Here is a 72,089-nt window from a genome sequence, read left to right on the forward strand (position 1 = left end):
AATATAGATCTATTGATTTTTTATCGCGTGTAATTTTTGTGATGGGCCTTTATTAGACTAATTAATACAATGTACATTGTAAAAACGAAAAACTTACTACATGTACCGAGATAGTGACAGCTCTTTATGGTTGCAGGTCGCCTTCATACCACATGAAAAAAAGTCAAAGGGAGGCTACTTGTTTATCTCTTTTTATTTTGAGTTACTCCTCTCAAAAGTAACCTGTTCAACTTCAGGTCTAAGGGAAAGAGGGCAGTCAAGATTAGCAGAGATAGATCAGTAGAGTACATTCTTATAGGAGATAGATCCTGAACATAAAATGAGAAGCTAATGGAGAGTGAGGTCTTCTAACGAAAAAAATTAGTAGGGATATGCGATTTTATCGGTATACCGGTATATCGCGATTTTTTGTTGTATGATACGTATCGTGATACGGAGACCTAAATACCGATTTCTAGGTACATATTATAAAGTCCAGAAATTATTCATTTATTTGTTCAATCTTTCAAATTACAATTGCTGAAAGTATAAAAAATGTTGTAAAAAGTGAAAAGAACGGCATCTTACCGTCCAAACATAATTGATTTTATATACATAAAAATTTCAAAAACGTAAAATTTTGTTTTTCTAGCATATTTTGTAGAAAAATAATTACTTTTCATATAAAATCATTGTAAAAACTGCCTTTAAAAAAATCATGATATTATCGTGATATTGTGGGGAAAAATCGTGATATATCGCGATACAAAATTTTTAGCGATACCCATCCCTAAAAATTAGCCTGAGGGTAATGGTGGGGGGGGGGTCGGATCCCCACAATATCACTAGTATTAAATGACGTATGACAAATCATTACTGATGTGTGACAAATAACAATGCAGATAACTTTAGTACGTGTTCATAAGACAATAATATATGCAATGAATATGCAAATTAAGATACTACAGGGATACACTAATATTTAAAAAGAAATTAATAATTGAATTACATTTTCATTTATTTTTAAAAATCTGTACGATAGAAAATTAGGAACGTTACTGATGTTTCGTGACTTGGTCATTGAATTAATTCATTATACCGGTATGTCCCAAATGTATTACAGGTATCATAAACGGATTGAACTGGTAATTTTTCGTTTACTTGAAATAACGTATAGAATATGACATCATAGATAGGGCGTTCGTCTCTGATTCATTCAACATGGTATCGGGGGTGGGGGGGGCTGGTATGGTATGGTAGTATGTTGCTTGACATGTTGTTAGGATATGAATTACAGTGCCGAAATGTCTCATATATTGTAATAAGTTTTCAGAAAAGAAGTCCTAGATAAATTAGTTTCAAATACTAAAACGATTTTTTTCACCCCGCATATATATTTTGAAATAAACATCGGCGTTGTCACATGACAAAGATTCATGGTTTTAGCACGTGAATCTAGTTTCATTTATTATACCACTACTGAATTTTCCCTATATAAAATTAAGTGATTAGATCTGAACAATTCCATAACAATCGCTGTGAATCAGATTATCCTCGTGCGTTAGTTTTTGAGCTAATCTAGCTCTTTGTCGATAGCTACATGTAGTCATGCTAATCCTCGTGCGTTAGTTTTTTTTTTTTTTTTTTTTTTTTTTTTTTTTTTTTTTTTAGCTTATCCCTCCGTCGAAAGCTAGTCATTCTCATTGGCGGTTATCCGTAATCCTCTAGTTTTTCAATAAATATAAATTTTCATTTTATTCAGTTATGAGAATATTGATTAGATATATAATCTGTTAATATTAAAATATTCTTTTTTAAAAAAAGGTTAAACCCCCCTATTTCAACACACAAATGTTTCAGTGTAATCAAAGAAGGGGAAGAGTAGATTTCTAAAATAAAAAGTGGTACTTAGAGAATTTTGATAAAATTTGTCACTTTGATTATATAACGTTTTTATCGTTCATTGGTGGATTTATTTCAATTAAGTAATTTGCATTAAATAATTGGTTTACGTGCCATTTCCGTTTAACCATCTTATCAAGCCCTTAGCTAGCGAAAATGGTGATTATATTTTTTTTTTACTTTTATAACTTTCATTTTCTAAGAAAAGGTCTGTTGATTATGCATTGTACATCATTTGTTAAGTTTTTATGGTCTCTGATATTAAAATAATTGTTTGTTTTCTCATTATGGTAATTTTTGCCCTTTCCGCTGCCCATAACGGAGGGTCTGGACAGAATTTCACTGATGCACGTACATGGAATTGCCATGGGTATTTGGTTAGACGGCAATAAATCTGGTACATATACATGAGATATATGGGACCTTTTATGAAACAAACTCTTACGTTATTCAACTGCATGTAAATACATGTATGAAATCTTTTCAATGGTCTGTATTGATAGCATCATTCAATACTACCAGAAGATGTTTGTCCGTATGTTTTGTCTATCAGGAGACAGGATCCATGTAGCATTTTTCTTAGTTCGGGCCTGCAGGAAGCAATTACAGTTAGATGGGGGGAGGGAAGGGGCACAGTCACATTTCTTCAGCTGGGGTCACTATCAACTACCACAATTTAATTCCTTAACAGGCAAAAAAAGAAGTCATCAGAAGTATTATTGAGGGGACACAAGCATATACTACCTACGTTTTCTTAAGTATTCTATATATCGGCAAAATTAGGGGGAGGCAAGGTTCAAGATTAATTGCTAAAGTTGCCCTTTTTGCTTTCTGGTTCACGGAAATGTCATCATTTCCATGCACCTATTATGTTGCACTATTTCATTGGAGACGTCTGGCAATCTGCTTAAAACTTATTAAAGTGCATTCAAATTGACGACCTGATAAATGACGTCTTCAAACTTTATCAACTTTTCAACATTATTTTTTATTTAATGTTTATAATATACATGTATGTTATGAATTCAATACGTATTCTCGGGTGAAACCTTTTTGATTGTTTTTTTTCCTTTTATAAATATTAACTTTTTTTGTGAATTTGGATTCGCACAGTAGGAAAATACGAAGCGGAATAAAGTCCTTAACATTATTTATTTAAGAAAAATAACTTTTAATGAAAAATTACATCTAAACAATTGCTGAAAATTTCAGCTTAGTACACGTGCACTTTCTTTTATCACAACAAAAACAACACCACCCCCACCTCACCATCCCTAAAACACTCGATAAAGTATTCAATACTTATTCTAATCCTACTCTTGTGGATTATTTTCCATCAGTGTAAATTTGTTACCTCTTCTAAATAATTTCAACGTCATGATTTTAACGTGTTTCACGTCAACGTCATGACGTCATAGTATTTCATTCGAAAAAAACAATGCTTATTTGAAACACCTGTAAAAAGTAAACTATAAAAGATATTGTTAAAAAATAAAGTGTTTTACAACGTACACATACTAGACTATCATTTAACAAAAATTCATTAATTTTGAATACGGTGCGGATTTTGATTCTTCGTGGCTCTTGTTCGTTTGTTAACAGGGTCTTAATATTGAAAGCATTCAATCTATTCCTCATGCACAATCTATTCCTAATGCACACTTCTTTCATATCATCGATATATGGTACTGGTAAGTTAGGATAACATTATTCCTGTCTTAGAATATAAACTGGTGAAGAGGAGAGGGATTCCTAAATGTAATATGTGATCGATATAACTGAATGTTGCTTTACCCCATTTAAGGATTTTTGAACCAGATAAAGAAATCATTCACTTAAGGTCAAGTGTTAATAAGTGCATAGTTGTAGTAATAACCAACGCCCAATGCGGGACGGGACTTTTTTTCAAAAAATAGAGAATAATATCCCAAAGACCGATGACATTTACTTTAAATGCTTAAGACTAAAGGTATGGAACTGTCACTATCCGTGCTAAACAAGATTTTGGAGGCTGCACTGGGAAAGAGACTGAATTTAACCTACAAGTATTACAAGAGGGAAAGGAGCACCAAACCCTAAGTGTCCATTTTGTACATGGGAAGTTGTAGAACTCTTAAGTCCGTATACTAGTATATACAAAAAATTCAGAATCTGATATGCATAGTTGAAGGAACTGTTCAAATTCTGCTCCATTTTATGTTGTGCCGCTACTGACACTGGGGGGTGGGGGGGTGGGGGGCGGTTGGGGTCTCAACGTTTATACCTGTAAATACATAAAGTTTAGCTGGCATTTTTAATTAAATGTATCGTGCAACACGAGTAATTAAATAAAAGCAAAACCATTTTACGACGTTTTTTTCATTTTACTTAAAGATGTATATTTTATTGCAACTGCTCTGAGTTATATGTATTGACTATTTACATGTATATGGATAGTCAACATGTACTTGATATTCTTATGCTGTTAATTCTTTATTTTTTGCATTTGTTGAATTTCTTTTCTAAATAACTACTTCAGTTTTATTGAATCACAATCAAAATCCATTCACTCCTTTCAACATTTGATACATAACTTTTAGAGTTCAAAAGAAATTTAAAAACCTCATTTCTAACTTGGTTATTTTATGCGTAAAATAAGTACCTAATCTATATATACAATTACAATGTAATTATATATGATATAATACTTTTCAATAAATTGCAAATCAAACTTTTTTTAGCACCATTCAGTGTGAATTTGTAAAAAATTAACGTTCAAAATATGCAAAATGTAGATGCATCTGAATTCTTGTCAAAAAAAGTATCTTGAACATTAAATTAAAAAATATTCGAATTTATTAATTAGGTCTGATGTATTTCCGACATAAATAATAAATTTTGATCATTTACATTCAGAAACATGCATAAAAACTTCATTTGAATAGACCTACCCTTAATTTTTCTTCAACGGACAGCCATTTTTTTTTATCTCTAAATCACGTGACTTAGATGATCGATTTTGAAAAACAAACATCAAAACCATGAACTAGAATGATTATAGCTATATAAAATCACATTTTAAAGTGATTTTATCGTAGGCCGGAAAATGGCCTTATAGAGAATGAACCTTTATCTTTGTTTTTACATTTTACATTTGTAGACTGTACAATATATTAAATTTCATTCAAGACATGCTTTCATATCTACTCCCAAGTAATCCGTATTATTAAATTTATACACCTTTGTGGTAAAAAGTCTTTTTTTTGGTAAAAATTACTAATACATGTTCATTTTAAAAAAAAAATCTTAATTAGATACATGATATTCGTGCCTTTATTAATGTTCATTGTAAAAGCTTTATAAAGAAAAAAAAATTTAAAAAATGAGGAGTGAAAGAGTGTAAACACACAATAAAATAGTGAAGTGCCAAATACAATTTAATATTGAGATAAATGAAAACTGACGTTTTTCATATTAATTGTTAGTCCATTATCTATACACTGAATTGACAACGGATTTTCCCGTTATTTCCATATAGTCTCTTGGGGATGTTCCAAAAAGCTTTAAAGGAAGAACAAGTCATGGATTCCTAAAACATTTCAAAAATTATATCGGTTGGCTGAGTTACATTTTCACTTTTCACTAAAGGATGTGGTTTGGTCTAATATGAAGCTGTAAAACTAAACTGGTATCTTCTTTAGCACGGAAAGTAGTAAAGTTTTCTTGCTTCATTGCATCGATGTACCCATATTGGCCTTTTATCTTCTCATTCTCTTGGACTTCAAAATTTTATTATCATGATTATGAAACTAAGTTTCACTGTTTAAATTTTGGGGGCAACACTCAAATAAATTTCTAGATATAAAAAACATTTTTATTTGTAAACATGGTATATTACAATCAGTCGTTTAAGGGGGTGGGGGCTGGGGGCGACTAGGGTTTAATTAACGATTTTTTTCTGTTTTTTTTTATATGGAGTACTACAAAATATGACGGTCACAAAGGATCCATATGACGACATAACAAAAAAAAGGATATTCTCAAATTTCTATGTTTAAATTTCAAGAGAGTATGTTTATTACTTTTTCTTTAATTTCAATTTTATTACCCCTACTTTACAAGCTTCGGTTTATCATAACGTCACAAACACATTGATACGACTTCAACCTACCTGTTAATTGCAAAATCGGTTAAAAAATTAGTTATATAATTTTACAGTTTATTTTTTATTACTTTTTTGGCTTGATTATTAAAATTAAACAAAATTTTCTTTAATTTTAATAATCAAGGGAGAAAAAAGTTGCTTTGAAACAGTAAATACGCTTCATCTTACTATGACGTGCGAAATATTGTGCAAGGGAAACTTTAGTCGGCCCCTTTAGTTTGTGTTCTAATTATTCAAAGTATAAGTTAATAATACAAAACAATCGCTCAACTATTTGAAAATGTTTTAAATTGATCATTTATATTACAATCTAGACGGAAGAAAAATGTTATGTAAAGTGTGTACCGGAAACGTTACAAGAAATCAGATATCACCAAACTAAAAGTGAATGAATAGATTAGTTTCATTATTTCACGAGTCTTCCTTATGCAATCGTTCGTTTTTATGAACCATTGAATAAGATGGATTATTCAAAATTGCTTTAGCTTCATCTTTATTTTCTCTCATGCATTCTTCAATTCTTCTAGTTCCAATGAAAATAGATATAGAGAAATTATTCTGTTATAGCAGAAATTACATCATTATAAAACATGCTTCTTAAAGAAGTATCAAATTATCCTTTTGCTTAACGGGAAATTTGAACAAATTTAACTGTTGAATTTGGGATAAAGGGCTCTTTTTCTTTTTCTCTCTTTTTCTCTTTTTCTTATTGATCAATATTTTTCAATATTTGTTAAAACAGCGCTATTTTAAAACCCCTGTATCCTAAAAATTAGTTTGTACATTTAGATCTGGGAGATATGCAAGGCTTGTTGATTTTTCCTTCGGGTTCAAACAGATCTCTTATTAAAATAAAACCTGCATCAAAATAACTGTTTTAAAAATATAAATGAATTGTTCATTCTTTCTTTTTTGTTGTTTGAAATATTTTGAACTTTAAAAGAAGAAAAAAATAGTGTACAACTTTTTTCCGAAATAACTACGTGCACCATAGTGCAAAAACTTATAAAGTTTAAAGAATTTATAATATTGTAGTGATAAAGGCTTTATAAAATAGTTCGGGTTCGGGATTCATATATTTGATACGTCACAATCAGCTGATTTACTACCATATTAAGCCAGTTGTGAATTTACCCTGGAACCAAACAGAAGTCTATCGACAACTGTCCCGTTCGAGGTCCTCGGCTCAGGTGGGTTGTAACTGACATTAAACCTCACCATTGCAAGTCTTTATATATATTGTTTATTATTTATTATGTAGATTATCTTACGCACTTTACAACAATATATAAAGGGGATAATTTCAATTTCACTTTTAAAGTTCAACCTTTTAAGAGGAAAACTAAGATTCTTTTTACACATCCCTTGCTCGGTCGAGTACGAATATTAATATTTACAAACACAACTTTATTACAATAAATAAGTTTCTTGCGCATATGAACTATATAGCATTTCTCAAAGATATATATTTAACCACTGTCCTAACACATGTAATTTAATATATAAATTATTAACATTTGCAAATATTTATCATTTATTTTAACAAAAACGTCATTGTCCACGAATTTTTTGGACAACCCTCGTATGTTTAATTTCGTTTGAACTGATAAAAAGGGTCAAATATCATTGCATGACCGAGTCATACAACCCATTGATTAGTTATGGAGACAACAATAGGTAATAGCTTTTTTAGCAAACCCACGACAATAAACTTTTCCCTCAGGGCTGGTCCGAGGGGAATTGTTCCTTTCAGGGTTTGATGAAAGAGCTCAAACCCATCAAGTGGATAAGCGGTTCATTATACTAATGTATATTATAATTTCTAAAGGTTGTATATTTTTAGTAAGATAAATCTGCAACAATTAGCTGAAATCCTGATCACGTCACAATGCTGCTGTAGTCATTGTATTACATCATAGGTAATAGATTTTTAGCTGGAAATAAAAATATGCGTAAAAATTGTATGAACATATTCTAGGGGAGGGGGGAATTTTCAGATATGAGAAATAGTCAGTTTACCTTCTTAACTTTATAAAAACATTTTAACGAATATATACGTATTAGGGGTGAAAACTTCCACATTTGTATAAGATAAGTTTTAAAATTAGAAGAGGGGATGACAGGGAATGACCATAAAACACTTTCCCGGTAGAGTTCTTGCATCTTAGTTGGAAATACATCTTAACAATTGCATGAAGAATAGTATACACCTATTTACTGGCTATGAGGGCAATAGCAAGTTTATTGTTCCCCAAGACATCAAACTATTTCCCTAGGCGCGGCCGAGGGAAATAGTTTGCTGTCGAGGGGGACGATAAACTTGCTTTTGTCCGAATAGTCAGTAAATAGATGCTTTATTATACCAATGCTGACTTAACTTTTGTTAACTTTTGAAAGTCCATGGTACACACAATTATGATAATCCATATTATACCGATGCTGACTTAACTTTTGTTACGTCATAATATATACACGTCACAATCCGAATAAAACCAGTTTTCCGAGATGAAAAGCGAGGGAAACAGAATGCTGCCGGAGAAAAGTTTGATGACTATTTCACCATGGGCAGGTAGCACAAACACTATTTCACGGTAGAGGCTGTTTGGAAAAGATAGCATGTTTATTTGTCATGTTTTCATATTGAACAAATTCACAGAGGTATAATAATATGCACCTATTTACTGGCTATGAGGACGATAGCAATATTTTCGCCCCCTCTAGAGCAAACTATTTCCCTCGACTGCGCCTCATAGCCAGTGAATAAGTGTTTTATTATACCGATGCTGACTTAACTTCTGTGACGTTATAATATATACGTCACAATCCGTATAAAATCAGAAGTTTTCCGAGATGAAAAGTGAGGGAAACAAATTGCTGCAGGTGAATAGTTTGATGACTATTTGACCATGTGCAGATAGCACAAAAACTAGTTCACGCTAGGAGCTTTTGGGGATAGATATCTTGTTTATTCGTCATATTTTTATATAGATCAAATTCACAGAGGTAAAATAAAATTGGATAAGTGGAGGGATCTAATAATTCTGAAAAAAAATTCAACATTGATAAAATGAAAGTTTGGGCTTACCTTGGGCATCGGCCCAATAAAGTACTTAATGCATCAAAACATGTCATAAAAAGCAATATGTTTATTGCTTAGTGCATTGGTACAGCAAATCTTGTTTGGTACGAACAAGAAAATTGCGAATTCACAGATAAAGCGAAGTTATCTTGTATAATATCTGCAATAAAAGTTTAACGCATTCCTTATTTGGATATAACGGTATACAAATATATAATATTTTAAGGGATATATAGGGATATATTAAAAGTATCATAAAATGAAAGGGCGGGATAGTATTTAGACAATTGTCCAAAAGATATGAAAAACAGTATTACTGTCTTTAAATATAAGCCAAATTAGGACGGAGTAGGAAAAACGTAATAGCACTGGGAGCTTGGAAAAAAATAATTTCAAGACAGAACAATTCATTGTTTTTTTTTCGTTCATCCAGCATCTCTTGAAAAATAATGAAATATATAGAGAATATTATATACTAAAATCCATATAATATTTTAAATTAGCGCGAGTGGCCCCATGTCAGCCCGAGGGCCGGAGGCCCGAGGGCTTATATGGGGTCCGAGGACTAATGTGACATATGATATGGATTTTAGTATGCAGTATTCTATTTATCATATATTTAAAACAATAAATATGCAAGTTCACATACGGTCATTGATAAATATTTCGTGCTTGTTTGTGACATTTCTTTTTAAAATCTATTAAAGCCTGTTTTAGGTAACTAAAAAAATAAGATCATAAATGTCATTAAAGAAAGATTTATTTTGAATATTAAAATAAAATCAAGTAAATTGACATTTAAACGTTATACAATTGTTACCTCGGTTTGATATGGAGTTTCGGCCCGCTGGTCCGAAACGTGATATGGATTTTCGGACCGGGCCGTGATATGGGGTATAGTGCCGTCACCCGTATCACACCGTGCAGAATCGGTGTATTTACTACTAGGTATATGATAAAAGTAAATATAAAGCAACTTTTCAAAAACGTTTTCTTTTGCTTGATTATTACATTATAGCGCATTCACCGCCAAGTTGAAACTTGAAATATATATATCCTTCTGACTAATAATGATAGTTTACACAGTTTGTAAAGATTGTAGTAAAACAAAGTTCAAAATAAAATTAATGATTGACTTAATGATTTACTTTGATATTTATTACATAAAATATCATCAAATTCTTAAATAAATAACTAGTTATCGACAGATGTAAACCGAGAAGTATTTAGAAGTAAACTGTAAAACAAATGACATAAATTTGTAGCCGTGTCAACCGAACAGGATTCTTTTATTCTCTCTTGACCGTTTATTAATCAAGTATACAGATGATATAAATAGGTGATGGATCTACAAAACACAGTTACAAGTTGTTGTAGAAATTAAATTTAAAAAATATAAGATTTCCAAATCAAATTATCATTCTCCATAAATACCATGATCTGAACTATTTATCAAATTTTGAACACTCAATTCACTTTACTAATACATGTACATACAGTAATTACTGAATCTACTGTTCTACAAATAGTAATACACAGATACATACATTAACTCATGAACCTTTACTAATTATACAACTAATACATACTATTTGCATAAATAAAACACTGGCTAGGTTCATGGTTCATAAAAATAAGATATAAATCATAAAAGATACCGTACTGTCTAACATCAACACCTACCCCAGATAGGGAAACACTGGTACATCAGAACGTCCTCAACAGACAAACAGACTAGTGTGACACTGTAGAATTGACTGATCTATCTGTAAACAATACCCTTATCTTAATAGTCTGATAATAAAAATAAAATCATAATAGAAAAACAATTGGCATTACTCAGGTATTTCACCTAACTTGCAAAGTTTGGCAACATTGCTATAATATAATCCAATCTCATAATCATGCACTTTCATAATATCTTAAAATATATATCACATCATAATGCACACTCTTAGTAACTCTATATGCATCTTCATTTCTCATTAATACTCACAAAGTTCTTCTCTACAGGATACAGGAGTCTTTGTTTCAAAAACAATTCACAAATGGCGCACACGAGAAAAATAATCTCAATGACCAATGATGACCAAGTTTTTACATTAATTCAAAAACTTCTCTTTCAAAACCAATATCATATTCTAAATGGAAATAATGTGAAATATAAGTTACAATATTTTCATCACCCTGAAATTACACAAAACCTATTATACCTAGTTGCATTATTTGGAGAGTATACAGATTAAAAAAATATTCATTACATAACATCTTTGCAATAACACTGAACGTAATCCGCAGTGGTCAAGTGGTTAACGCAGAGCTCCTTGAACAACAAATCACGACAACCCTGGTTCAAATCCCAGTCGTGGTAAAAACTTTTTTTTTTTTTTTTATATATATATACATAAAATCGGTTTTAAAATATACAACTCTTACATATTCCCCCACTTTATTTTTGCTGACCACAGCAAAAGAATAACTTGAAATACTCAGGGAACATAAAGAAAATTACACTGAAACACCCAATGTGTGTCTATAAATGTCCATTTAAGACGATGTCCAAGCCTCACTCAATTTCGTAGCTGGCGTTGATCCTAAATTGGTTATGGCATCACTAAGTTCTTGGAAATTTTTTGTTTTCACTTTCTGCGAACACACGGCTGACTTCGGCAAACGATGTGGATTGGAATGTTTTCCGGCAGTGGTCCTTGTTGAACGTCTGATCGGCTTCACAGAGGGCTCAAAATTTTGTGACACTTCATCTGTCAGATCACAACAATCTGGGGTCGGTTCAGCTTCATCCTGACTGTTGGATTCATGTTGACTCTGTTGGATAATGCCAATAAATGATTCCTCGGAATCGGAGTCACTAGAATCCGAATTAGTAACAGGAATTTCCTCTTGTACTTCATTAGGAATGACCTCACCAGTGTCCAAGATTTCGCGTCTTGTTACATTTTTCACAGGTCCTGATCCATCGGCTAACTGAATTGAATACACATTGTCTCCTAGTGAATCAATCACTTTGTATGGGGTCGAATCCCACATGTCCTGAATCTTATTTCTACCTTGGATTCGATTACGCTTTAACACACGGGTTCCAACTGGAATTGGATGCTCGTTCGTATTGCGGTTGAACTGTTCTTTTCGTTTTTCTGCATTGTTCTCCAAGTTTCTCTTTGCGTTCTCGAAAGCTGTTTCAAGTTTATCCTTGTGTTTGGATACATATTCACTAACATTGAAGGTATTTGTTGAAGCAGAACTGGTATCGACAATTCCTAGTAAATGATCTATAGGTAGAATAGGATCACGGCCAAACATGAGGAAATAAGGTGTGTATCCTGTGGAAGAATGAATCGTCGAGTTGTAAATGTAGACTAACTCGGATAGGTATTCTGGCCATTTCCGCTTCTGTTCTACAGAGAGAGTTCTGAGCAAGTTGTGCATAGTTCTGTTGTAACGTTCAACCTGACCATTGCCCTCGGGATGATATGGAGTAGTTCTACTTTTCGCTATATGATACATGTCGCACAATTCCTTCACAATGTTACTTTCAAAATTCTTCCCTTGATCGCTATGTATACGACGAGGAATGCCAAACTTGGAAAACCAATCTTTCAACAGTACTTTGGCTACCGTAACCGCTTTCTGATCCTTGGTAGGTATAGCCTGTGTAAACTTACTGAAAATGTCAGTGAGAACAAGAACATTTTCCCTTCCATCTGAAGCAGGTTCCATGACAGTGAAATCGATTGCAAGTATTTCCTGAGGTTGGTAAGCTAACAAATTGGAAATTGGCGTCCGAATGTTAGGAAGAGGAGCTTTCGCTATCAAACATCTTTCACATTTCTTGCAGTGTGATTCAACATCCTTAACCATGGTCGGCCAATAACAGCGTTTACGGACTAGAGATAAAGTTCGTTCGTTTCCTTGGTGTCCAGCGTTATTATGTAACGATTCTAACACATGCTGTTTCAACACTGTTGGAAGAACAATCTGTTGAATAGGTCCAATTTCTGATTCCATCCTCCTATACAAGATGTTATCATCAAAGTGTAACCGATCTCGCTGTTTCCATAGCTTCCTAACGTCAGGTTTTTCCAGGTTCAATTGATCAGCAGATGGTTTGATAGAACTTCTCAACCAATGAATGACTCGACTAATCACAGGGTCAAATTCTTGTAGTGAGGTTAATTCAGCGATCTCATAACCAGGAAATGAGTTGGTAGATTCTATCGTGGCTAATTCTGCATGAACAGAGCTCATTCGCACAGTGGTAACAGGTAAAGGTCCATCCAAGACATTCTTAAGAGGGAAACTACAAACAATATTCTGAATAGTTGCTTCAGAATCACAAGTCACAGTCCTAGACTTCGGAACAGGTCTTCGACTCAATGCATCTGCGTTACGATTCGATTTTCCAGAACGGAATTTGACCTGAAAGTCAAACTGTGCTAACTGACTTGCCCATCTCATCTCAGTAGCTCCCAACTTAGCTGTCTGTAAGTAGTTCAATGGATTATTGTCTGTATAGACCACAAAACGAGATCCTAACAGATAATCCCGGAATTTTTCGGTCACTGCCCATTTCAAAGCAAGTAGCTCCAACTTCATTGAGCTGTAGTTGTTCATGTTCTTTTCTTGAGGTCTAAGAGTTCTTGATGCAAACGCAATGACAACTTTGCCTTCGTCTTGTTGCTGGGATAAGACTGCACCTAGTCCATCCATACTAGCATCAGTTTCTACGATGAATTCACGCTTGAAATCTGGATATCCAAGTATTGGCGAGGATGTGAGTTTCTGTTTCAAGGTTTCAAATGCATCATCACAATGTTTCGTCCAAGATTCCTGAATTGATGTTTGTTTTAATTTCTTTCTCTTTGATGACTTTCCACCAGATACAAGTTCATGCAATGGTCTAGCAATTTTAGAAAAGTCTTTCACAAAGCGCCGATAGTATCCAGCAATTCCTAAAAATGATCGTAGCTCTTTCTCATTAGTTGGTTTAGGCCACGACTTGACTGCATCAATTTTCTCAGGATCTGTAGAGATTCCTTCAGAAGAAACAATGTGTCCAAGATATTTTACGGATTTTTGAAACAGTTTGCACTTAGACGGCTTCATTTTAAGTCCATGCTGTTTGAGTTTCGTAAACACAATGTCAAGTCTTTCCATATGTTCTTCAATGGTGTTAGAAAAGACTAAAATATCATCAAGATAGAGTAACAGAATTTCAAAGTTTTCTTCACTAAAACAAGCCTCCATAAGTCGCTGGAATGTCGCTGGAGCGTTACATAGTCCGAAAGGCATTCGTAGATACTCATATAACCCTCCAGTGCCCACTCTGAATGCTGTTTTCTGAATTGATTCTGTGTCCATCTCCACTTGGTGATACCCTTGAGCTAAGTCAATAGAACTGAAGTATTTGGCGCCGTGTAACAGGTCCAGAGTCTCTTCGATTCTTGGAAGCGGATATGCATCCTTAATGGTCTTCTTATTCAGTTGTCGATAATCGACACATAGTCTAATACTTCCATCCTTTTTGCGTACAATTACGATAGCTGATGCAAAAGGACTTGTGCTTTTTCTGATGATTCCTTGGTCTAGAAGTTTACGTATATGTTGTTTAACTTCTTCCAATTGATTAGGTGGTATCCTTCGGTGTGGTACACGGATAGGAACTTCGTCATTCAATTTGATGGAATGTTTGATCAATGAAGTTTGTCCTAAATCAAGATCATCTTTACAGAAAGAGTCGGAATGTTTCTTCAATAGAGCGTCAAACATTTTCCTTTGGTCTTCAGTAAAGTTTACATCACCAATGTTCAGCTTGATATCAGATTTCACATTCTGTTCACATTTTTCTACAGTCATTTTGCGAATTACCACTTCCTTGTCGGTGAATTCTATATCATAGTTGTCACTTGTTGACCTCAAAGAATCTACGCTGTGTAATGTTCCAATTCTGCTCTTGGCTTTCAGCCAGACATCTTCACTTCCCATATTGACAATGCGCACAAACACTTTTCCCATGCACACATTACTTAGAGTATCTATTACAGAAATATTTCTAGGTAAGGCTCCTGTCGATCCCTGAATAGCTTGAACTGCTGCTTCGTATTCTTCTCCTTTCTTGTTGTGCCGTGTTGACCCAATAACGACTTTCATCGAGTAAGCAGGTATACGTACATCATCCTTCCCTGCGACCTTCACAAAAGCTATACGATCACACTTACTGTCCATTTCAAAAACTGTTTTCACTCGGTTCCAATTTTCCTTATCGGGGAAATTAGTATCATCAGTGTCACATATTTCATTTGTAATGTATTTCAATATGTTACAGCCAAGAATTCCTTCGATTGGTTTAGAACTAATGTCTCTGGAGACTAGAAATCCAACATTGTGAAATTTAACGCCACAAACTTCAAGATCAAGTTCGATATATCCTAAATAAGGAATGTCAGTATTGTTGGCTGCTACCAATTTCAGAAGTTGCGTGGTGTCATTGATTTTCACTGATGAAAAATGTTTCTCATATACAGTCTCCGGAATGGTCGACACTTCTGATCCAGTATCAAGAAGAAAAGTCATTTCAATCCCGTTGAGATTCACTTTTGCTTTTGGACATTTTGAAAATACATTATTTGCATTCTGAAGTTTATTCACAGTTTTTGAGTCGGTGTGATTACATTGCCACTCATCAGTATGACTCTCTACTGTGAGTGTTTGCCTTTTGGGTCCTTTGATTCTGTTTTCCCCTTTGAATCCTTGTTAGGGCACTCATTTTTCTTGTGTCCTTCTTGTCCACATCCAAAACATGTCACCACGAATTTTCTTCCTCTGCCTCGTCCACGGCCATATCCTTGAAACTTTCCTCTATTTGACTGAGACATCTTGGTTAGAATGTCAATTTGTTTTTGTTGTTGTTCCAATAGATCCTGTTGTTTCTTCAGAATCTGTAGAAGTTCTTGACTTGAAGTCAAACACTCGACGCTCTGTTTGTTTACTTTCGCTACTGTTTCTGCATTCGGTTTGTCATCGACCCACTGAAGGATTTGTCCTCTGAATTCTAGAAATGGCATTTTGGAATGTTCGAATGCAAACTTTCGTAGTTCTCGTTTTAACTGTGGATCACGCACACCATCAACGAATTTGTCTATTAGAATTTTATCAAAATGTTTCATATCACTTCCTTCTTTCTTAGCGATCCTAGTTGCCATCTTCAGTAGAGCTAATGAATACGTTTCTATGGTTTCATTTTCTTTCTGTACTCTTTCGTAGAAAGTTTGTCTTAATTGCGAAACAGTTTCTTGTACGAGATATACGCTTTCAATGATCGTGAAAATGTCGTCTGGTGTTTTCTTACTCTCTGCTGGTCTAAGTCTCACTTCGCTTTTTGCGGCTCCTTCCAGATGATCTAGAATAAATTCAATTTTCTTTTCATTGGATTGAATACTTTGTAAATGTTCACGCATGTCCATTAACCAGTCCTCGACATCTGGATCAGAGTCTTTTACAGGTCTTCCAGAGAATTTCGGTAATTTTCTCTCAGTCCTTATGTATACAGGTTGTGGAGGAGGTTTAGCACTTGCAAGGTCCCACAATTGTTTCTGTAATTTTTCCACTTCAGCCTGGACTTGTTCGACTTCCATTTTGAATGAATCAATATGATAGAAAGTTTGTGCGAAAATGTCAAAATGGTGACAATCTAAATTACTCACTATATGTAAGCTAATCTAAATCATGATTATCAATATGAATGGAAGAATACAACAGAATTCAACATCAGTATTATGCTGCTCTGGTCTGTCTCCTGGTCCACCAGTCACATCACCATATCTCTACCTCTGAGAATCCCACCGCTGCCACCATTGTAAGAAACAGGATTCTTTTATTCTCTCTTGACCGTTTATTAATCAAGTATACAGGTGATATAAAGGTGATGGATCTACAAAACACAGTTACAAGTTGTTGTAGAAATTAAATTTAAAAAATATAAGATTTCCAAATCAAATTATCATTCTCCATAAATACCATGATCTGAACTATTTATCAAATTTTGAACACTCAATTCACTTTACTAATACATGTACATACAGTAATTACTGAATCTACTGTTCTACAAATAGTAATACACAGATACATACATTAACTCATGAACCTTTACTAATTATACAACTAATACATACTATTTGCATAAATATAACAGTGGCTAGGTTCATGGTTCATAAAAATAAAATATAAATCATAAAAGATACCGTACTGTCTGACATCAACACCTACCCCAGATAGGGAAACACTGGTACATCAGAACGTCCTCAACAGACAAACAGACTAGTGTGACACTGTAGAATTGACTGATCTATCTGTAAACAATACCCTTATCTTAATAGTCTGATAATAAAAATAAAATCATAATAGAAAAACAATTGGCATTACTCAGGTATTTCACCTAACTTGCAAAGTTTGGCAACATTGCTATAATATAATCCAATCTCATAATCATGCACTTTCATAATATCTTAAAATATATATCACATCATAATGCACACTCTTAGTAACTCTATATGCATCTTCATTTCTCATTAATACTTACAAAGTTCTTCTCTACAGGAGTCTTTGTTTCAAAAACAATTCACAAATGGCGCACACGAGAAAAATAATCTCAATGACCAATGATGACCAAGTTTTGACATTAATTCAAAAACTTCTCTTTCAAAACCAATATCATATTCTAAATGGAGATAATGTGAAATACAAGTTACAATATTTTCATTACCCTGAAAATGGCTGAAATTACACAAAAACCTATTATACCCAGTTGCATTATTTGGAGAGTATACAGATTAAAAAAATATTCATTACATAACATCTTTGCAATAACACTGAACGTAATCCGCAGTGGTCAAGTGGTTAACGCAGAGCTCCTTGAACAACAAATCACGACAACCCTGGTTCTATATATATCCCAGTCGTGGTAAAAACATTTTTGTTTTTTTTTTTTTTTGTAAAAGAGATATATATATACATAAAATTTGTTTTAAAATATACAACTCTTGTGTGACGTCATACGCAAAGAAGTCGAATGGCAAGGAGCCGACCTAATTCAAGTGATGCTTCATTTGTCGATGATAGGACCGGCGGAAGCATCCTTTTGATGACGATTAAATAGTAGAATAGTTAAATAGCAATAATTATTTTACTGATTTCTCGAGTCTCGGGTGTTAGCTCCACGAAATAAAGTTGTCAAAGGTAGGCAGAGTTGCGACACTAGCCGGTATTGCTGAATTTCCACTTTTCAATATGGCGTCAGCTCTGACTCTCCCCCGCACAAGGAATTATTAGGTTACCTTTACAAGGTCAATGCAATGGGTGGTGCCGGATAAAATAGTAACTGTTGCTTGACATATGTTTTGTAAGAATCTTTACCGTTTAAGGGGAAGGATCCGAACAAGTTTCAAGATTAAGAAAGTTCATTCAATTTTTACAATATGACAATAGCTCTTATAAAAGTATTCTCCCGTCGCTCTATTTGACTTACATAGCAATTTAAAAATTTGCTTTTAATAGTAAAAAATAAACTTTTTACATCATTTGATAATGCTCAATAAAAAAAAAAAAACATAACGTACAAACGTTTTTACAAAAGAGAGAATCGTACAATAGTCAGTACGATTTGTGGTCAGTATGTTTTGTAAAAATACTACATGTATACATTTACAACAGAAACAATTAACAGAGCTCGACTAGCTAGTAGTACAATTTGTAAACATGTGTGTTGCGAGAAATCTTTCAAAAAGAGTTTCTCTACCCAATATGGAAAGTCAACGGACCTCAGCTAAAAAGGAGGATTTATAAATCCATTTCATTCTAACAAAGCTTAACTTATTGTAAAACTAAAATGTTTAATAGAGTACATGTATTTCATATCTATACGAATGAAATAATATGGAACAAAAATTGAAATAGGATAGGGAATTAGTGTGTTAAATTCCTTTGACAGCCTACGATTTTAAAAGATTTTTATAGAACTTGCGACATTACATCGTAAACATAGATATCACACAGTAACTCAGGAAATCGATAGTTACATGCCAGTCTGTAATGAATTTGAATTTATAAAGATATGTGCTTTAGAAAATATTGTTATGTTTTAATATTCCAATCATTAAAAAATTATAAGATTGCATTTTTTTCAGGTTGTAATGCTTTCGTGGACTAAAGATAGTGCAACAACACTAAATTTATTAAACGTATTGATACCAACTGCATTATGTCTTTATCCAAATGTTATACCACTACACCAGAAACAACAAACACTGCTCGACTGGCGAGGCTTATACTGGGTCCGTGTACTGATGTGTTACGTGACATTCTAAAGACAGAAGTGAAGTCATGTGATTTGTCGAGAAAAGTTAAAGAATTCACAGATAATCTTCAACGTGGAAAAAGAAGCCCCCTTAACAAAACACAATCAGAGATAATTTTTCCAAAACCAACTAAACAATACAGTGGTAATTACTTAGACTTGGACGTATGTTTATTATATTTACTTCTACGCAATGTAAGTAAAATAGCACCACATTCCAAAGGTTGGGGAGAGATTCCTAATCCTGGAGATAGAAGCGTGGCAGCCAACATTGAAAGGATTCGCCTCATTAGGAACCAGTATTACGGACATTCAGCTGATCTGTCGCTATCAGATTCAGAATTTAGACAGGAATGGCGAAACATCTGGGACATTGTAGTGGAGCTAGAGCGTCATCTAGGAACATCGACAGTGTACCAAGATGCCGTCAACAAGATAAAAACCTGTTCCATGGACCCAGAGCAAGAGAAAAAATACATCGATTTACTTGGAGATATCAGACAACTTCATACAACTGTTGATGATCTATCGAGTAAATATGCAATAACCTCTTGCATAACGTAATGAATTTCAAGTTACATCATTTCAGAATGCTAGTTTAGCAGAGATAAGACATGTACGGAAAAAAAATAAATGCAGTGTTTATTATGAAATACTCTGTTTAATACACTCTCTCATGTAGTAGATAATCGACAATAAAATGTCAACAAAAATGAAAAATTACCAAATTAATCTCATAAGTAACGTGAACAATTTTGTTTACTATTTGCAGATAAAATTGAGACTATTCAAAGAGAAGCAGTGCTCCATAGTGGTTCGTATAACGATTTATGTCCATTATTTTGCGTTTAGATGGCACCTGATTCAATTGCTGATGTTTTGGAGGTTTATGTTTTATGTTATGTGGTATTTCTTTTATATTTATGTGCGATAGAGGATAAATCAGATTGTGGCATACGCCGGCAACCATTTTTTTTCCCGTGCAGCATTGTTTAGACCAAATTATGCAGGAGAAAACTAATTAAAAACTAATTGAAAAAGTCTTCAACACGAAAATAGTTTTTTCCTCACAATACCAAAATTTAATCAATTTGTAACTTTAAACTGTATTAGCATAATAAACAACAACAAGAATTAAATTATCATTGGCTTAACGGTTCTGAGAGGTTATCGTTAGCCTGACAATGAGAAAATTCTTAGATTTTTGATATAATTTGTTGTCTTTGGCTTACTTTACTTTCAAAAAACAAGGTAGGATAATGGTGTCTCGCAACAAAAATCTTTTTCGCATATTGTGTGTTCTGTAAATAAAAAAAACAATATTTACAGATTCAACACAAAATATGAAAAAAACACCACCAGCTTTCATTTCCATCAACTTTTTACACATAATCTTTTCACATATTTTTTTATATGCAAAAGTGTAGTTAATTTATTGCGTAAAAAATTGTAGACAGGCAAACAAAGAGTATCTCAAATTTGCACAAAATTCCATTAGAATGGAGAACATTAGATTGTATGTACCACATTGTTTCCCTATTATTGCCTCTGTGTATTCGATTTAATATTAATACGCAACAATTAACTGACATTTTATTCAACTTGCCAGCAAATACACCCTATCGTTAAGTCAAATACTGACTGCCGTTTTTCATACACTTTGCTAGACAATTATTTGATCATTGAAATTTCTCCAGATTTTTTCGTTGCTCTAACATGACAATGAATGCAGGGTGAATGATTCCTGTCAATTTTCGGTCGACAGAAGTTGCCTATGTTGTCATGACGCTGTTCTAAAATAGTTCATAAAACATCAATAAAATTTCATACAAAAATGTTTCATACAACTAATCTGAATAATGTAAGAAATGTGAGGGTTTTTGCAACAAATATATCAAAACCTTTTCAAACAAAGGACAAGATGGGGTAACAGCCGAATTTTTTATATAAAAATCAGAACACTGGTAAAACTGTGATAGTTTGTAGTTAAGAAGTTAAAATGATGCTTACTTTAAGACAAGCACCAATTTTGATTCAAAGGCTACATGGAAGCCACTAGAGGCACAGAAATAGGACATTTTCCCGATTTTTCTCAATTCTGGTGGATTTTCTTCATATTTGGGGTATATTTCTCTTCGGAAAACATAGAGCACACGCTTGCCTATCTTTTACACATATACTGCATCTGATATCCGTGTATAAAATATATAATTTGGTAGGCGAGCGTGTGCTCTATGTTTTCTGAAAGAAAATATGCTGTAAAATTAGTGAAAATTTGCATGAAAATGAGAAATTTAGAAAATTGACCTATTTTCTAACCTCACTGTGGCCTCTGTATATCCTAAATCTTAAAACCAGCACTCATTTTGTGGCAGGGGTGAAAACAGGTTTTCATGGATAAATATATCTGAAAGAACCAAATCGGGGGCCAAATTTCTTAAATCAAATTTATCAAGGATAAGAACAGTTTTGAATTATGGAACATGACTTAAAAACCTATTTTTCTCTCTTGTAGATCCCAGAGTTGCAAAAATGATCGGTAAGAAAATTTTGAAATATGATATAATATTAAATTATTGCTTTCAGTTTCATTTTATTGTTAAAAGTTTAGGTAAACATTTTTTTATGATTATAAAACCTTAACGACTTAATTAAAGAACACATTTAATATTCACCTGTTTTCTAATTTTATTTAATAAAAAATACAATAAGTTTCCTATTTATGAAAACCTTCTCATGTGATTTTGTTCTTTATTGATATTCTTTCAGTGCAAATTAGTGGTAAAAGTTATTCTCAGATGGTAGATAGCTATTCAGATATCTTCGTAAAACTTAAGGATGAAATAAACAAGCTAACTTTTTTTCAGAAATCTGCGATATTTTGTCAGTGATTTACATTTAAATTAGTGACCTGAATTATGATTTCCAGGTAAAGTTGAAAAAATTGAACACCAGTTGTCAAGATACAGGGCAGATTTAGAGCTCAAAACCTTTGCTATGTTAACATGTCTGTGTCATGTTTTTGTTTACATAGGTAACTACACAAATTCATCTTTGTTCAAAGTAGATAACTTCAAAAAAGAAGTTAATTTTAAATACTATTGATTTACTGAATTTCATTTTATTATTAATAAGATATTTTCCTATGTAAACAAAAACAAAGCACGGGCATTATTTACCTTATGCTCTATATATATCTTGTTTGTTAATCAACAAATGATGTTCAAATTTTGCTAATCATTACATGATCCTTTTAGCAGGAATTGTAAAAATTAGAATTGGTTTTAAAAAAGATAGTTGAAACTGTGACCGTGCCCCTTTAATACAAAAAAGTGAGTGATTGTAAAATCTTAAGCTAGTTTGTGAAATTTATTGTCTCCACACTAAAGAGGTAAAAAAGTGTGTTTTAGTAAGATTTCCATGCAAGAATCAGACAAATTAGACACAAAGTTTGTTTTCTGGTTACCATGGCAATTGAGGGTGTCCAGAAGAAATAGGTCATATATATATTATGCTTTACTGTAGGAAGAAAATATATACCAAATTTGGAGAAAATCTGAGATATTTCGCTGCCAGCCGTCTTCGATTTTTATTTATTTATTTTTATTTACAGAGAACTGGTCCAAATGTCTTTGTAGATTTTTAAGTAAAACAGTCATAAACTTTTAAAAATGAAAATTATTAAATCGTATTTTTGTGATTCATGTTATCGAAAGATAATCTTTTTTCTCTGTTCTTAGAAACAACCAAGCTAATGGTATCAAAGCATGATGAAGCTATGGTCCATCTATTTGTGAAAACCCGTGCGTTTGACAGAGCGAAGGAACTGTTGGACAATAACGGATATGTCGTCATCAAGGGTAACCCTGGGACTGGTAAAACAACAATCGCCAAGATGTTAATGAAAGAATTGATGAATGAGGGAAAATCTCCTCTGCAGCTTTACAAGTTAACAGATTTGTATGGTAACATATCACGGGGTGATGGTATTGTGGTATTTATTGACAATTTATTTGGTGAGTTTTCTTTGTCCATCGATGACGTTCAAGAATGGAAAGCTAGATCAGATATGATGAAGGTCTTAATTGAGAGTGACATTGATAATAAATCTAACAGATTGATATTTGCTTTAAGAAATGATATATATCAGGAATGCATACAAAACGAGTGTGATGACGATTTCTTTATGTCGTCCTTGGTTGACCTATCAGGCAAAGAAAATGCACTGCTCAAGGAAGAGATCCTGCAGCTATCAGAAAAATATGGGATCTCTGAGTACATAGAAGACAAAGAACTTATTCATACGGTATATGAAATGCCACTAGCTATAGGCTTTCCACAATGTTGTAAATTAGCAAAAGGCAATGAAGACTTTAAACGAAACGTAATTGCATTTTTACCAAATGCAATGACGTTTATGAGAGACTACTTCAAAACATTATTGAAAAAACGAACTGTAAAATCTGCTGTTTTAGTGTATCTTCTTTTGAATGGAGGAAAAGTAGAAGTCGAATTGATTGAAAAACCTCGACTGAATTTAGAGATGAAGCGTTACTCTTTAGAATTTGTAGGTCTACAAAACTCGTATGTTAACGATTTCCAAGACAGTGTGTTTTGTTTTGAGGGATTTTTAATAACTCATGACACGATAGAAAATACATACAAATTTTCTCATAGTTCAATACAGGAATCCCTTTTTGGTGTCTTGTTTCATTTTGATTCTGAAAAAATGATTCAAATGTGTCATCCGTCCCTACTTCTTACATTAACCACATGTAAAAACCCCAAATGTACACAAGTTCACATAGAACAAAGATTGTTTAGAAATGTTGCCCGCCGCATTGCAATTATAATTGGAGAAAGGTCTGTAATTGAATTTTCCTCCATATCATCACTGGAACTATGGAATGATTCACACTTCCATGAGCACGTATTTCAATCTGAAGAATACACTTCGAAGTTTAAAACATGTCTTGATACCAACGGTGATTCAATGGTTGTGCATTTTTCGAAGGTTGGAAATAAGCGGTGGGTTGAATATTTACTTCCAAATTCAGAAAAAAGACAAAGATACAGATCAATTAACGCTGCTTGCTCTAAAAATCAACCCGACATTGTTAATATCATTTTGTCTTCAGGTGTGGATTGTGATCTTCAAACGTGTTTTAATGCTGTACAAAGTGGCAATATAGAGTTATTGCTCCGAGTTTGTGAGCTTGTTGATCTTCATCAAATTTCATCTTCCTTGCATCCTGTCTGGTGTAATATAAGACATAGCTTACTTCAGGAAATCTGTTTTATGCAGCAAACACAGTTAATTGAACAAATTTTGGAAAAATATCCATTCCTTGTAGATATAAAAGACAGTCAGGGCTCCAATGTATTACAGTCTGCAGCAAGTTCTGGAGACAAACATGCATTCAATTTTCTGTTAAAGTTTGGATTTGATCCTTATGAAAAAGATCGAGACAATGGACACACTGTTCTTACTTGTGCTTGTCAGAATGGTAGGCTTAACATGGTCAAATTTCTTGTTGATAAATATCCTGCATTACTCAAGGAACACACTGATGTTCATGGAAAAAGTCTTTTGCATTGGGCAGCTTTCAGTGGAAAAATAGATATGTTTGACTATATGTTAGACATCTTTGAGAATGAAAATATATTACTAATACTAAGTGACAATATACCAAAGGTAGATAAAACAAATAAGTCAGGTCAATCTATCCTGCACGTCGCATGTAAAAATGGTCATTATGATATGTGTAAATATTTATTAAACAGATACCCTCAGTTACTGAATGTTAGTGACGATAATGGTTACAATGTCCTCCATTACACAGCTCTAGGAGGTAACGTAAATCTTTTTAAGTATCTATTAAGTAAAGGATTAGATGTAAATGGTACAACAAATACTGGTGAAACTGTGGTACACTTCTGTTGTGCTGGGGGTAGTGAGGAAATGTGTAGGTATCTTGTAAATATGTATCCAAGTTTAATATTCGTCGTAAATAATGAAGGATATACAGCGCTACATTCAGCTTGTTGTGGAGGAAGTTTAAAAATTGTTTCTTTTCTTATAAACAGGGGAATCAATTTCAATGCTTTGTCAAATGATGGTGAAAGTATTCTGCATGCAGCTTGTTTCTGTGGAGAGTTTGAAATTTGTCAGTACTTAGTTGACAATTATCCCCATCTGTTAGACGTCAAAGACAAATCTAGTAACACAGTGTTACATGATGCAGCCAGTGGAGGAAATGTTCAAATAGTAAAATTATTGATTGAAAAAAAGATGAACATCAATTCCCTACAGGGAGATGGTAAAACAATTTTACATCAATGTTGTCGCTTGGGTGAAATGGAGATGTGTGAGTATTTGGTCAATCATTTCCCAGAGTTACTGGAGATCAGGGACAATAGAGGATGGACAGTGTTACATTCAGCTTGTAGAGGAGGAAGTGTTGAAATTGTTTCTCTTCTGATAGAAAAAGGGATGGATTTCAATGCCTTGTCGAAAGATGGTGAAACTATCTTGCATAGAGCATGTCTCAAAGGGAAGTTTGAAGTTTGTGAATACTTAGTTGAGAATTATCCCCATCTATTAGACGTCAAAGACAAATTTAGTAACTCAGTGTTGCACGATGCAGCCTGGGGAGGTAGTGTTCAAATAGTAAAACTACTGATTGAGAAAAAGATGGACATCAATGCCCTACAGGGAGGTGGTGAAACAATTTTACATCTGTGCTGTCGTTCTGGAAAAATGGAGGTGTGTGAGTATTTGATCAAACTTTTCTCAGGGTTATTGGAGATAAGGGACAATGACGGATGGACAGCCATACATTCAGCTTGTAGTGGAGGAAGTGTTGAAATTGTTTCTTTTCTTATGGAAAAGGGAATGGACATTAAAACCTTGTCAAATAACGGTAAAAGTATTCTTCATAGAGCCTGTCTCTGTGGGAAGTTTGAAGTTTGTGAGTACTTAGTTGAGAATTATCCCCATCTATTAGACGTCAAAGACAAATCTAGTTACACAGTGTTGCATGACGCAGCCTGGGGAGGCAATGTTCAAATAGTAAAACTATTGATTGAAAAAAAGATGGACATTAATGCCCTACAGGGAGGTGGTGAAACAATTTTACGTCAATGCTGTCGTTCTGGTAAAAAAGAGATGTGTGAGTATTTGGTCAATCATTTTCCAGACTTATTGGAGAAAAGGGACAATAATGGATGGACAGCGTTACATTCAGCTTGCTGGGGAGGAAGTGTAGAAATTGTTTCTTTTCTTATAGAAAAGGGGATGGATTTCAATGCTTTGTCAAATGATGGTAAAACTATCTTGCATAGAGCTTGTCTCAATGGTAAGTTTGAAATTTGTGCATACTTAGTTGAGAATTATCCACATCTATTAGACGTCAAAGACAAATCTAGTAATACAGTGTTGCACGATGCAGCCTGGGGAGGCAATATTCAAATAGTAAAACTGTTGATTGAGAAAAAGATTGACATTAATGCCCAACAAAGAGACGGGGAAACAATTTTACATCAATGTTGTCGTTCTGGTAAAATGGAGATATGTGAGTATTTGGTCAATCATTTTCCAGATTTACTGAAGATAAGGGACAATAGAGGATGGACAGCGTTAGATTCTGCTTGTTATGGAGGAAGTGTAGAAATTCTTTCTTTTCTAATAAATAAAGGTTTGATATGAATGCATTGTTCCATGAAGGTGCAAGTATTCTTCATATAGCTTGTCTCAATTCTGCTTGTTATGGAGGAAATGTAGAAATTGTGTCTTTTCTAATAAATAAAGGATTGGATTTGAATGCATTGTCTAATATAGGTGAAAGTATTCTTCATATAGCTTGTCTTTATCGGAGATTTAAAATATGTGAGTTCTTAGTTGAGAATTATCCCCATTTGTTAGACGTCAGGGACAAATCTAGCAACACAGTGTTGCATTACGCTGCTTTGGGAGGCAATGATGAAATCAAAAAGCTTTTGGGAATTAAATGGGGAAGATCATGGATAGAGAAATTGAAATCAAGACTATCATTCCGGTAAACTGTAGATGTGTATCTGGACAATTATTTTTTTTTCAGATTCATTGTTGATACTAGATAATAAGGAATCATGATGGTACAGCGTCAATTGGAGATATTTAGCTATCTTCCTTATAAAATTCGATGCGTGTTCAAATGATGCATCCTTACCCATAAGAAGATAGAAAATTGAAGAAAAAGACATGTTCTGTAAATTTAAGTCAATGCTTTGTCAAATTATGTGAAAAGTTTCCACATATTGATTGACTGAATTGCTATTATGATGTATGTAGCTACTTTTGCACCAAACGACCACACTAATTAGATGCCAAATACCAACATATGATTCATTTATTTGAAGAAACCATGATTATGAATCGTGATTTAGTCGTGTCTTTTATGAAAGAAATACAGATATATACATGTCTATATAATTACAAAACTTCTTTCATAAAGGTTAAGTGGAAATCAATGAAGAACAGTGATGTTCTTATAACTGGTCCCCCCCCCCATGTTTCCTCTATGAACTCTATCTCTCTTCGTGTATATAAGAGACAAATTTCATAGTTTATATGAGGAGCAGATAACATACATAAAAACTTACCACCAGAGTCTGTAAAATAGCAGGGATGGGATATCAGATGAAGATAAAATTAGCCAAACAATTTTGGCAATATAATTTATACCTGGTGTTACGTAGATCGCTTTGTCCTCTGTTCTTGACCCAAGACATCGAGTCTAAATACTGAATTGATGGAAACCCTTTTTAATGTTGAATCGCTTAAAAGAATTTTTATTCTTTGAGACAAAGATAATATAGTTAAAATCATATCATTTTGATGGAGAATATAAGGATTTAGAGATGTGTACTAAGTTATGTTAGTATAGCGTCTGTCAATTGAAAAAAAAGTCTTGTAACCTTTACATTGTAATGTAAATTTCTTCATTGATTTAAAATATTTTTATGTTTTATTGTTATGTAAATTTCTTCATTGATTTTAACTATTTTATGTTTTATTGTAATGTAAATTTCTTCATTGATTTAAGATATTTTATGTTTCATTGTAATGTGAATTTCTTCATTGATTTTAACTATTTTATGTTTTATTGTAAAGTGAATTTCTTCATTAATTTAAACTACAATGTATTTTATGTTTGCATTGTAATGTAAATTTCTTCATTTGTTTAAACTTTTTTATGTTTTATTGAAATGATGGTTGGGGATAACCTGTTTAGGTTTTCTTTTTATTGGGATTTTGTATGAGATATAATGAATTATTGACTATTTTTATTACCATTAATTCCCGTTGTATATATTGCTTTTGTCATTTTTTTTTAAATAAATGCAGGTAAACACGCTTATAACAAAGTACAAGATTATTTTGAATCTTCATTAACCTTTTTTTTAATTTGAACCGTTAAAAAAATATGCTTCTTTTAAAGAAACAGGAATTGTAAATCACGTGTTATAATTTATAGGTAATCACGTGTGTAAACGGTGGCAATGTTAAAGGTAATAGCGTGTTTAGGCGGTGCTTATATTGAAAGTAATAATGTTAGTAGGCGTTGTTCTGTTTAAAATTACAATAAATGCGGGCAGATCAAAAATGGGAGGAGAAGATCTAGTATTAAATGGAAAGTTAACATAAAGTTTTCTGTAAAATACTGTGTGTTTACTCTCAACTGTCTCAGGGTAAATTTTGTATCAGTAGGTAGGCTGTAAATCTGACATACAATCACCTATAAGTTATCTTCTGACATACAATCGCTTATAAGTAATTTTCTTACACACAGTCGCCTATAAGTAACCTATAATTAATCTATTAGTAATCTTCAGTTAAATTTTAAAAACTGGAATCATCTCCATATCCTTTTACAGAAATGTACTTAACTCTGTGAATGGAAAAAACAACAATTTGCAAAACTTTTTTTTTTAAAAAAATTATTATATCTCCATTGCTTTATAGATTGCAAAATGAAATGAATGGCTACACATTAAATATCGATGCTTCTGGATTATAACTTTTCTTCCTGTCAAGAAATTGGAATAACTTGTCTTTCACGGACTTTCTCTACATTAAAAACATGCTATAGCTTATAGAATGAAGCTTTGTATTTCGTAATTTGAAAGTTCAAATGACCTAACATTTTATTACTTATCTATGGTCCATTTACACAATTAGTTTATTTTTGTTATTCTCAGCTTTGAAGCTAAATTAATGAATTAGCAATATAATTACTTTTTTGTGATTTCTTTTTTAGTAATGAAAAAGAAGATTAAGACACTGAACAACAAATCTAATGTTCTCTAAGATTTAAAATCTTGATTAGTTTTTGGAATAAATTAACCATACCTTTTCCGTTTCGTTTTATTATTTTCATTTATACTCTGAGTCAGGTTCACAAACTGTTGATTCAAATTTATTTCTTGCACACCTTAAAGTACCCTGCTCATGATGAGTTACATTTGGTCATTCACTGATGGCTATCAGCTCATTATCAGGGTCATTGACTTCTCTTCCCTTAAAACAATTGTAAAATTTTAGGTTGATTTCTTTCAAATTTTAGATCGCTAATGTTTGAAATTGACATTTAGACTTTTTAGAGCATCGTCATGCTTATTACATCGTTAAAGTCGAAATTCCATACTCATTAACAAAAAATCACTCTGAAAGGATTTATACGGAGTGGGAACGCTTTGTGTAATCTGGTACGTGAAGTAAACGTGTTCATTTGATTAAATGCATTCCGTTCCTTCCGTTGGAAGGATTAACTTCCCTCACTGCTCAAAACTATAACTCCAAACATTAGCTCGATCTTACTTAATGTAAACAGCATCGTGGTTGCTAGGTCTATGTATTAATTATTACCCCCACTAGCTTCCTATCACTACGGTTATATTATTTAGCAGCAAATTTGAACTTATAAAAAAAAGACAAATTTTCATCCACAGTTGTTAAATTACATGTTCCATTTCAAAATTAAATAATAAGGAATTTTTTATTGGCCACATTATTCGAGCATTATAGCCTGGTTTGGGTCAGTTTACGCTTTTTTAAAAATCCGCTTTTAGATTACTTATCGAATGAATTGACCAAAAATAAGAGTCATTCCTTAAGATAATTAATGTAAATAATTAATGTCAGTTATGATTTCAACTCGACATTTAGATATATCGACGACGTATTGTCAATTAATAATGATAATTTCCATTCCTACGTCGACACGATATATCCTGGTGAGCTTGAGATAAAAGATACCACAGAGTCCAACACAACTGCTTCATACTTGGATATTTTACTTGAAAAAGACACAAATGGTAATCTAACAACCAAGCTATATGATAAACGTGATGACTTTAACTTTTCTATCGTCAACTTCCCTTACTTATGCAGCAACATACCTTCATCACCTGCATACGGAGTATTTATATCTCAGTTGATTCGATACGCAAGAGCATGCTCTACGTATGAACAATTTCTTAAACGAGGTAAATTATTGACAAGTAAGTTGATGAAACAAGAATATCAACAGTCTCATTTAAAGTCATCATTTCGTAAATTCTATGGTCGATACAATGACCTTGTCAGCAAATACAATTTATCATTGAATGAAATGCTGACTGACGTTTTTCATACCAATTGTTAGTCCATTATTTATACACTGAATTGACAACGGATTTTTTCCGTTATTTCCTGATTATGACAATGAGCACACGGCGGATGTGACCGGTCAGCAGTGGATGCTCACTCCTCCATGGCTCCTGATCCCACCTCTGATGTTTCGGAGGTCCGTGTTTGCTCTGCTCTTGTTTTGTATATTTGTTTAATGGACGTTGAGATTGAATACTGTTCGTTATTTCCATATCCTTATTAAACAAATAAAAGGAAGAGATAAATTAGCATATAAAGTGACAATCTTTATAAAACTTTAAAAGTATAGATCTAAAAAAAATCCATAAACACTAAGATCCACTTATAGCGAACACGTTTCTAATGAAATGACGTTAACAAAGGCACCAGCTGCACACGTGATTACATTTAACATTGACACCAACTAGACACGAACGGACAGACCCAAATTAATACCTTAAATCTGTATTTTTTTGCTGTAGATAAATTTTAAGTAAATTTGCGAGTTAATTGCATTCGCAAAAATATTTTTCTTTAAAAATAAATTACTAATAAGAGAATGTAAATAAAGAGTGGTAATTCGCAAAATTTTGAAACGTAAAAATTTATTGACACCATTTTGACCTGAATTCGCAAAATAAAATCGACGTAAAAATTTCTAGATTTACGGTATATCCCAATTTTCAAGTGGGTGTCAATAATGTTGATGAAGGACAAGTTTGCGCTTCCCAGTACTTTCAGTACTTAGATTTATACGTGTTTATCTCAAGCTGAAAATCAGCACGGTCGTCTGCATTGGAACGCAGCGCGCGTGTCTATTGTTTGCAACGTGTACAAAGATCAAGTAAAGGTAAACGTTTCCTAGGATCAATTAATTTGATGTCTACAAATAACACAAAGGATATGAAGTTTACAGGTAGATTATGATCATTAAAGGGATTGTGAGTACAACTTATAATACACATCATAAAATTGTCATTCAGTATTTGCCTTTTTCTTTCTCAATCTATACCATTTTAATGTATACTATATTTGTTTCTTGCTTTTAGATTAATGACCAATTAACATTTTTGATTTTTAAGACGACAATTAATAGTCATTCTCTGTAACCACTTAAACTTCGTTGCCACGCATGGTCACAGATTTCGATGAAACTTCGCTTAGTACTTGACACTAGAAACAAATATGAAACAAAATTTCGTTGCTATGTGTTTCGGTTGCTATGGCAACAGCCGGAAAAGTTTGAAAAATCGAGATTTTCAGCCACTTTAAATCTTGACTGTGGCTTAATAAAAACTAGAAAAAGCAAACAAACCATTCTCACAAAACCATGACACCTTGATGTCACTTATACTGTAAAGAAACTGCTTAGAATATATCTCTAAGTAAGTGGTAACCAAGAGTACATTTGGAATACATTTTAAATGCTGAAATATGCTGAAAAACACTCCGAATTCACTAATGGTAGGTGTTACATGCTCAAACTCAATCAACGACTTAAGAAAAACAATGAAAATGTTTGACCTTAAGTATATAATTATAAGTAATATAATTCTATAAATAACTTTTATGGTTGCCATGGTAACACAGTGTAACCATGCAAAACCAGTAACTAAGATTAGAGTTAATGCTACCGTATTGAGGAAAACATGAAAATTCAAGACTGGTAAATATGCATCCTTAGGACCTTGCAACACCAAATTCATAAGAAAAATTTGGTATAATTGCTACTTTGCTGTGTTACCATGGAAACAAAGTACCGGTGCTTAAAAGTGAATAATTTTTCGCTGCATTAAGAATTAAATTGCCATTTAATCAAAAACCAATTAAAGGACTCAGCTCGAATAGTACTTATTTGTTAGAAGTGAAGTTGAATATCATATTTTGATAAAATTTGATGAAGAAAACAACACTGTTGCTATGGTTACCAGAAGGGAAAATGTTCGATTTTGTAAACTTTATATCAATATTAAACCCTGTGTGCCAACTTCTTGCATCCACTGAGAGATTGGATGATAGTCAAAATTAAAAATCAAGTTAGCTGATAATTATTATCAATCATAAAAGTTTTGGGAATCTACATTTAAGGGTATGTATCCAAGGAAAGAAAATATTTTTTCAGATTTTTAAGCATATATTTTCTGCTTATTTCCATAGCAACGCTCTATTTAAAGAATCTTATCTGAATTTTTTTCAAATGGGAAAACTTGAAGCACACCAACATGTTTAAAAAATGATCATTAGTTATTTGAAAATGTGTTTTTTTAAAGATAGGATTTGATTTAAACATACAGAGTGTTACTTTGAAGGCTCTCTGTGGTGTAAAAACCTTGGCAACCAAAATGAAATATCATATTTTGTTATTGGTATATGTTTCAAGGCTCTTTTTTCTATTTTTGGTCACATTTCATCCTAAAATTGCTTTTCATTTTTACGTATATGATAAAATTCTATGATTTTTTTTTTTACTTTTGAATACTTCGTTACCAAAGTAACGTATGCAATAGTTGATTTACCAAACATATATTTATCATGCATTTGAGACATCTGACCTTCAACTTTTGGAAACAGTCATTGCCAATTGTTTGCTTTGCCGCAAACTTTAACTATGGGGCTCTAAACATGTTTAAAAATGCCATTTTTTGAACTTTAAGACTTGTTGCCATGGTAACTATAAAACATAGCTACCAATTTTTGCCTGATTTCAGTTCAGGGTATCAATGACTTTTAACATAGATAGTTTGGAGATAATTTGAGACTATGCGTGTCATAGCTCCTATATAAAATTTCAAATCATTACAGAGAGTGGCTCTTAATATTTTTGGAAGGTTATTATCAATGAGATGATTTTGAAGAGGAACTATTATAATTGATATCATCTGTTGTATTTTATGTTAACTGATATCGTTATTATAAATTTATACATCATCAGAAGCTCTTTACATTTCTGATTTCATTTTGAAATTCATATTGAAACTTTTGCCTAATTTATCAAATGTATTTTATATTTTGTTTCAGAATCAGGTGTTTGATTAATGGTAAAATTGATAATATAATAAACATTATCATAATGAAAAATCTTGTTTAAATTGTTGTCCCCGCTATACGTAATGTATTTAAACGGTTAAAATTTACACTTATATAAAACCAGTGATCAATCTTATAAAATCCAATACACAAATAAAATCGAGAACAAGTCACAAACAAAAATATCTGAAATCTCCAAAGGTAAGGTCAGATGTCTAGCTAAAAAAAAGTTTCAAATATTGACAATTTTATGTAGTTTTATTTTTACACGCAAGGAACGCTTGTATTTTTTTTAGAATACAAAGGTGTTTTTATTTCGATCCAAAGAGACTTGTCAGATTGTGTACTTTTATTTTTTCATCACTGTCTTTACCTTTTTTATACGACTCTGTTTTTCATATAACATAGACCTTTTTAATGCAAAGATGGGTTTGGAATATTAAAATGTTTGCAGGTTCTTCAAATAATTCAGTACTAAATCTCTCATTATTTTGCTTTTTAAGAGAAATCAAAAAATCTTAATGATTTTAATAATTTTAATATCTATATGGATCCTCATAAAAACAATAAATTATTTAGGAAAACTAAGAGAGATAAATCTATTATTTTGATAAAACTTTTAACGTTTTTCACTTAAGAAGCCAATGGCAAACAAATTGGAAAGAAAAGCCCCCCATGAAACAACAACAACAACAACAACAAATTATACAGGTTATATATACTGCCATTTTGTAAACTCATGCTTAAGTTTTTTTTCTGTTTCACGGGGGAGGGTGGCATAAGTTTGTAGACAAAATCGCCTAAATCTTTTTTTTCTAATTTCAAAACGACTAACAGCTATAAAACATTGACTTTATTAATTTAGAAGAGAATATATAAGAATTTTATCTCATCCAAGACTTTTTCAAAATATTGTAATGCTTTAAAGTCAATTTTAATGGAATTTTGTCTACCCCATTTTTCAACAGTGAATTTAAGAATGATTTAATATTTAGAGCTGGTGTTTAAATATTTAATCAATTACCATAGAGCTGTTCTTTGTATTAAATATTCTATGGCCAAATTACCTGAGATTAGTAAATTCCGTATGTAATTGATGATATTTCTGTATTAGAAGGACTTGGAGACAACGAACAGCACTCAATCTCAAAGTCCATAAAACCATATAAGATAATAGCAGAGCAAACACGGACTCCCGAATCATCAGAGACGGGACCATGTGCCATGGAGGAGTGAGCATCCCCTGCCGGCCGGCCGGTCACACCCGCCTTGTGCTCCCTGTCATGATCAGGAAATAACGGAAAAAAATATTCGTCGATTCAGTGTATAAATAATGGACTAACAATTGGTATGAAAAACGTCAGTCAGCATTTTACTCAATGAGAAATTGTATTTGTTGACAAGGTCATTGTATCGACCATTAAACTTACGAAATGATGACTAAAATGCTGATATTCTTGTTTCATCAACTTGCTTCATAATAATTTAATATAATTTACCTCGTTTAAGAAATGCTCTTAGGTATCCAATCACCTGAGATATATTTACTCCTTATGCATGTGATGAAGGTATATTGCTGCATAAGTAAGGGAAGTTGACGTTAGAAAAGGTAAAGTCATCACGTTCATCATATAGTTTAGTTGCTATTAATGTCTTTTTCAAGTAAGATATCCAGGTATGAAACAGAAGTGTCAGATTCTGTAGTATCTCCTATCTCGTGCTCACCAGGATAAATCGTATCGACGTATGAAATAAAATAACCATTGTTAATGAACAATACGTCGTTAATATATCTAAATGTCGAGTCGAAGGCAACAGGAAGTTTTTTCTTCTTTTCGCGCATAAGATTTTCTAAAAATTCTGCTCCATATGAATATAATGATAGGTCTTCTAATAACGGAGCGAAATGTGTACCCATAGAAATTCCAATAGATTGTTGGAAAACTCTGTCTCCAAAGCCATATAGATATTGTCAATCAGAACTCAAGCATCATCTTGATGTCAACTTCAGAGTACTTATGTGTGCAATCAGAATCCGTTCTAACAATATAATTTTGCAAATGACCAATGACGAGGTAATACAATTTTATATACAATATATAATCTGATATTTCTAGTATATATAATTACGAGTTCCATTTTTTTTGAAAAAGCAACTGTCAATGATATTAAGAAGCCTGGATTTTAATTTGTTGTTGGGAATTGTTGTGTATTGTTGTGTATAAAGTTGCAAAGTCGTATGTTCCCTGTGCAATTATTGCCGTATAAGTAAGGGGAGTTGACGATTGTAAAGTTAAAATTTCACATTTTTCATACAGCTTACTTGTCAGATTACTAAACGTTTTTTTTTTCAAGTTAAATATGTAAACAGAAAGCAGATATGTCAGACTCTGTGGTCAAAAGCACAAATCAATGCTATTAGTTCCCACAATATATCACTTTGAAAAAAATATATCGCTCATTTTTTTTCGTTACAAATCTCGCAAAAATTCTAGTTGCACGTAATCAAAACATTTCTCGATATTTTGAAAACAAAACACTTATTATAACAAAGGAACAACAAATGCATCTCAGGTTTGGAAAGGTGAATTTCCACTTTTTCCACTGCCTTTGTTTATGATTTAGGTTAACACACGGTGGGGCAAACAATATGCCCTTGATTCTCAATCCCAAAGCGAAACCAAATGTTAAGTCTATCTTGATGGGTGAGCAATGACTTTGTACTTTTAATGCCTTTTGTTAAATATTTGTTTTGGGGTTAGATATACATATATCTGTCCCTTAAAACAGTTTGACTAATATTACAGTAGCAAATTGATATTACAATCATTCAAATCAAGCCGTTTAGTTTACGTACCACATTAGGCAATACATCTCCACTACGTGTAAATCGTTTTTTTTATCCATAAGTATAAAACTTTTTAAAATATGTATCGTGATTTTATGTTAAAAAATCTTATTGTTAATTCTAAACATTTGGAATTATTGTCAATGGAAATTTCGATAAAAATCAGCCAAATACTTTAAAATTGCTTTTTAAGGGGAAAAAAGTCGACTCATTAATCGTAGTAATAAGCTTATAACAAACACTGCGTGGCTGAATGTAAACCATCTAGAGTTTAATCTGAGTATTATCTATGTAAAATTGACAGCTATAGACCTGACTCAGTTCATTACAAAAAATAAATAATTTAAAAAAAAAACAAAATATGATAATTTATTCAGAAAATATACAGATTTAAATTTTAGGAAACACTATGTTTGTTGATCATTGTCTTCATCTTCTTTTTCTTTACTAAAAAATTAAATATCGAAAAAATTATTGCATTGCTCATTCATTACGTTTCTTTCTTTATCTGAATATTGTATACTGCAATCCCTTCAGTTGACTGATGATTATTTATAAGTGACTATATGTCAAACGATTATTACCTTTATCATAAGTACAGTCTACAAAAGTGATTACCTTTAACATAAGCACCGCCTACGCACGAGTTTACCTTTAACATAAGTACTGCCTACACTCGTGATTACCTTTAACATAAACACCATCTAAACACTCGATTACCTTTAACATAAGCGCCGCCTACACACGTGATTACCTTTAACATAAACACCGTCTACAGTGAGGATCGTCATACTTGATACAAGATGGATGACAGTCATGTCTCATTGGAGGGCAATAAGCTACAATGTAAAAACAAAATAAACCAAAAAAGAGAAAGGACAGAACGCTGTTATGTCAAGCAAAAACAAAATCAAAGATATGCATTCAATGTTATAAAATCTTTGTTTATCATTTTTGATGTAGATCGACATAGGTTTTTATTAAATGTAAAGAAAAGAAATCAAAGACAAGGATTCAGTGTAATATATTCTTAAATTATTAATTTAGACAAAAGGTCCATTTATGATATATTTTATTTGATTTCATTCGGTCGGTCAAAACCTTCTGGTTCTTACCACTCCCGCTTCCACTCATTCCAATCACGCGCCCGTTGCTGTAAACAGTTGATCCGCCACTGATTCCGTAAGGAGTCCCACCACCACCTCCCCTGGATCCACCACCTCCAACAGAACTGAACCCTGATCCGCCACTGATATAACCAGATCCACCCGTCAGTACATTCATGATAACACCACCTGAGCTACCGCTAGAAGAACCTGAAAATGAATAAATAACAATACTTCATTATATAAATAGATTTGAGACAGCCCGCGTATGAAAAAATCGTCTATGATAAGATCGACAAAAGCAATATCATTTAATCAGTCTCACTAGAAAAAAGGACTTGTATCATATAATAAGACCATTAAAGACTGACATGAATTCTCTTGATAAAATCATATTAAAGGGATTTTAAAGTCAGCCATTTAAAAAACAACATACTTTTTGTCTTCTTGTAGGAAAATGTCATATCTGTTGTTATAATACTTATCTCAATAAATAGAAATAGATTATCAAGAAAATACAACGAAATGATGGCTTTGATATGAATAAAAAGATAAAATAGAATTATGTAACTTCAGTCACAAAATTTGGGGAAAAAAATACAATTTTAAAGATAATTGACTTCGTCCTAACCTGGTATGAATGACCTAACCCACAAATATTACAGTTATTACACTTCCGTGTCTGACCTCACGTGATGCATAGTGACCTGAACTGCACGACACTTTTTTGTTTTTCCTTACCTGATCCACACGTATGACTGTTATGACATTTCTGTGTTTGAGTGACAATCATAGTTTGTTTCTGTGGTTGGCGTGGCCTGTCTACATATATCGGAATTCCATTCTCCGTCGAGTCTGGTTTTTGTATATACACTTTCTGTGGATGAAGTAAGTTTGAGGTTTTTCACATTCCTTACATTCCATCTGTGTTCCTGGAGGAAAAAAGTTAAGAGCACATTTTTTCTCTTTTTATTTTTGAAAAATGAGATTAATATGAAACTTTTTTTATATTTTAAAATTTACATACCTGTAACATACACAATCTGCTGCTGTGGGCGTGGTCTAACGTATGAGATCATCTGAGGCTTAATGGGCTCACAGTCATGACATTCATTCGTACTTGTGACGTAAACAGTTTGTTTTGGTTTTACGTAGGATACCATTTGTGGCGTGATGTCACAACCATGACACTCATTCTTACCACTGACGTAAACAGTTTGTGTTTGTGGTCTAGGCTTTACGTAGGACACCAATTGTGGAGTGACGTCACAATCAGTGCATTCATTGCCTCCTGTGACGTAAACAGTGTGTGTTTGCTTCGGAACAGTTTGAACAAAGGTCAATGTTTCTGGTGTTGGGGTCAGGAAATCAATATATTCACAATCAATACATTGGTCTAGGATAAATTACAAAATTTAAAAAAGTTTACATTGGTCTAGAATAAAATACAAAATTTTAAATTAAAAAAAAAAGTGAATTGGTCTGAACTAAAAGTTCGAAAGCTCAAATAAGACAAAATATTTATGCTTGAGTTTATACGTAGGCGACTTACTTGTTGTCTCAGTTTGTACTGTAGAAGACTTACCTGTCGTTTGTGTTTGCACGTAGCCCACCAAACATCAACAAGTAGGACAACTGTCCAATCCACACTTATAACCAACGTCACATGAAGCAGGACAACTGAATGAGGTTGTACAATCCACTTTGTGTTGTATAACGACCTCATGTGTGGCGTACCCTGTGTTTTAGAAGGTTGAGAATTTCACAAATGCATTTTAATGTATGTTTACCGTAAATGTATTTTATAGCGTACAATATATTGCAGAAATATATTGTACGACTAGTTATTAGGCCCTAGTGAATTTATGTGTATTTTAAAAGTCATAAATCTATGTACTTTTATATTTTTTCAGGTAAGTTTTCTGATTGAATAATTGAAATAAATTGTTCCTTTTTCTATCATGTCAGAACCTTCCAAAAATAAACTTAGAATAAGCCCTTGTTATTGCAGTATAAAATTTCAATGTTTTATCAAGTTAAGAATAAAGTTGGAGGCAGTTTTATATCCTTTCTCCTATAATCATCATAATTTATCCGTAATGTATCAGTCATTTTCTGCATGTATCTCTGTTTCAATATTAACCTGAAGGTAGAGCGCAGTCACACGTGGGACAGCCGTCTGTTCCACATTTATAACCCACACTGCAGCCATAGTTACAGGTCAGCCTAGGACAGGTCAAGGTCATCACCTGGTGAACTACATTATAAATACAATGTTAATTATTACACGGTAGAATATCTGCTCACGCAAGGAAAAACAAAATAACTCAAGTGTATGGTGAGTTTTTATTTCTGTTATAATGAACCATTTAGCTTCTGAAACACTATAATAAACCATAAATTCAAACAATATTTTCTTTGGGTATGTTTATGGATGTAGATGTACTGTATGCAGGGTTATTTTTGCCTTTTCACACTTGGAAAAACAATTTTGTTCCGTTTTAAATTCGCCAATTTATAGTTTTGTTTCAGAAATGTTACTGTAAATTTTGAATTTGCCAAGTTTTTAATTCTCCCAAAAGAGGGAAGGGCAAAAGGGGCCAAACTATAACTGGGGCACAATTTTCCATGTATACAGTATATCTTGCTAGGGAACTAACTAATCATGGCTTTAATGGAATTTCTTTCTATATATTTATCTAAAGTCAACATACCCCTAGAAGTCTTGACAAACAAATAATGAAATATACACCACTTGATGATGCTCCTATTAACCTTACTTGTAACGGTGAAGGGAATAAACAAAAGAAGTGTGAAGGATGGACATAACTTTAATCGGTAATAACCAATATTTGCCCCCCCCCCCCAAATCGAACGTTGAGGGAGAAGTTTAATTATGTTCTTAAACAGGGGAATGTATGTTGACTTCAAAACACTGAGTATTTTCATTAGCAATGACGTCATATATTTAAAATGACGTCACAAAATGACGTAAAATTAAAATGTTCATGTTTTGTACAGAAAAATATATATTTTATGTCAACATTTTGAGTAAAAATCATCGAGCGCAGATTTGATCAGGCTTAATAATTTGATATTATGTGTTGAATGATAATATCAATGAAATATGTAAATATTTTCCCTGACCGAACTTGCGCTCTATAAATTTTAAAGCTGAAATTAAATAACTTTTGTCCATTTTGTCCTAATTCTAATAAATGACAAAAAATCAAACTATTTTGTAACGTCATCAAAACAAAAATTGTCAATAAACTACTTTAAAACTATAATATGATCCGTTAATTTATATTTCTCGTACAATTTATAAAATTCAGCATGTATCGAGATTTTTTCAAAATTTGAATTTTGTGGGGGCAAAGATATGCATTATACCGCATATAGTTTTTTAAATTTTAGATTTTACATTAAAGTATGTTTTGCTTGTATTTTATTTTTTAAAGTCAACGTTAAAACACGTACCTTCTGGTTAAACTACCTGTGTTATGCTTTGAGCTGTAAGTATAATCATTTAAATTTCTATCAAAGATGTTATTGTTCTGTCTATAAAATGAATTCATGAAAACACGATTATTGAAGACTATAAAGATCCCACTCACTGTTACAGAGGGCTTTATACAGATACACGTCCCACAACCATCTTTTCCTGCTTCCCCAATATTGTAGTTTGATCTGCACCTTTCCTGACAAACCTGTTCTGTTCTGCACTCTTTTGGCGGCGCTACGACGTACGTAGTTTGAGTGTTCTTTCTTGTTGATACACCAATAGAGGATCGGATCGCACTGTTGCTTCCACCACCACCCATAAAACTGCATCCGCCAATGGTAGAAGTCACACCACTAACATCTGTGGATCCGCCACCAGAAATACTACATACCTTGTAAGGACTCGAACCTCAATTGAATCCGCCACCAGCTCCCATTGATGCACCACCTTTACCAGATCCACCACTCTTAGATCCTGGATATATATATTGTAAATTGATTAAGACAACAATGTTCATTTGCATTCAAATATTCTGAATTAGACAAAATTTTCTTAAGTTAAGGAACTGATTTAATATTTTCTTTTAACTGTAAAGTGAGGAAAAAAAAAAAACTATTTGATTTTCATTTCAACCTATCTAACTTATATTTAGTCCTTTTTTAAAATGAAAAATAAAGCCGTGTTCCAATTTATTTACTGAATAAAAGATTAAAATAAACATGTGTACAGGGCATTAATAATAATTGACAATATTTAAATGAATTAAAGAAAAGCAAGAAAGGCATCCATCAGATCCTACGGGGACCATAGTGTATTGTCTTTGACATGTTGATTTGCATAGCTCCACCCCCATACAGTCCACCTTTGTCTTCATTCCTTGATTGACATGTGAAAATGAGGCTCCGCCCATTGAAGGCATTTCAGATATAAAGGATCCGCCTGATATCCCCATCATAAGGCCCCCTAATTAGAATTTTTATATTATATTACAATAAATCTTTACTCCATCCCCTAATTATAATATTCATGTTTTATTACGGTAGACCTTTACTCCGCCCACAACTTTTATTGTTTACATTTTATCAGCATTCTCGTTTAAAGTATAATTCCGTATATGTATGTTCTAAGGTCGATATGATGACCTTGTCATTAACTACAATTTATCAATGAGTCAAATGCTGACTGACGTTATTCATCCTTATTGTTATTCCGTTATTTATACGCTAAATTGACGACGGATTTCTGTCCATTTTTTCCAAATCATGACAAGGAGCACACGGCGGGTGTGACCAGTCGACATGGGATGCTAACTTCCCCATGGCACATGATTTAATCTCAGTTTTGGAAATCAGTGTTTGCTCTGCTCCTCAGTAGGCTGTCTAAGTTTATACTGTAGATGATTTTCCGATGATTTTCTAAGATTGTACTATTGATGATTTACTGGTTGTCCGAGTTTGTCCTGTAGGTGACTTACCAGTTCTTTAAGTTTGTATGGAAGGTCCTTACTAGTTGTCTAGGTCTTTCATATAGAGTTGGATAAATTGAAATACATATTTCCTAAATTTAATGACGCAGGTCTAATTACTTCTTACAGAAAGACACCTAACGATTGAAAAATATAATTATGTGAACGGAGCAAATAGGTAAAAATCATGTTCTTTATATTGTTAAAATTAAATTAAAAAGTGCTATAAAATTTGTGCACAAAATTTTTTACAGCAAAACTCGGTAATAACGAAGTCAAAGGGAACGGACCTATGAAATTACTTTGCTAAATCTGTAATTAATTGTAACCGTATAGTAGATTTATTAAAATTATATAGCTAGAGATCCAAGATGACTTCGCTATATCCGTTAATTCGCAATTTCCATGTTCGCATTGAACGAGTTTTGCTGTGTGTGTGTTTTGAAAAAGAATAAGTAACATTCACTACCAAAATATATCAGTGTCAAAGATTATTGACACATTGAATAAGCGCTGAAGCAATCTAAAAAAAGTGAAAACATCAAACCTTTGGTTTGAGTCGAAGTGAACCACTGTTACTAGACGACTGTCTCTTGGGAACCTAAAGAAGCAGAAGTGGTCATTCCTGATCCAACATATTGCCAACAAACTGAAAAGTTATTTGGCCGAGAAAATGTATAATAACAAATTTTAACATTAGTCATTATGCCACTTTGTAAAACTACTGAAAAAATTAAAATTATGACCAACTTATTAATTTGGAAATCTTAAACCTAATTTCTAATTTAATGAGACCGTTCACGGTAGCTCAGTCGATAGAGCGCTCGCTTCGTGGTCGGGAGGTTGTCAGTTCGAATCTCGGCCGCGACTGACCTCAGTCGATGAAAAATGGGTAACAGCTGTTCCTTCGCCATGCGCTCAGCACTTTGTAGTGAAAGGTTTGGGTCCTTTAGATGAGATCCTTAACTGCTCAATGACCCTGCGTACCGAGTAAAGGTCAAAATATGAGGCCCTTCATAGGCATACGATGACGTCTCCATATGAGCGAAAAATTCTCGAGAGGGACGTTAAACAATATACAATCAATCAATTTAATTTTATGAAAGTCAGTAAGCATATACAAGAGCAGGTATATCCAATGACGGCTTATTTATGTTTAGGAAGAAAAGAGGCGCATGCTGGAGTCAAAACTCACAAAATCCGAACAAACGTAGTATGTTGATGTAATAAAAATGTTTGTGTAAAATACATGTACAACCAAATAGACACAAAAAAAATTATGTTAACTAATTCTAGAAGATCAATAAAAAGTTATTTGTTCATTGATATCAATATGTGTAAGATCATGTATTAAAGTGTTTATTAAATTGTTTTAAAATAAATAAAAGAAAATAATTGCATTTTGAACATAGATTAAGAGATTTATAGATTATGTTGAACTGTTGATGTATTGTCAAGATATATTTCAATACATGTATTTATAGATTATGCTGATCTGTTGATGAATTGTGAATGGTTGTAATATTTATTGATGCACAGTAGGGCGGTCCTACAGCAGTCCCAGAGCTGTCCCACAGCAGTCCCAGCGGTCCCAGAGAGCTGTCTCAGCAGTCAAAGAAAGCAGTCCAAGTATGGGCTGGGTTTATTAATTTAATGGGCGAAGCTAACTCAGAAATGAGATTTGCAATAAACAGTGGAACTATAAAAGGCAGTAATTGTTCTTATAAAATGAGATAATTGTATTGTGAACATCGATTAAGATATTTATAGATTATGTTGAAATATATTGTCAACGATGATTTTAATATTTGCAAATTATTCTGAACTGTTCAGACTATATCTAATAGAGTATCGAGGACAGTTTCCTTCTTATTCAACCTTTCATAATTTCAGATGCACGAGTACCTATTCTGTACAATATCGAATTTGACATTTTCATTTCCAGCAGTGCACAAACAACTCATTTTGTTGAAGAGCAAAAGATTCCCTAGATGCATTAATACAGGCTGGTTGTACTTGGAAACGGTGCAGTGATGTAATTTTTTTTTTACAAATCTCATTGACCACACTTGATGGTAGTGCATGTACCTTGAGGTCGCCTCCACGAAGCTTATGCCAGACCAAGAGAACAAACATACTGAATGCAATTTGACGAAATACCATTCTTTGTTTCATTATTGATTTTATATTTTTTTTATTTTGTTATATTTACATTTCCAAATATCTTTCTTAGATTATCTTTCCATTGAAGAGAAAATATGTTAAATTCTGTGTAAATGTAATAACGCGATCGTTTCACAGAGGGAGATGATATTTTGTCTACATATTTCTGTCACGGTGCAACTTGTTTTGAAATGTTTCGAACTTAATAACGAAGAAAAAGATAAAATGATAAACAATATCGATATTTTCCAATCACGACATTTAAAAAAAACAACATTTCTTTATATGAATAAACTTTTGAAAACTATAGATTGGCCTAAAACCATACTCCCTTTTGAACCTGAAATTGCTGTGGAGATAGGTAAACAAAAACAGGCATTATCGCAGCTTTAGACCTCGAATATTGTTAACTAATGAAATAGATTATTCTCAGCAGCAATCATTGATCTTTCACTATATACAGGTATTTTATAAATACAGCTGATCTTACATTTACGTAACATTCATGTTATCACTATTGCTTCTAGCAGACAAGGCCCTTAACCATTACTTGTTCCTTATACATACTTAAGTAGAGCGTGGCGAGTTATCGTCCTTACTTAAGTATTGAGAGACATTCTGCACAATTTATACAATGCATCATTTCATAAAAGAGGGTTTTGAATTATATCTTGTGTCAGGAAGTAAGTCATCAGTTTGACTTATAAGATAAGTTCAGGTACACCTGGAAGGGAAAAAGATTAATACTATCTGGCATTAATAGATGATGATATACATTATAATCTAGTTTAAAGTGTATACTCACAGAGGCAAATAAAAATATAAATAAAGACAAATGGAAAAGACAATATATATTTAATAAATATTATAGAGTTGAAAAAAAAAACTTTAATGATTTTTTTTTCCAAAACAAAACAAAAATTACGACTGGAAATTTCTTCATCAATTGAGTCATCCTGATAAACAAGTTTTTTTTTTTTAGAATTATCTATCATTTTCTTTGAGTATTATCTTCTACTTGCTCCGCTCTGTCAAAAACAGGAAATAAGGCTTTTGTTCACAAAATGTAGTGTGATTTTTGTTTAAGTATATGAGTCACAGGAAAATATTTATGATGATATACATACCAGATATTGCTTGTCAACGGTCCAAAATACTTGACGTAGAAATTAACGGATATTCACACTTATACTTTATGAAACGAGGCGATGAACTTACATGAGGAAACATACTGTTGAATATTGCTTCATATTGCACTCTGGCTTGCAAACAATATCCATATAAATGACTATTTGATTTGTTCCTGGCATGCGCAATTTCAGCTTTATACAAGGAAGGACTCTAGGATCTAAAAATGTGATGCCTACTAATTACACAAAGGAAAATAAGTGATTCTAAACAATCAAGAGAGTGGTGAGTAGAACTTATTGTGCAATCTATAGAAAATGTTCTGCAGTGTGTGCCTTTGGTGCCTTTTGTTTCACGAAATATAACATTGTTTAATAATATAGTATTATATTAAGGACATTGGCAAGTCACGGTTATCCGGAGAACAAAAGGCTTATATCATGGGTTTATTCACTTAGAAAACTGTGATTGAGAGTGATCTCCCGTGTAGAGTTCTCTATGAAATGAAAACCAAAAAACCGTATTTTACGTAGGTAAACAAAAGCACATGTGCTTTCCTACAGCAAGAAAGAAAAGCGGTGATTGTTTTGTTGTACATTGTGTTCAGGGACAGACAGTAAACAGTGGTCAGCAGACCGTTATTTCAATGCTGGAAAGGACAATTACAAGATATGACAACTGCCGAGAACCTGTTACTGAATGAGATCGTGCGAAGGAGGCACCATTTAGAATTTTATAAGAAATTTAAGCCAATATTTTTTTATGAAAATTTGTTTCCAATATGGTAAATTACTTAACATAAATAGCCAAACAGTCTTTACCATTCTGAATAAGGGAAGTAACTCTAAAATAATGAACGGTATTGGTAGATCTGTGTCATGTTTCTAAATTTGTGTTTAAGTCATGATATCTAGATATAATTGGAAATGAGAATACAATAAGGTATATTATATATACACTTTCTGAAATGACTGGATTTTGGAAAAAAAATTATAGTTAAAAATTTTGTAGGTCCTTTTTTTCAACATTTTACATAGGAAATGCATTGAGAATTGTAAAAACATTGATTGGACAAAATCTCATAAGGAAGGGTGGCTTGGGTGGTTAAATGTACCAAAATATAACGTGTTAATTATCATTACACCTGTTCAAGAGTTTTTGAAAAAATCTATGCAAATGCCAGGAACCTTGCCAATGTCCTTAAATAATTAAAAACTAGAGGCATTGTGAGCAATGAATTCATTAAATGATACCCCCGCCTCCTATATGACTATATTGGAAAAGTCCATGTTTTGTTGTGGCCAGGAAACCCAAACTATGTGTCGGATAAAAAAGTAAAATAGGAGGTGAACAATGGCAATATGTAAACAAAGATTCTGTGAAAGTTTCATTGAATTTCACTCAGTGGTATAAGAGAAATTGAGGATAAGAGATGGGTACCCCAATGTGTAATGACGGATGGACATATCGATAGCTATATACCCTCCCACTTCTCAAGCAAAATAACGGTTTAATTATCCAGACACATCGTAAATATTTATAGGACCCTGGAATTTAAGCATACTATAGTAAATACGTTTTGGAAGATCTTAACATTTGGTTTGTTTTATCTTTAGACATTTGTTCAAAACTCCCTTTACTTCAGCAATATACCATCATCACTTGCATACGGAGTGTATACATGTATATCTCAGTTGATTCGATACGCAAGTGCATGCTCTACGTATGAACAATTTCTTTATTGAGATAAATTATTGACAAGCAAATTGATGAAACAAGAATATCAGCTGTCTCGTTAAAAGACATCATTTCGAAAATTCTATGGTCAATACAATGACCTTATCGGCAAATACAATGTATTTTTTGTATTACAATGTATCCTTGAGTCAAATGCTGACTGACGTTTTTCAAACAAATCGTTTGTCCATTTATACACTAAATTTTTTTTCCGCTATTTCACGATCATGACAAGGAGCTCACGGCGGATATGACTGGTCAGCAGGAGATGCTCACTCCTCCATGGTATTTGATTCCACTTCTGATGATTCGGTGGTCAGTGCTTGCTCTTCACCTATTTTGTATTGTTTTATGGAATTTGATATAGAATACTAATGGAACTTAAATACGTCCCTGAGACAAGAGTTGTTTATCACTTAGAAATTTAAGATGTTTACTGAAAAACACATGTGAAGCAAAAATAATAATAATAATAATTATTATTATAAATAAATAAATAAATCATGACGTTATGAGAGACGTAAATTACGCTTGCTTTTGTGTGCCGATGTACACGTACACACTTTCTTCATTATTTTTTTTTTAAATTTTCTTTTTAATTGATATATCACAATGACACTTGAAATGCATGATCATCAAAGAACTTTTGCTATGAAAAGAAAAGGAATATAATTTATCAAAGATAGTCTGGTCCTGATTCTAAAAAAGAAGGCTAGAAATAACGTCTAACGGCGAAAAAATATTATTTGGTCCAGCATAGCTTTTTAACCTATTTCGAGTATGCTGAATCCAAAAAATATGTTGAACTTCATGAAAATGGCAGTAAAAATCTCAAAATGGCGGACATCCATTTTTTTTCTAATCTTATGTCGTTCAAAATGGAGAAGTAATGAGTGAATATCTCGCTGAGTGTAATTAAAATTACAACAAAATGATAACAGTATTAGATTAAGTAAGAAAGTTTAGTCGTTTCTTCACTTAATTCGAATTTTCTCTGATTTATTTGTCTATTGTTCTATTATATCTTCTTTGTTCAGGATTTTACATTTGCAAATATCCATACACAGCAGAATTGATTTACAATTTCATGTAAAAAGGTTTTAAAATATGACCATCAGGAAGTAAGTCATCAGTTATAAAGATAATTGTTCTAGCAATATAATTGGTACAAAACGATATACTGGACAGTATTAAACCGATGAAAAGGGAATATGTATATAATTTGTTTTGACTGTTAATTGTATTTTAAATGTTACTGAATGGTAAGTTCAGGTACACTTGAAGGGAAAAAAATTAATACTTATTGTCATAAATAGAGGATGATATACATTATAATCTAGTTAAGAGTGTATGCTGAAAGATGCAAATAAATATATAGATAAGGGAAAAGGAAAAGGAAAAGACAATATATGTAATGAATATTACGAAGAGTTGGAAAAACTTTTGTTAATATTGTTTAAAACAAAACAAAAATTACGACTGGATATTGCTTCATCAATTGAGTCATCCTCATAAACAAGTTTTTTTTTAGAATTATCTATCATCTTCTTTGAGAATTATCTTCTACTTGCTTCGCTCTGTCAAAAATAGGAAATGAGGCTTTGGTTAACAAGATGTAGTGTGCTTTTTGTTTAAGTGTTTGAGTCACATTGATTTACATACTAGATATTGCTTGTCAAATGTTCAAAATACTTGACGTAGAAAGTAACGGATGTTGACACTTATACGAGGGTTGTCCCGTAAAATCGTGGACAAAGCGTTTCTCTTCAAAAGTAATGGGCGCACAAGGCTGAACATTTCAGTAAATGTTTATTTATCATATTCAAGTTCATGATAATATTTTTTGATAAAATATAGGCAAAAATAAAGATTTTATTATGCTTGAATGTGCACGGGGTATTTTCCTACGGCGCACGGTAAAAAAAACCCATAGTTTTATTAAAGAATACACGAGTATGAATTCAAAATAAATGTTTTAAATACATAAGATTCGGATTGAAATTATACTAATTCAATTCCACAGTTAATTTTGTAGTCTGTGTAAAATTTTTAAGGTATTTGGTTAATTTTTGGCAGTTTCTCGAGCTATCGAAACAAGAAAGTGGTAAACACAACACACAAAAAATGGCGACGTTTTATGACGTTACGGCGCACCGGAGAGCAGTTCAGTTTTAATTTGATGTTGTAATGACACCTTTGGTAGAGACTTGAAATGACCATAGAAGAAAAAGATTATAAAAATATAACAATATCTTAGTATACAAATGAAATAGGAGTTTTCTTAGCGAAGTCTTTTTTGATCGAGTCCCTAGGGAGTACAAAACATACTGACAAACTCCTAATGTAATAGCAAAAGACGCTGTCACAGTAGACCGCCGATATGAGATAGTTGAATGATGATGAGAATATTGTCCGTAACTTACTTATAAATCTTCAGAAGATCGCATGAGGGTGCCAATTGTTTCTTCGACTGTTTATGGAGACTAAAGAATGTGTATCAATGAAATTCCAAAATTTAAGTCGGACTCATCCAACTTCATTTTCAGCAAAGGTAAAACGTGACGCTGTTTTAGACATTTTGACTTTAAAATCCATACGCCGTAAGGTGATACAATACATGAGATAAAATCTCATAATTTGTTTATTTATGTATATATTTATCTGAAATTTGCTGTTTATATTATTAAAATATGTACTAAATAATAGTGAAAATTTCAGAACACAGTGATGTTTATTTTTCGCACTAGACAACTTGTCCACGATATTACGGGACAACCCTCGTACATTATAACGAGGCGATGAACTTACATGAGGAAACACACTGACAAAAGAGTCTTTATTGCATCTTTCTGCATTCTGGTGTACAAACTTTTTTTTCAATATAAATTATATTTTTATTTGATCCAAGCATGCGCAATATGAGCTTTCTACAAGAACTGACTCTAGGATTAAAACAATGATGACACCATATAACAAAAAGGAAAATATGTTAAATTTCAAATCAATCAAGTGAGTGGTGAGTAGAACTTATGGTGCAATGTGTAAAAAATTTCCTTTCACGAAATACTATATAACAGTTTAACTATCCAGACACATCGTAAATATGTATAGGACCCTGAAATTTGAGCATACTATAGTAAATATGTTTTTTGAGGCTCTTAACATTTGATTTGGTATACATTTAAACATTTGTTCTGTCGTTAACTTACCTTCCCTAACATAAAAATACTATAGTTAAAGTTTTTCAAAGTATCAAAGTTTTCGCCAAAGTTTTTCAAAGTGTCAAAGTTTTCGCCAAAGTTTTTCAAAGTATCAAAGTTTTCGCCAAAGTTTTTCAAAGTATCAAAGTTTTCGCCAAAGTTTTTCAAAGTATCAAAGTTTTCGCCAAAGTTTTTCAAAGTATCAAAGTTTTCGCCAAAGTTTTTAAAAGTGTCAATGTTTTCACCAAAGTTTTTCAAGGTATCAAAGTTTTCGCCAAAGTTTTTCAAAGTATCAAAGTTTTCGATAAAGTTTTTCAAAGTATCAAAGTTTTTGTAAAAGTTTTTCAATGTGTCAAAGTTTTCGATAAGTTTTTTTAGAGTATAAAGGTATTCAATTAAGTTTTTCAAAGTATCCAAGTTTTCGATAAGGTTTTTCAAAGTGTCAAAGTTTTTGATAAACTTTTTTATAGTTTCAAAGTTTTCCATTAAGTTTTTCAAAGTTTTCAATAAAGTTTTCAAAGTGTTTAAGTTTTCGATAAAGTTTTTCAAAATGTAAAATTATCCAAGTTTTCAAAAAACTTTTTTTCAAATTATCAAAGTTTTTGATAAAGATTTTCAAATTGTCCAAGTTTTCGATAAAGTTTTTCAGAGTATAAAGTTCTTTAAGTGTAAAATATTTCGATAAACTTTTTCATAGTTTCACAGTTTCGATAAAAATTTTCAATTGTTAAATTATCCAAGTTTTCGATGAAGTTTTTCAAAGTGTCAAAGTTTTCAATAAAGTTTTTCAAAGTGTCAAAGTTTTCGATAAAGTGTTTCAAAGTGTCAAAGTTTTCGATAAAGTGTTTCAAAGTGTCAAAGTTTTCGATAAATTTTTTCAAAGTGTCAAAGTTTTCGCTAAAGTTTTTCAAAGTGTCAAAGTTTTCGCCAAAGTGTCAAAGTTTTCGCTAAAGTTTTTCAAAGTATCAAAGTTTTCAACAAAGTTTTTCAAAGTGTCAAAGTTTTCGCCAAAGTTTTTCAAAGTGTCAAAGTTTTCGCCAAAGTTTTTCAAAGTGTCAAAGTTTTCACCAAAGTTTTTCAAAGTGTCAAAGTTTTCGTCAAAGTTTTTCAAAGTGTCAAAGTTTTCGCCAAAGTTTTTCAAAGTTTCAAAGTTTTCGCCAAAGTTTTTCAAAGCATCAAAGTTTTCGCCAAAGTTTTTCAAAGTATCAAAGTTTTCGCCAAAGTTTTTCAAAGTATCAAAGTTTTCGCCAAAGTTTTTCAAAGTATCAAAGTTTTCGCCAAAGTTTTTCAAAGTATCAAAGTTTTCGCCAAAGTTTTTCAAAGTGTCAAAGTTTTCGCCAAAGTTTTTCAAAGTATCAAAGTTTTCGCCAAAGTTTTTCAAAGTATCAAAGTTTTCGCCAAAGTTTTTCAAAGTATCAAAGTTTTCGCCAAAGTTTTTCAAAGTATCAAAGTTTTCGCCAAAGTTTTTCAAAGTGTCAAAGTTTTCGCCAAAGTTTTTCAAAGTATCAAAGTTTTCGTCAAAGTTTTTCAAAGTATCAAAGTTATCACTATAGTAAATCAAAGTTTTCAAAGTGTCAAAGTTATAACTATAGTAAACTATAGTAAACTATAGTTAACTATAGATAACTATAGTATTTTTTTGTTAGGGTTACTTATGCAGCAATCTACCATCATCACCTGCATAGGGAGTGTATTTATCTCAGTTGATTCGATACACAAGAGCATGCCCTACGTTTGAACAATTTCTTTATCTATATTAGATATTGACAAGCAAGCTGATGAAACAAGAAAATCAGTTACCTCATTTAAAGTCATCATTTGGAAAAAAAATATGGTCGATACATGTACACTGATATTATCAATAAATACAATTTATCATTGAGTCAAATGCTGACTGAAGTTCTTCAAACTAATTGTTTGTCCATTATTCATACACTAACATGACGACGGATTTTCCGTTAATTCACGATCATAACAAGGAGCACACGGGGGAGGTGAATGGTCAGCAGTGGAAACTCACTCCCCCATGACATTGTCCCACCTCTGATTTTTCAGAGGTCTGTGTTTGCTCTGCTTCTATTGTGTCTTGTTTTATGGACTTTGATATTGACTATTGTTCGTTATCTCCATTTCTTTCTTAAAGAAAGCACTTTAGAGGTTAAAAAGACTTTTGTATAAACTTTCAGTGTAGCCTAAATGTAACATCATAAATGTAAAAATGTAAATAAAATTCTTGCGCAAATGGACAAATCCTTTTATTCTGTTTATCTGACTATTTTAAAATCAAATATTAAATACCCCCCCCCCTCCAAAAAAAACAAAAAAAAAACGTGAAACAGAATTAAATAAGAATGGATAATATTATGTAAAATTACTTTGACAGCCTTCGAGCTTTAAAGATTTTTAAAGCACTTGTGATTCAGAAAAACCCTCGTACGCTCATAAAAGTGTCGAGTCACAAAATGTGTTTAGATCAGAAACGAACTAGATTGGTAACAAATTTACCACATATTTTTCAAACAAGTGCTTTGGAAAAAAAGTAATAATTCAATTTGTCAATTATTGCAGCCTATTATAATAATTCTTTTATTTTTAGATTGAAATTATTTTGAGACAAAGACAGAGTCTAACACTTCACCAATAAATCAAACCTATTGAAGGCATCCGCAATATGTCTTTATCCAAGTGCTATACCTCTACACCAGAAACAACAAACACTGCTCGATTGGCTAGGCTTATACTTGGTCCATGTACTGATGTGTTACGGGACATTCTAAAGACTGAAATGTTACCATCTGATTTGTCAAGAAAGGTAAAAGAATTTACAGACAAACTTTTACATGGACAAAGAAATCCTCTCAACAAAACACAATCCGAGATAATTTTCCCCAAACCGACAAATCAATACAGTGGTGATTATTCAGACTTAGACATATCTTTATTATATTTACTTCTACGCAATGTGTGTAAAATAGCACCTCATTCCAAAGGTTGGGGAGAGATTCCCAATCCCGGAGACAGAAGCGTGGCCGCCAACATTGAAAGAATTCGCCTCATTAGAAACCAGTATTACGGACATTCAGCTGACCTTTCTCTATCCGAGTCAGAATTTAGACAGGAATGGCGAAACATCCGGGATATTGTGGTGGAGCTAGAGCGACACGTAGGAGAAACCACGGTTTATCAGGATGCTGTCAACATGATAAAAACCTGCTCCATGGACCCAGAACAAGAGAAAAAATACATAGATTTACTTGGAGATATCAGAGAACTTCATATCACTGTGGATGATCTTTCGAGTAAGTAATTATGAACCCTCGCGTCCTTTGTGGTTTAATGATTCTTGCATCTTTTAACTCAGAATATCTTGACGGATTCTTTTGAAAGATTTTAGATATAAATTATAATAATTATTTAAAAACAAATATAGAGATTGATAATTATCAGATGCTCAATAATGAAAATTATATACATAAAAAACAATTGATTTATTTTATCCATTCCTTAATCTTTTTTTTTTCTTCAGGTAATATGCGGATTATGCAAAGAAATTTGGTGCTTCATGGTAAATATCTCATGATATGATGATCGTATAAATGGAATGATCACTACAGGAAATCCAGTATGCTACAGTATTATTTTTTATGAAATAAAATAGTATTTCTTATATTAAATGGCACATAAACAATGTGTAGTAATAAGATGTCATGAAATAGCAACATGCAACAACATTGCTTAGGTTTTTAAAAGGGCGTTAATCATTCCACTTGCACAATACATGTTTTAATTAAGCAAACTCACTGCCTTCGGTCCAATATAAATTTTCTGATGAATAAAGAATTATCAGTTTTTTTTTTCTGAGATATAACTTCTTTTATATATTGATTTCTTTTTGTAGATCCAAGACTTGCAAGAAAAATCGGTAAGATAATATTTAAAAAAAAATAGATATTTGGAAAATGGCTGGGTATTTCATATCTTAATATTCCATGTTAATATACCTCATATAAATAATCACAATTAAAGAGGAATCTGACTGGCTAAGGCAGTCACGTGGCCGTCGTGTTCGCCCTGCAACAAAACTTCGTGTTTCCCGCATTCGGTTCACCTCGGCTGACTACACTATCCTGCATCTAGATGTAGTACGCCGAGGTGTGCAGAACGTGTTTCACATCATGTTCCACAATTGTGACGCCACAATGCGGCAAATGCGATGATTAGTACTGCTCGAATTCGATTGTTTAATTCTTTCATTAATTATGTCGATATAAAATTGTAAAATATAAATAGTTAGAAAACTTGTATTTCCATGAGGAAGGATATGGAAATAACGAATTGTATTCAATCTCAATATACAAAATAAGAGCAGAGCAAACACGAACCTCCGAAACATCAGAAGTGGGATCAGGTGCCATGGAGGAGTGAGCATCCCCTGCCAACCGGTCACACCCGCTGTGTGCTCATTGTCATAATCAGGAAATAACGGAAAAACCCGTCGTCAATTCAGTGTATAAAAAATGGACAGACAATTGGTATGAAAAAGTCTGTAAGTATTTTGACTCAATGATAAATTGTATTTGCTGACAATGTCATTGTATCCACCATAGAACTTACGAAATGAAGACTTTAAACGTGAGTGAGGGATGAATGTTACTACACTGCAGTGTGTAAATCAGAATGACTTGCCACGTCAAGGACATTTTTACGAAACGCTAATGGTGTGACTTGCAACAGTTTCATATATAGTTTTCATCATTTATTTATTAGATTCTCTATATATTTCCCGCATTGTGCTTGATTCGGCATAATAAATAATTATTGCATGAATGTTTGCCCTCGGGGAATATGGTTTTTCACAGTCGAAGAAATCTTCATGTCTCCCTCTCTATCATGCAATAATTGTCTATTGTCTACTGGTAGAAAGAGACAACAGCATGCAGTATGTTTATGCATATTATGGAAAAATTCTTGGTCTTAATTAAAGGCATAAATAAGATTGAGTACGACATTGGAGCCTTAACGGCTTAAAGGAGGAAATTAACATCCGTTTCCTTTCATTCATATACTTATTTTTAATTGTGGAAGTTTTATTTCCTTATTTTTTATCATTTATTTATCATTGATCATTTATATCATTTCTGTGAAATTTATTATTGATAGATGATTGTAACACCAGCAAATTGATACGTAAATCATACCTGGAACTATTTACTGAATTTCGCATTAGTAAGATATGTTCTTTTAATTATCATTTTGCATGAAGCATATTTTGGCATATCTGTTGAGTAAAAAAGAAAAAAAATATTTAAAGAATTCTCTATATTATTAGGCTCAAGTGAGTTTTTCAGACCACATTTTGTCAGGCGTTCGTCTGTCTAGCTGTCCGTCATTAAACTTTTCACATTTTCATTGGGTGAAGAGGGGTCAAATTGTTTAAATGAAGAGCCATGTCCTATTACAGGGCGAGATAATTAAAATTTTCATTCCTAAAAAATCGTTTCAAGAACCACTCGGCAAGGAAAGATGAAACTTATGTGGAAACATCCTCAGGTAGTGAAAATTCAAGTTTATTCAAGTCATGACCCAGTTATTCGGCGGGGCCACAGCGGACGATCATAGGAATGCATAGGAAACATTTTTAAAAATCTTCTTGAGAAACATTCTTAAATTGTGTAGATTCATAAGTGTTCAAATCATGACCCCTGGGGGAAGGGCGGAGTCAATATGAACGATCACAATTTTGCATAGGAGTATAAAGGAAATAATCTTCTTAAGAACAACAAAAGCATGATTGGTCTTGTTTATGTGGAGCCATCCTTAGATACATATTTGTTATAATCATGACCGCCCACCCTCCCTATGGTGAGACCACAATAAAAGTTCAAACTGATAGGGGAAAAAAAGCTGCGGTTTTGTAACAAATTTGTAAGCGTCCTTAGTTAGAATCCATTCAAGTTTGCATAGTTTGTTCAAATCATTCCCCCCCACTCTTCTTTAGGTTCGAAACAACTTTGGCAATTACTAAATTGATATTTTTCCTAGACACAGTGCCCAGATGAGTGATGTGGGCCATGGGCCTTTTGTATACAATATTCTTCCTGTAGTGTAAAGTGATTTATTTATCTTTGAAGCTCAAACCCCTGGAGTACAAGCAACAAAACAATTATCCACTTTTCATTGAGCATCTGTTACCGTAAAATACTGCCTTCTTGCAAATATTTGATGTAAGTCTGCAGCAAACATTGCCGCAAGCTTGCGGCAATACAGCAAAAGAAAGCATGACTGTCTTTACAAAGCCTTGGTGTTTGCAGCAAATTGGCGGCAAGTCTGCAGCAAGCTTCCTGCAAACATTTTACCATGCAAATGAAGTTGGATTTTCAGAGATAGAAACCTTGCTGCAAGCTTGCGGCAAACATTACTGCAAGTTTGTGGCAAACTTTGCTGCTATCTTGCAGCAAAAAAATTTCCTTATTGTTTTGGCATACTCCTGTGTACAAGCAGCAAGTTCGCAGACAGCTGACCGAAATCTATTAAGTTTGTTTTTTTTCTGCAAACATGTTGGGTTCCTGCGAATTTGCTGCAAGCCTGCAGCAAATGCTGCAATGTTTGCCGCAAAATCACAGCTAGCGGCAATCAGCGAACAAGAAAACGATCTTCCTGCGAACAATTTTGTTTGCTCCAAGCTTTCACCCTACTAGCTGCAGGCCTGCAGCAAACAAATCAGTTTGGTAAGGGATATCAACGTGTATTATTATTTAAGTAAACAAATTCTGAAATCTTAGAGACATGAAGTCCATGTTTATTAAAGATAACTATAATTTCTTTTTTAGAAACAACTCGAAAAGATCAGAGAAAGAGATTCATTACTTTATTCATACAGGAAAACAAAACAGGAAGAACATTACAAAAACTACTGCAAAATTAGAAATGAGATACAGAGAGACGTTAAAGTTGCAAGGACAGAATACATATCTAGTAAAATCGAAGAAAACAAAAATAACCCGAAAAATCTATGGCAGAGCCTAAGAGACCTTGGTCTTAATAATAAACGTCAGGGCAGAAGGAATGTCTGCTTAAAAATTGATGATGATATTTGTCATGAACCTAAATCTGTTGCAAATCATTTTAATGATTTTTTTGTTAATATTGCAGCCTCACTGGTAAGCAAACTCCCTACTCCTTTAAATATGTTTAGTGTGGATAGTGAACGTTTTAAATCTTTTTATTCCAAAAATGATAATCTTTTTACTCTGAAAACAGTCAGTGAAAGTTTTGTATACAAAGAGCTTTTAAAATTGAACCCTTCTAAAAGTACGGGGCTTGATGATATTCCAGCTAGGTTCATTCGTGATGGAGCTGATTTTCTAAAGATTCCTATAACATATATTGTAAATTTATCAATTTCTTCTTCCGTTGTTCCTGAAGATATGAAAACAGCTAGGGTGAAACCTATTCACAAAAAGAACAGTTCACTAGAAGTAGGTAATTATAGACCGGTTAGTATTCTTAGTGTTGTTTCAAAAATTTTAGAAAGATCTGTTCATATGCAACTTTCAAAATTCTTAGATCGTAATAATATCTTATATGAGTTTCAATCTGGTTTTAGAAGTAAGTACTCCACTGAATCTTGTTTGATACATTTATTTGATTTTATAAGAGATAATACTGCAAAGGGATTATATACTGGAATGGTTATGCTTGATCTGCAAAAGGCATTTGACACTGTTGACCATGACATACTTTGTAAAAAACTAAAAGCAATTGGTGTTCAATCTGTTGATTGGTTTTTATCTTATTTGTCTGAAAGAAAACAGTTTGTTCACAGTAATGGAATTTCTTCAGATGCTGGTATTATCACTTGTGGTGTACCACAGGGCAGTATTCTAGGCCCTTTATTATTTTTAATTTATGTTAATGACATGGTTACTAGTGTTGACGCAGATTGTAAACTTATTTTATACGCTGATGACAGTGCCGTTTTATTTGCACATAAAGATCCTGATTTTATATCAGAAAAACTTGGTAAAGTTTTAGATCAGACTTCGCACTGGCTTGTTGATAATAAATTATCGTTACATCTAGGTAAAACTGAATGCATTTTATTTGGTTCCAAAAGAAAGCTTCAAAATGTTGAAAAGTTCCAGGTTGTATGTAATGACCATAAAATTGATTGTAAAGAAAAAGTTAAATATCTTGGAGTTTTGATCGACAAATGTTTAAGTGGTGAATACATTGTTGAATCGATTGTCCAGAAAGTAAATAATAGATTGCGATGTCTGTACAGACAAGCCCGGTTTTTAGATACTTTTTGTAAAATGACTGTGTGTTCAGCATTAATACAATGCCATATTGATTACGCCTGTAGTGCTTGGTATGCAGGGCTATCCAAAACTTTAAAGAAAAGGTTACAAATTTGTCAAAACAAGATGGTTCGTTTTATTTTGAATTGAGGTCCTCAGGCATCTGTTAATTACGAAATACTCAGTCAATTAAATTTATTAAACATTCAAGATAGAGTTTCTCAGCTTAGACTCAACCATGTTTTTAATATTTTTCAAGGAAAAGCCCCTTCTTATCTTAATGAACATTTTATACTTCGGTCAAATTTTAGTAGCTATCAAACTAGATCAGTCTCAAATGCAGATTTTGTCGTTCCAATAACTAAGCAAAAACAATCTGAATCATTTTATTTTAATGGAATCAAAGACTGGAACATGTTACCAGCACAAATTAAACCTGTTTTAAATACTGGAAACAATTTTGCTTTTAAAAGAAATGTCAAGAAATTTTTATTAGAAAGGGGAATTGCCCAGTGTAAAAGTCAAGTTGTGTTTTATTAGTTTTTATTATTAGTATAAGTTGTTCCAATTACAATCATGTGAATATTTGGTATACAGTCATAATACACTTCATTTTTAAGGATCTCTGTGTTGTCAACTTGATCCCATATCTTAGCTATAGTATTTTAATTTGATATTTATCTGCTTATATTATTTAACATCCAATTAATATACATGTTTGAGTATAAGGACCCCATTGGAAATAAGCCATTGGCTTTCATGGGTTATCCTTGGTATACAAATTTAATCTTATGTGAATCATATTTATAAACTCATGTCTTTCAAAAATGATTGATTCCGATATTTTTATATTAATTATATTGTTTAATGCCATCTTTTATATATTTATATCTTAAATTATATTGTCAATATTGTAACATATGTGTAGTATACCAAATAAATATCTATCTATCTAACTACGAAATTGATACAAAAACATTCGGAAACTGTTAGTCATCTATTTGTGAAAACTCGTGAGTTTGACAGAGCGAAGAAACTGTTGGACAAAAACGGATATGTCGTCATCAAGGGAAATCCCGGAACTGGAAAAACCATGATCGCCAAAATGTTAATGAAAGAATTGATGGAGGAAGGAAAATCTCCTCTTCAGCTTTACAAATTAACAGATTTGTATGAAAACATATCACCAGGTGATGGTATAGTGGTATTTATTGACAATTTATTTGGTGAGTTTTCTTTGTCCAGCGATGACGTTCAAGAATGTAAAGCTAGATCAGATATGATAAAGGTTTTAATTGAAAGTGACATTGATAATAAATCTAACAAATTGATATTTGCATTAAGAAATGATATATATCAGGAATGTATACAAAACGGGTGCGATGAGGATTTTTTCCAGTCGTCCTTGGTTGACCTATCAAGCAAGGAAAATGCATTGCTAAAGGAAGAGATTCTACAACTATCAGAAAATTATGAGCTATCTGAATACATAAAAGACAAAGAACTTATCAATAAGGTATATGAAATGCCACTAGCTATAGGGTTTCCACAATGTTGTAAATTGGCAAGAAGCAATGAAGATTTCAAACAAAATGTTTTTGCTTTTATACCAAATGCAATGATGTTTATGAGAGAACCACTTCAAAACATTATTGAAAAAACGAACTGTAAAATCTGCAGTTTTAGTTTATCTTCTTTTGAGTGGAGGAAAAGTAGAAGTCGAATTGATTGAAAATCCTCGACTGGATTTAGAGATGAAGCGCTACTCTTTAGAATTTGTAGGTCTACAAAACTGTTATATTAACGATTTCCAGGACAGTATTTTGTGTTTTGATGGCTTTTTAATAACTCATGACACGATAGAAAATACCTATAAATTTTCCCATAGTTCAGTACAGGAATCCCTTTTCAGTGTCTTGTTTAATTTTGATTCTGAAAAAATGATCCAAATGTGTTATCCGTCCCTACTTCTTACATTGACGACATGTAAAAACCCCAAAAGTACACAAGTCCTCATAGAACAACGATTGTTTAAATATGTTGCCCGCCGCATTTCAAATATAATTGGAGAAAGGTCTGTAAAAGGATATTCCTCCATATCATCACTGGAATTATGGAATGATTCACAGTTCCATGAGCACGTATTACAATCTGAAGAATGCACGTCTAAGTTTAAAACATGTCGTGATACCAACGGTGATTCAATGATTGTCCATTTTTCGAAGGTGGGAAATAAGCGATGGGCTATATGTTTACTTCTGAATTTAGAAAAAAGACAAAGATACAGATCAATCAACGCTGCTTGCTCCAAAAATCAACTCGATATTGTTAATCTCATTTTGTCATCAGATGTGGAATGTGATCTTCAAACGTGTTTTAATGCTGTACAAAGTGGAAATATAGACTTATTGCTCCGAGTTTGTGAGTTTGTTAATCTTCATCAAATTTCATCTTCCTTGCATCCTGTCTGGGGTTCCATAAGACATAGCTTACTTCAGGAAATCTGTTTTATGCAACAAACACAATTAATTGAACAGGTTTTATCAAAATATCCATTCCTTGTAGATATAAAAAATGATCAAGGTTCCAATGCATTACAATCTGCAGCAAGTTCTGGGGACAAACATGCATTTAATCTTCTATTAAAGTTTGGCTTTGATCCATATGAAAAAGATCGAGACAATGGACACACGGTTCTTACTTGTGCTTGTCAGGATGGTAGGACAGACATGGTCAAATACCTTATTGAGAAATATCCTGCATTACTCCAGGAACACACAGATTTTCAAGGAAAAAGTTTTTTGCATTGGGCAGCTTTCAGTGGGAAAATAGATATGTTTGAATATATGCTTAACCTCTTTGAGAATGAAAATATATTACTTATATCAAGTGACAATATACCAAATGAATATAAAACAGATAATACAGGTCAATCTATCCTGCACGCTGCATGTGAAAATGGTCATTATTATATGTGTGAATATTTGTTAAACAGATATCCTCATTTACTGAATGTTAGTGACAATAATGGTTACAATGTCCTCCATTACACAGCTGAAGGAGGCAACGTAGATCTTTTTAGGTTTCTGTCAAGTAAAGGATTAAATGTCAATTGTACAACAAATACTGGGAAGACTGTGTTACACATGTGTTGTGCTAAGGGTAGAGAGGAAATGTGTAGGTATCTTGTAAATATGTATCCAAGTTTAATATCAGTTAAAGACAATAAAGGATGGACAGTGTTACATTCAGCTTGCTGGGGAGGAAGTGTAGAAATTGTCTCTTTTCTTATAGAAAAAGGAATGGACATTAATACCTTGTCAAATGATGGTAAAAGTATCCTGCATAGAGCTTGTCTCAATGGGAAGTTTGAAGTTTGTGAGTACTTAGTAGAGAATTATCCCCATCTATTATATGTCAAAGACAAATCTAGTAATACAGTGTTGCATGACGCAGCCTGGGGAGGCAATGTTCAAATAGTAAAACTATTGATTGAGAAAAATATGGACATCAATGCCCTACAGGAAGATGGTGAAACAATTTTACATCAGTGCTGTCGTTCTGGTAAAAAAGAGATGTGTGAGTATTTGGTCAATCATTTTCCAGATTTACTGAGGATAAGGGACAATAAGGGATGGACAGTGTTACATTCAGCTTGTAGTGGAGGAAGTGTTGAAATTGTGTCTTTTCTACTAAAAAAAGGACTGAAATCAATGCCTTGTCAAATAATGGTAAAAGTATTCTGCATATAGCTTGTCTCAATGGGAAGTTTGAAGTTTGTGAGTACTTAGTTGAGAATTATCCCCATCTATTAGATGTCAAAGACAAATCTAGTAACTCAGTGTTGCATGATGCAGCCTGGGGAGGCAATGTTCAAATAGTAAAACTACTGATTGAGAAAAACATGGACATCTTTTCCAGACAGGAAGATGGTGAAACAATTTTACATAAATGTTGTCTATTTGGTCAAATAGAAATGTGTGAACATTTGGACAATCGTTTTCCAGATTTATTGGAGGTAAGGGACAATGACGAATGGACAGCGTTACATTCAGCTTGCAGGGGAGGAAGTGTTGAAATTGTTTCTTTTCTTATAGAAAAAGGGATGGATTTCAATGCCTTGTCAAATGATGGTAAAACTGTCTTGCATATAGCTTGTCTCAAAGGGAATTTTGAAGTTTGTGTGTACTTAGTTGAGAATTATCCCCATCTGTTAAATGTCAAAGACAAATCTAGTGAGACAGTGTTGCATGATGCATCTTGGGGAGGCAATGTTCAAATAGTAAAACTATTGATTGAAAAAAAGATGGACATCTATTCTGTACAGGGAGGTAGTGAAACAATTTTACATAAATGTTGTTGCTCGGGTAAAATGGAAATGTGTGATTATTTGGTCAAACATTTTTCAGGGTTATTGGAGTTAAGGGAGAATAGAGGATGGACAGCCATACATTCAGCTTGTAGGGGAGGAAGTGTAGAAATTGTTTCTTTTCTTACAGGAAAAGGGATGTATTTCAATGCTTTGTCAAATGATGGTAAAACTATCTTGCATATAGCTTGTGTCAGTGGGAAGTTTGAAGTTTGTGAATACCTAGTTGAGAATTATCCCGATCTATTAGATGTCAGGGACAAATCTGGTGACACAGTGTTGCATGCTGCCGCCCAGGGAGACAATTTTCAAATAGTAAAACTATTGATTGAGAAAAAGATGGACGTCAGTTTCCGACAAGAAGGTGGTGAAACAATTTTACATTTATGCTGTCGCTCTGGTAAAATGGACATGTGTGAATATTTGGTCAATCATTTTCCAGACTTACTGGAGATAAAGGACAATGACGGATGGACGGCATTACATTCAGCTTGCTGTGGGGGAAGTGTAGAAATTGTGGTTTTTCTGATAGAAAATGGATTGGACATCAATGCTTTGTCAAATGATGGTAAAAGTATTCTGCATATAGCTTGTCTCACTGGGAAGTTTGAAATTTGTGAGTTTTTAGTTGAGATCTTTCCCCATTTATTAGATTTAGGGGACAGTTGTGGTAACTCAGTGTTGTATGATGCAGCTATGGGAGGCAATGTTCAAATAGTTAAACTATTAGTTGAGAAAAATATGGACATCAATAGCCTACTGGACGATTGTGAATCAATATTACATCAATGCCGTCGTTCTGGTAAAATTGAGATGTGTGAATATTTGGTCGATCATTTTTCAGATTTATTGCTGATAAGGGATTATGGTTGGACAGAATAGCAACCAGCTTGCAAAAAATGAATATAAGACTTTTTTTTTCAATTTGCCATGGGGCAAACTTCAGTTCCTGGTGAAATGGTGTTGAAATTGTAAATTGCTTGTCTGAATGATATACATGATGTTTGTTGATATTATTAAAAAGAACACTCACATTTTATAGACATCAAGGATGATCAAGTTAAATCATTTTAATACATTACGTCTTGGCATGAAGACAGTTATGATTCATTTGTTCAGAAAACTGAATTTTCATCTATTGCTAATGATTATGAAAGAAATACCGAGGGACATTCTTCAAGAACGCGTTTCCTAAAAAATAAATAGATAAAAAAGGTTTAGAAATGTTTCAGTCACATTGTATATGGGTCGTTTTCTTTCCTCATGCATTCTGTAAAAAGAAAAAAAAAACATAATGTGTATATTGTAGATATGAAAATTTATGAAACAAATGTTGAGAATCTTTCGTAGAGATCTTATGTGGAAAACATGGTAAACATGTAAGTGGATTCTATACTCTCCCCATGCTTGTATAAGAAAAGAAATATTTATTTGTAAGAGACGAAAATAGCGAAAAGTGATTACTTTTTCAATGCAATACACAAAACACATCAGGATCAAGAACATGGACCCCTGAAATCACAAGCTTAACTAGATGCATAATTGATGATAAATGCAAGATAATCCTGAATTATGGTAATATTTCATGTCACTTTTTCATGCTGTTTTACTTTTACGGTCTTTTTATATTATATCTATCTTTTCATAGTTTATGTACATTTTTTACTGTTAAGATGGATGTTAATGAATTACATTAATTGGTTTACTTCTTTACTGAAATTAAATAAATTATGCAAAGATACTTGCATTTATCACTATGTTCAATTTTTGAGTGAGTTTCATGATGCTTTAATTTTTTCCTGTTAATAGTATGGTTAAAATTTATATAGTAGAAATTCACAATTTGTAGTGACAAAAAGATCGTAGAATCCGTTAACAACTAAAGTACTTGTTCTATATTCAAATTGAAAGTGGAATGTGTGTTGTCCCTTTTTTTATCACCTGAGCCGAAGGCTCAAAGCTTTTCTGATCAATTTTGTTGTCCGAACATCTAGCTGTTGTCTCAAATGTGGAATGTGTGTTGTAAACTTAAACATTTTTGACTTCTTCTGTTACTAGGCCAATGGTTTTAGTACAAATATTGGGTGAAGGGCAATTTAAATTGTTAAAATGAAGGGACATATTTCATAATCAAGAAAAGACAAAAATAGGGTTGGGTCATTAAAGAATCTTCTTATCAAGAACCACTGGGCCAGTTAAGCTGAAACTTATGTGGAAGCATCATGGGGTAGTGTAGATTCTAAATTGTTTTATATAGAAAAATATAGAACAAATCTTTAAAAATCTTCTTCTCAAGAACCACTAGGCCAGAAAAGCTGAAACTTATGTGGAAGCATCCTTGTAGATATATTGTAAAAATCAAAGGGCGGGGCTACAATATGGAATATAAGTTTTACATAGATATTTGGGAAAAATATTTTAGGAATCTTCCTCTCAAAAACCACATTTTTTATCCTTGGGTAGTTAGAATTTTAAATCTGAAAGGGGAGGTGATAGGTATTGCTAGAGGGGAAATCAGGTAAAGAACTTCATCACCCAAGTTACTCAAGTGAGCGATGTGGCCCATGAGCCTCTTGCTTTTTTTATAATGGTTTTATATGAAATATACACTAGAACGACTATCTATTTTTACTTCATTCTTTTTATTTTTTTGATTTCCATGTTTTTTTTTCAGGCTTTATTTTCTTTTTATAATTATAGACTTTTTTAATTGGAACAATTGTAACATAATACTCTCAACAAAGATTTGATTTTTGATATAAAATCTGTACATGTATCATAAACTATCACTGAAATACTGAAATGAAATATATTATTATGAAAAGGCGATGTTTTTTGTTACAAATGAAAACATCATGCATATTAAATACATAATAAATATATTATTATGAAAAGGCTTTGATTTTTTTGTTACAAATTAAAACATCATGCATGTCGATCTTTCTTGTCATGCATAGATTTAGATATTGTTTTACAGGCAGGCAAAAGAAAAACAATATCAGATTTTTAAAGTATAGAGTCAGACAGTGGATTCATTTTGGTAAATTTAATGTCAGTACACCTTCAACTCTGCTCAGTCGCTAATTTTTAACGATTTTCCTCCCGATTCTGGATCTGGGTCTTTCATTGATTAAAGGAATAACTGTCTTATTTTTCAATTCCATGATGTGATCAATCAATTGGCTTGCGTGATAATTTAAATAAACGCCGAAGGCCTTAATGCATAAAATAATCACACAAGCTAATCGATTGATCATCGTTATGAAACTGAAAAAAAAATCTGACAGTTATTCCTTAAATTTACATGCTCTAATTCCGCCAATCCACGTGATTCGAGCCCTACTTCTATCTTGCTGTTTGTCCCGCCTTGCACAGGGTATTTTTTGGAACCGCGCCAATACATTGATGGGGGAAATAAAGTACATTTACAATTTGTAATTTTATCTTGGACAAAGACATTGGAAATGTAAATATTTTACAGCAACACCTAACTCATAAAAATAAAACTGTCTTTAAGATTTTGGAAATTGAAAAGCTAAATTCATATGGTTTGTCACAATTTGTTTTGTTGACCTTTATCCGCTGCCAGAATGTTTTTTCGTTTAAATTCTAAACATCCGGTAAGATGCCATAAGGTAATATTTTTGAAGAAGCTTACTCAGGGCCCAATTCCATGGCAGTAGCTTTTTTCCAGATGTCAGTGTATACAAATTGTAAAAGATAACAAACAATGAAAGCTGAGAATAATTACATATATTATGCATAAAATTAGTTCATTTGAACTTTCAAATAAAGGAATACGAAATTTCATTCTATAAGCTATAGTATGAATTCAAAGTATAGGAAGTACATTACCGTGAAGTCATTCTGATGTCTTGACAGGAAGTAAAGTAGTAATCCTGATCATCGATATTCAATTGTTGAGCCATTGTTTATATTTTTCAATACTCAAAATAATTGAGATATTTTACGCTATCAGAAATAATACAGAATGTATTTTAAATTCAAAATACATTTACGTATATTAAACTTGTTAATAAGTTTTGCAAGTTGCTTTTTCCTCTGACAGATTTAAGCACATTACTGTCTTTATCCGAATATTGTTGTTTCCAGTCGAAAACATTTTACTTAAGATTAGTTATAGATTACTTATAGGTTACTTTTAGGCAGTTGTATGTCAGAAGATTATTTGTAGGCGTACATATATAAATCAGAAGATTACTCAAAGTCGATTGTATGTCAGAGGATTACTTATAAGCCAGTGTATTTCAGATTTCCAGCCTACCCACTTATATATATATTTCATGCATCAATAGAGAAAGCAAACAGACATTATTTTACATATAACTCATAGCAAACCTTTGCATTCATTACAAGTTATCTTCACATTTTGGATCCGCACACATTTTAGTTATCTTAAACAGACTGTAAAATCAAATATTTTCAAGTGGTAAAATTCTGGTGTTTTTTAGGAATTTTTCTTGGTTCGTGGGGATTAGATTGTTTTGGATAAAAAATTAATGAATACTTATTAGTGAAAAAAATGATACATTTTGTGGTGGACATGAATTTGTGGGTCTCCTCATAGCAACAAAAATTATCCCCCACGAAAAATTGTGATTTCACAGAATATACCGCCAACAAACGTGAGTTCTTTTTAGCATAGACACCTCCTATACACGTGATAACTTTTAACATAAGCACCAAAGAAACATGAGATAACCTTTAACATAAAAACCGCCTACACACGTGATTACCTTTAACATAAGCACCGTCTACATACGTGATTACCTTTAACATGAACACCGCCTACACACGTGATTACCTTTAACAAAAGCACTGTCTACACACGTGATTACCCTTAACATAAACAACACCTACACACGTGATTACCTTTAACATGAACACCGTCTACACACGTGATTACATTTAACATAAACACCGCTACACACGTGATTATCTTTAACAAAAACACCACCTACACACGTCATTACCTTTAACAAAAACACCGCCTACACACGTCATTACCTTTAACATAAAGACCGCCAACACACATGATTATCTTTAACATAAACACCGCCTACACACATGATTACCTTTAACATAAACACCGCCTACACACGTGATTACCTTTAACATAAACACCGTCTACACACGTGATTACCTCTAACATAAACACCACCTACACACGTGATCACCTTTAACATAAACACCGCCTACACATGTGATTACCTTTAACATAAACACCACCTACACACGTGATTACTTTTAACATAAACACCGCCTACACACGTGATTACCTCTAACATAAACACCGTCTACAGTGAGGATCGTCATATTTGATACAAGATGGCTGACAGTCATGTCTCATTGGAGGGCAGTACGCTACAATGTAAAACAAAATAAAACAAACAAAGAGGACAATACGCTACAATGTAAAACACATAAAACAAAGAGGAAAATACGCTACAATATAAACCAAAGTAAAACAAAGAGGACAATGCGCTGCAATGTAAAAAGAAATCAAAGATAATTATGCATTCAGTGTAACAAGTTAATTAATGATCATTTATGATGTAGATATAGGGTCCTCTTGTTTTTATCAAAGAACTATATGCGGTATATTGCATATACTTGCCCCCACAAAAGTCAAATTTTGAAAACTTCCTGAAATGTGCTGAATTCAATATATTGTATGAGAAATATAAATTAACAGAACATATTATAGTTTCAAAGCAGTTTATTCACAATTTTTGCTTTTATGACGTCACAAACTAGTCCGATTTTATATCCTTTTTCAGAAAGAGGACAAAATGGACAAAATTTCAACAATTTTAGCTTTAAAATTTAGAGAGCGCAAGTTTGTTCAGGAACAATATTTACATATTTCATTTATATTATCATTCTACACATTATATCAAAATATTGATCCTGTACACACATGCGCTCGGTGACTTTTACTCAAATTATCGTCGAAATTTGTACATTTTTCTGTAGAATTCATAAAAGAATGAAATTTACGTCATGTTTGTGACGTCATTACGTACATATGACGTCATTACTTATGACAATATTCAGTGCTTTGAAGTCAGCATACACTCCCCTATTTAAGAACTTAATTATATATACCTCCATCAAAGTTTGATTTGGGGGCAAATATTATTGGTTATAACCGAATAAAGTTCTTTGATTAGACCAGTCAAAACCTTCTAGATCTTACCACTTCCGCTGCCGCTCATTCCAACCACACGCCCGTTGCTGTAAACAGTTGATCCGCCACTGATTCCGTAAGGAGTCCCACCACCCCCTCCCCTGGATCCACCACCTCCAACAGAACTGAACCCTGATCCGCCACTGATATAACCAGATCCACCCGTCAGTACATTCATGATAACACCACCGGAACTACCGCTAGAAGAACCTGAAAATTAATAAATAACAATACATTATTATATGAACAAATTTTAAACAGCCCGTGTATGAAATAACCGCCCATGATAAGATCCTCAAAAGCAATATCATTTAATCAGTCTCACCAGAAAAAAAGACTTGTATCATATTCTAAGAGCTTTAAAGACAGATATGATTTCTCTTGATAAAATCATATAAAAGGGATTTTAAAGTCAGCAATCTAAAAAAAAACACATACTTTTTGTCTTCTTGTAGAAAATGTCACATCTGTTGCTATAATACTTATCTCAATAAATGGAAATAGATTATCAAGAAATTACAACGAAACTCAAGCAAAACAACAAGTAGGTCTTCCGTCCTGTTTTGACCGGAAGTGACGTCAACAAAAGAAATCAGTGAGCTAAGTGGTCTCCAGTAACTTTTTAATTTCAATTTTGCATCAAAACCTTAAAATATAACTTTTTTGCAACTTCCGGTTTGACTGGAAGTGATGTCGACGAACGGAAAATTAAGTTTTCTGCTTCCAGTGACATATGTTACCCAAAAGCTTGTTAAGAACAGCAAAAATATGCATTTTCTGACGACTTCCGGTTTTACCGGAGGTGACGTCGCCGGACGCATTTTGACGACTTCAATAGATTAAGCTTGACATTTTGAACAACTTTTCTTCTTTGACGTATTACAAATTCTCAATACTTTTTGAGATATCTGGAAAAAACTTTTGGCCCCTCTAGATCCCTTAATTTAGGGGTCAGCCCTTTTTTCGAGATGTCATTTAAAATATCTTGTACTTTTGCACAAATTTTGTTCTACAGTGCAGGGAACTAATTTTGTTACATAAACTAGCATCAGGATCAGCATAAGTAGGATAAGGATAGAACTAGCATCAGCATCAGCATTTTAAAAAACAGCATTACTTGGATCAGCATCAGCAAGCAAAGGATAGAACTAGCATTGACCAAATTGAAAACAGATAAAGGAAAGTCAGTTAATACAAATAACAAATAAGAATTACCCCAAAAATTATTTTTAATGGCTTTAAATAGCGATGCTGATTTTGAACTGACGGCAGGATAATCCTACTTCCCATAGCATTACTGGCATTGACCTAGTTTCAAACGAGCATCAGGATAAGGATCAAACTAGGATCAGAATATGGATAACTAGCATAAAAATCAGCAAGCAAAGGAAGCATCAAAATCAGCAAGCAAAGGAAGCACCAAAATCAGCATTGATGCTGTTACAAAAGTATTTCCCTGCACTGTATATGTATTAACAAAATATTTTTAGTTTAGAAGATAAAACGCAAAATATGTGTTAATTTTTTCTCTTTTTGGCGTTCTAATTTTTGACCCCTAGATAGCGCCATTTTGAATAAAGAAATCGAAAAACAAAAACTGATGTGCACAACTTCAATCCTTTTATTATCTAAAATCAGTAGAATTTCTCCTCCAGCTTAAGCCGTTTCTGAGCCTTTGTCTGGAAACGAAAGTCTATAAATTTTCGGTTAAAGGGGAGTAACTCAAAACCGAAAGTGACTTTTTGAAATTTTCGACAGCATTCTGATATAGTTTGGTTACTCCTAGTACCTATGATTTGAGCGTAATCAATTAAGAAATGAGTGAGATATGAGGCTTCAAAGTTGGCGTCTAGGAAGTTGAAGAAATAAAAAAAAAATAATAATCT

At 32.8% G+C, this 72,089-nt stretch overlaps 5 protein-coding genes and 2 pseudogenes across 6 annotated transcripts; 5 read left to right on the forward strand and 2 right to left on the reverse strand.

The window, feature by feature from the left end:
* The first annotated feature begins 19,377 nt into the window (after window positions 1–19,377).
* LOC134256458 (uncharacterized) lies at window positions 19,378–24,624 on the forward strand. Its single transcript, XM_062739103.1, has 5 exons — window positions 19,378–20,005; window positions 20,246–20,287; window positions 21,989–22,012; window positions 23,214–24,057; window positions 24,612–24,624. The coding sequence occupies exons 1-5, from the start codon at window positions 19,378–19,380 to the stop codon at window positions 24,622–24,624; spliced, it is 1,551 nt and encodes a 516-aa protein (XP_062595087.1).
* Window positions 24,625–25,196: 572 nt separating this feature from the next.
* On the forward strand, window positions 25,197–28,617 carry LOC134256456 (putative ankyrin repeat protein RF_0381). Its single transcript, XM_062739102.1, has one exon. It carries the CDS (start codon window positions 25,235–25,237, stop codon window positions 27,179–27,181), a length of 1,947 nt encoding a protein of 648 aa, XP_062595086.1. The 5' UTR covers window positions 25,197–25,234; the 3' UTR covers window positions 27,182–28,617.
* An 8,817-nt stretch (window positions 28,618–37,434) lies between these two features.
* On the reverse strand, window positions 37,435–42,826 carry LOC134256459 (uncharacterized; annotated as a pseudogene).
* Window positions 42,827–46,473: 3,647 nt separating this feature from the next.
* Window positions 46,474–55,728, forward strand: LOC134256454 (uncharacterized). 2 transcript variants are annotated; one of them, XM_062739097.1, is made up of 4 exons: window positions 46,474–46,671; window positions 53,920–54,622; window positions 54,850–54,945; window positions 55,222–55,728. In XM_062739097.1, the coding sequence occupies exons 2-3, from the start codon at window positions 53,995–53,997 to the stop codon at window positions 54,906–54,908; spliced, it is 687 nt and encodes a 228-aa protein (XP_062595081.1). In that variant the 5' UTR covers window positions 46,474–46,671; window positions 53,920–53,994; the 3' UTR covers window positions 54,909–54,945; window positions 55,222–55,728. The 2 variants fall into 2 exon arrangements, with proteins under 2 accessions (XP_062595081.1, XP_062595080.1); XM_062739096.1 differs by having other exon boundaries at window positions 54,850–54,888; window positions 55,222–55,727.
* Window positions 55,729–60,583: 4,855 nt separating this feature from the next.
* LOC134256453 (putative ankyrin repeat protein RF_0381) lies at window positions 60,584–63,383 on the forward strand. The gene is made up of 2 exons (XM_062739095.1): window positions 60,584–60,849; window positions 62,189–63,383. Exons 1-2 carry the CDS (start codon window positions 60,717–60,719, stop codon window positions 63,373–63,375), a joined length of 1,320 nt encoding a protein of 439 aa, XP_062595079.1. The 5' UTR covers window positions 60,584–60,716; the 3' UTR covers window positions 63,376–63,383.
* Window positions 63,384–63,527: 144 nt separating this feature from the next.
* Window positions 63,528–64,874, forward strand: LOC134256460 (putative ankyrin repeat protein RF_0381). The gene has a single exon (XM_062739104.1). The coding sequence runs from the start codon at window positions 63,528–63,530 to the stop codon at window positions 64,872–64,874; it is 1,347 nt and encodes a 448-aa protein (XP_062595088.1).
* A 4,420-nt stretch (window positions 64,875–69,294) lies between these two features.
* Window positions 69,295–72,089, reverse strand: part of LOC134256461 (uncharacterized) — an 11,156-nt pseudogene continuing 8,361 nt past the window's right edge.

This window comes from Saccostrea cucullata, unplaced genomic scaffold (assembly GCF_032062105.1).
Source record: "Saccostrea cucullata isolate Sc308-1 unplaced genomic scaffold, CSIRO_AGI_Scuc_v1 ctg2977, whole genome shotgun sequence".
Taxonomy (NCBI): domain Eukaryota; kingdom Metazoa; phylum Mollusca; class Bivalvia; order Ostreida; family Ostreidae; genus Saccostrea; species Saccostrea cuccullata.

Excerpts from the sequence above, each read along its gene's own strand:
- LOC134256458 (XM_062739103.1), top strand. The coding sequence starts at position 19,378 with ATGTCTTTATCCAAATGTTATACCACTACACCAGAAACAACAAACACT. Across the intron at positions 20,006-20,245 it reads AACTGTTGATGATCTATCGA|ATAAAATTGAGACTATTCAA; the intron begins GTAAATATGCAA and ends TACTATTTGCAG. Across the intron at positions 20,288-21,988 it reads AGAAGCAGTGCTCCATAGTG|ATCCCAGAGTTGCAAAAATG; the intron begins GTTCGTATAACG and ends TCTCTCTTGTAG.
- LOC134256456 (XM_062739102.1), top strand. The coding sequence starts at position 25,235 with ATGTGTAAATATTTATTAAACAGATACCCTCAGTTACTGAATGTTAGT.
- LOC134256454 (XM_062739096.1), top strand. The coding sequence starts at position 53,995 with ATGTCTTTATCCAAGTGCTATACCTCTACACCAGAAACAACAAACACT. Across the intron at positions 54,623-54,849 it reads CACTGTGGATGATCTTTCGA|GTAATATGCGGATTATGCAA; the intron begins GTAAGTAATTAT and ends TTTTTTCTTCAG. Across the intron at positions 54,889-55,221 it reads AAGAAATTTGGTGCTTCATG|ATCCAAGACTTGCAAGAAAA; the intron begins GTAAATATCTCA and ends TTCTTTTTGTAG.
- LOC134256453 (XM_062739095.1), top strand. The coding sequence starts at position 60,717 with ATGATCGCCAAAATGTTAATGAAAGAATTGATGGAGGAAGGAAAATCT. Across the intron at positions 60,850-62,188 it reads ATTTATTGACAATTTATTTG|ATATAAAAAATGATCAAGGT; the intron begins GTGAGTTTTCTT and ends CATTCCTTGTAG.
- LOC134256460 (XM_062739104.1), top strand. The coding sequence starts at position 63,528 with ATGGACATCTTTTCCAGACAGGAAGATGGTGAAACAATTTTACATAAA.